The 72,089-nt window shown below is 42.2% G+C and overlaps 2 protein-coding genes across 3 annotated transcripts; both read right to left on the bottom strand.

Moving 5' to 3' along the window:
- Positions 1-15,997: 15,997 nt before the first annotated feature.
- On the bottom strand, positions 15,998-46,771 carry myo7bb (myosin VIIBb). The gene is made up of 48 exons (XM_014139404.2): positions 46,519-46,771; positions 46,023-46,059; positions 45,249-45,350; positions 44,427-44,579; positions 43,487-43,671; positions 43,145-43,266; positions 42,911-43,053; positions 42,435-42,548; positions 39,670-39,823; positions 39,332-39,408; positions 38,751-38,870; positions 38,327-38,469; positions 37,974-38,184; positions 37,749-37,884; positions 37,444-37,613; positions 37,145-37,288; positions 36,718-36,876; positions 36,466-36,558; positions 36,186-36,280; positions 35,836-35,920; positions 35,380-35,598; positions 35,061-35,270; positions 34,543-34,851; positions 34,142-34,285; positions 33,880-33,948; positions 33,649-33,773; positions 33,320-33,446; positions 32,915-33,034; positions 32,152-32,325; positions 30,932-31,159; positions 29,983-30,150; positions 29,618-29,735; positions 29,335-29,461; positions 25,954-26,126; positions 24,999-25,180; positions 24,297-24,409; positions 23,909-24,063; positions 22,320-22,473; positions 21,899-22,054; positions 21,565-21,670; positions 21,355-21,468; positions 21,117-21,228; positions 20,803-20,909; positions 20,501-20,686; positions 17,542-17,658; positions 17,035-17,118; positions 16,654-16,773; positions 15,998-16,420 (listed from the first exon to the last, which is right to left on the bottom strand). Exons 2-48 carry the CDS (start codon positions 46,038-46,040, stop codon positions 16,322-16,324), a joined length of 6,540 nt encoding a protein of 2,179 aa, XP_013994879.2. The 5' UTR covers positions 46,041-46,059; positions 46,519-46,771; the 3' UTR covers positions 15,998-16,321.
- Positions 46,772-54,387: 7,616 nt separating this feature from the next.
- On the bottom strand, positions 54,388-70,856 carry dis3l2 (DIS3 like 3'-5' exoribonuclease 2). Of its 2 annotated transcripts, none has more exons than XM_014139403.2 (21): positions 70,745-70,856; positions 68,400-69,205; positions 68,127-68,257; positions 67,859-67,912; positions 67,676-67,777; positions 66,481-66,655; positions 66,281-66,321; positions 65,804-66,033; positions 64,536-64,709; positions 64,224-64,303; positions 63,957-64,069; positions 63,703-63,810; positions 61,876-62,109; positions 61,508-61,587; positions 60,721-60,904; positions 60,375-60,461; positions 59,867-60,014; positions 59,368-59,498; positions 58,753-58,857; positions 57,900-58,004; positions 54,388-56,813 (listed from the first exon to the last, which is right to left on the bottom strand). In XM_014139403.2, the coding sequence occupies exons 2-21, from the start codon at positions 69,166-69,168 to the stop codon at positions 56,715-56,717; spliced, it is 3,150 nt and encodes a 1,049-aa protein (XP_013994878.2). In that variant the 5' UTR covers positions 69,169-69,205; positions 70,745-70,856; the 3' UTR covers positions 54,388-56,714. The 2 variants fall into 2 exon arrangements, with proteins under 2 accessions (XP_013994878.2, XP_045549810.1); XM_045693854.1 differs by having other exon boundaries at positions 70,523-70,752.
- Positions 70,857-72,089: the final 1,233 nt, after the last annotated feature.

Genomic DNA, 72,089 nt, shown 5'->3' with positions numbered 1-72,089 from the left:
CAGGGGATCAAATACTTTTTCCCCCCACTGTATAGTGTATACACTATTTATTCCACCAAGTCATTACTCACTTTATAGTTGTAAAAACAGTCCATTACTACAATGCATACTACCTCTTCTATTACTTGTTATTTTCACTTGACTGTTATTATTGTTATTGATTAATGTACTGCATTGTTGAGGGAGCTAGCGCAAAAGCATTTCACTGCACCTTTTATACCTGCCTTAAACAGTGTATGTGACCAATAACATTTTATTTTATTTGACAATGTTCTGAACCTGAGTGAAACGGGAAGGTACTACTTGAACTTGCCAATAAGAACTACGATCTTTGTTTTCCTTTGCGAAATGTTTTTCTACAGGGTTGCCCTACAGACCATGACCCAGCTTTCATAGCTCTCATCTGTACACCACAATAAGGTGTCTGAGTACAGGAGAATGACAGAGAATGTGCTGGGGTATGGTAGTACCAGAGGTTCACTCACGTGCCTCAATGTGCCCTGTGTGTGTGTGTGTGTGTGTGTGTGTGTGTGTGTGTGTGTGTGTGTGTGTGTGTGTGTGTGTGTGTGTGTGTGTGTGTGTGTGTGTGTGTGTGTGTGTGTGTGTGTGTGTGTGTGTGTGTGTGTGTGTGTGTGTGTGTGTGTGTGTGTGCGTGTGCGTGTGTGCGCGTGTGTGTGAGAGGGTGTCATTATGAGCTCCCAGATAATAATGTGGAAAACAATCCAGACCCTTCTATAGTTTTGACTAACTCTAGTGAGCAAGGATGTCAAACAGTCAGATTGTATACTAGTATCAAGACTACACCTATCAGTATGCCAGCACTGTAATGTGTGCATGACTGCTGTATTGCTTGATAGCTGTGGCCATGACTTCATGTTGACCTCTATGTATCCTGAGTTGTTCAGTCAGTTCCATCTGATCCATAACCGATCCATAGTTTCGCAACCGACCGATAGATACAGAGCTCTCGACACTAATTTCAAGTCAAGTCAGAGCCCACTGTTCAAAAACGGATTGAATTAACATTGTTTCAATGTCATTTGTCAATGTATTGTGACATGGAATCTAGGTGGAAAATACATTGGATTTGAAAAAAAACATTTGTGTTTTAGGGTGAAATTTAAACCACACGATTATGTCATCATGGTAACCAAATTTCAACAGACAAACAGACAAACCTTTTACAAAATATGTTGAATTTGTATCTTTAAACGCCCACACCAGTAAAAATACACTTTTCGAGCTGAAAGATGATGGCCAGAGCTTACCCATGATGTTGCACCAAAGCAAAAACTGTTTTTAAAAGAAATGTTAGCAAAGTTACAAAAAAACCATCACATTTACATAAGTATTCAGACACTTTACTCGGTATTTTGTTGAAGCACCTTTGGCAGTGATTACAGCCTCAAGTCTTCTTAGGTATGACTCTACAGGCTTGGCACACATGTATTTGGGGAGTATCGCCCATTCCTCTTTGCAGATCCTCTCAAGCTCTGTCAGGATGGGAAGCGTCAATGCACAGCTATTTTCATGTCTCTTCAGAGATGTTCGACCGGGCTCTGGCTGGGACACTCAAGGGCATACAGAGACTCTTTCCGAAGCCACTCCTGCGTTGTCTTGGCTGTGTGCTTAGGGTCATTGTCCTGTTGGAAGGTGAACCTTTGCCCCAATCTGAGGTCCTAAGCGCACTGGAGCAAGTTTTCAGGGATCTCTCTGTACTTTGCTCCATTCATCTTTCCCTCAATCCTGACTAGTCTCCCAGTCCCTGCCGCTGAAAAACATCCCCACAGCATGACGCTGCCACCACCATGCTTCACCGTAGGGATGGTATTGGCCAGGTGATGAGCGGTGCCTGGGTTCCTCCAGACGTGACGCTTGGCATTCAGGCCAAAGAGTTCAATCTTGAGAATTTTGTTTCTCATGGTCTGAGAGTCCTTTAGGTGCCTTTTGACAAACTCCAAGCGGGCTGTCATGTGCATTTTGCTGAGGAGTGGCTTCCGTCTGGCCACTCTACCATCAAGGCCTGATTGGTGGAGTGCTGCAGAGATGGTTGTCCTTCTGGAAGGTTCTCCCATCTCCACAGAGGAACTCTGGAGCTCTGTCAGTGACCATCGTTTTTTAGTCACCTCTCTGACCAAGGCCCTTCTCCCCCGATTACTCAGTTTGCCTGGGCGTCCAGCTCTAGGAAAAGTCTTGATGGTTGAATGATGGAAGCCACTATGTTCTTGGGGACCTTCAATGCTGCAGAGATTTTTTGGTACCCTTCCCCAGATCTGTGCCTCAACACAATCCTGTCTCGGAGCTCTACGGACAATTCCTTCAACCTCATGGCTTGGTTTTTACTCTGATATGCACTGTCAACTGTGGGACCTTAACTAGGCAGGTGTGTGCCTTTCCAGATCATGTCCAATCAATTGAATGAACCACAGGTGGACTCCAATCAAGTTGTAGAAACATCTCAAGGATGATTCATGGGAACAGGATGCAACTGAGCTCTATTTTGAGCTTCATGGCAAAGTGTCTGAATACTTATGTAAATAAGGTATTTCTGTTTTACATTTTTTATTATTTTTTGCTTTGTCATTATGCGGTATTTTGTGTAGATTGATGAGATGAAAAAATAAATGAATCCATTTTGGAACTGTAATGTAACAAAATGTGGAAAAAGTGAAGGGGTCTGAAAACTTTCCGAATGCACTGTAAGTCATCGTTTTAGTCAAAGTGTGATATATTTGGTGACAAATCCGAACTGCCTACTTCGTGCAAATCTGTATTAATGCTGTGTCTTTTCCTGTGATATGACATACAAATTATTTTATTTGAATGTTACCACCCACCAGCATGACATTGTTTATGAATCAGAAACAGCTGAAAAGCTATCTTTCAATAGTGATCCATATTACTGGAGCTTCCTTTTATTCTTTCTAACTATTTCTATGGCAGAATCACAGCGGAAATTTCTGGAGGATGCCTAAACTTGATGACAAATTCAGCTGCAGAACCAGCCATAGAGCCAGCTGGCTAATCTTTTGAATACAGTGTAGTTTAAAAAAAACAGCAACCGCAGATAACATTAGCTAGCTAGATAAGGTTAGCAAGATAGCTAGCTAGCTAGATAAGGTAGGCATGCTATCCCTATTTGTTGATGTTTATCAACTCCATGTGGAATTTCTCACACCCAATTCGTGAATATGTATAAGTAGATTTCATCATTCTTCAGAGGTGGAACCTAAACATGCATTTCCTCTCTAGGACAAATTTGGAGAAAAAAAAAGTGAAATATTGGCAGCAACTTGCTCTGGGGGGATCCTTTAAAACTTCAATGTTATATCTACTATCATAAAATAATAGTCTAGACAGCACCTCCTCCTGGAGAGTTTATCTGCTACCCTTTGGTCACTCATCCAGGGTCTTAACCAAGCCCAGCTTAACAATGATATTTGTCACTAAATATTACCAATGTGCTATCGTGAGAACAATTGTTGAGAAATCTCTACTTAAAAACTAAATAGATTCACTGTTGCTATCGAAATCATTCTAAATGGTAGGTTTAACAAGGTTTAACAGCGCAAATTAAATGTGACCATACTTTATCACTCATATATCATCAATGATGCTATTAGATTTTGCGAAGTCATCAACAGCTTCAATTGTTTCAATTCATTCCCAGATTCAACTACAAATAAATAATAGATTGGCCTAGGGTTTCGAGATCTGGTTGATTTGAAATGTAATGATATTTAGTGATATTGAATTGTGTTTGGTTGTCAACGCATCCCAGTGACTGTATATATGAATGGACAAAGCCATCAATAATGTGACACCATTCATTCCTACTATATGTCAAGACTCAGTAGCGCATTGAAGCCAAATTAAGTTGGTTAATAAGATGGCATCTCATGGAGACATAAGTTGCGCAGTTTGAGCTACTCCAGGAAGTGGCGTTGCAGGCTAGCTCAGTGCTGCCCCCTCTCATTGATTAACTCAAGGTGAAGGTTGACCAGGGTACTGCAGGCTGCCATGCGCAACTGTGATATTTTAAAATAATCGGTTCAAGGATATACTTCTGGTGTGTTAGAAGCAATTATTTACATGAAGATTGACCACGAAGATTGCCATTTTTCCATTAACTATGATGGGGATCCTGTTTTCTGCTTACAATGCCTGGCAGTACCATGGTCAGCCTTGAACTTCCGTGGCTCTCTGTAAGCGAGGGGGCAGTTGTTCTACCCTGATGCAACCATATATCAACATTTGAAGGAGATGTATCTTCTGCTTGGGAAGTTAGATCTGCGCCACTGACTTAGTCTGGCTTTAATTCCAGTGTGTCTGCAAATTAATAATTGATATGTTGGATTCACATCTCCATCTCAACCAAAAATCTAAGTCAAAGAATATGACTACATCAAATCAAAATGTATTTAAAGTTAGATTTGATTTAGTCCTATTTTACACCCCATTGAACTTTTTTTTCACATTTTGTTGCTTTACAAAGTGGCATTGAAATACATTTAATTGTATTTTTTTGTCATTGGTTTACTCAAAATATTCCATAATGTCAAAGTGAAAAGAAAATTCGAAAATATAGTTGCTGCACAATTATTCACCTCCTGTGTTTAGGCAATTGTAAATTAGTTCAGCAGTAAAATTTGGCTTTACAAATCACATAATAAGTTATATGGACTTTTGAATGACTACCTCTTCCTCAGTCAAGTATTGAATTTCAAGCACCGATTCAACTTCAAAGACCATGGACATTTTCCTCTCATAAAGAAGGGCAGTAATAGGTAGATGGGTAACAATAACAAATAGCCTAGTGGTTAGAGCGTTAGGCCAGTAACCGAAAAGATGCTAGATCGAATCGCTGAGCTAAAAGGTAAAAAATCTGTAATTCCGCCCCTGAACAAGGCAGTTAACCCACTGCTCCTAGGCCGTCATTGTAAATAAGAATTTGTTTTTAACTGACTTACCTAATTAAATAAAGGTAAAGTAAAAAAATCTTTAAGCATGGTAAAGTTAATAATTATGCTGTGGATGATGTATTAAACCACCCAGACAGATCAAAGATACAGTCATCCTGCTGAACTGAGCAGCAGGACAGGAAGAAAACTGCTTAGAGACGTCACCATGAGACCATGGGTGATTTAAAACAGCTATAAAATTCAATGGCTGTGATGGGAGAAAACTGAGGGCGGATCAACGACATTGTAGTGACTCCACACAACAATGACCTAAATAACAGAGTAAAAATAAGAATACAAATATACAGAATACAAAACATGCATATGTAATGCAACAAGCCACTAAAGTAACACTGCAAAAAAAAAAAAAAAACACTGCATAGGAATACACTTTTTGGCCTAAATGCAAAGCCTTATGTTTGGTGCAAATACAACACATCACTGAGCAACTGCCTCTTTATTTTCAATCATGGTGGTGGGTGCATCATGGTATGGGTATGCTTGACATCGACAAATACTGGGGACTTTTTCAGGATGAAAAGAAATGGGATGTAGCTAAGCACAGGCAAAATCCCAGAAGAAAACCTGCTTCAGTCTGCTTTACACCAGATGCTGAGAGAAATTCACTTTTAAGCACAACTAAAACCTAGCACATCAGGCCAAATCTACACTGGAGTTTCTAACCAAGAAGACAGTGAATGTTCCTGAGTGGCAAAGTTACAGTTTTGACTTAAATCCATGACAAGACTTGAAAATGGCTGTCTAGCCTTGATCCCCAACACCTTGACAGAGCTGGAAGAATTTTGTAAAGAATAATGGGTAAATATTGAACAATACAGGTGTGCAAAGCTCTTATGAGACTTACCCAAGACTCACAGCTGTAATCGCTGCCAAATGTGTTTCTAACATGTATTAGGCTCCTCAGAGGAGGAAGGGGAAGACCATCATCATCAGGGAATTTCATAAAAATAAACATAGTAAAACATTAAAAAAGTTATCATTTTTAGATACAACTATACTAAATATATTCACGTCAATAATAGATTAAGAAACACTGTTTTGCAATGAAGGTCTACAGTAGCCTCAACAGCACTCTGTAGGGTAGCACCATGGTGTAGCCGGAGGACAGCTAGCTTCCGTCCTCTTGGTACATTGACTTCAATACAAAACCTAGGATGCTCTTGGTTCTCACCCCCTTCCATAGACTTACACAGTAATTATGACAACTTCTGGAGGACATCCTCCAACCTATTAGAGCTCTCGCAGCATGAACTGACATTTTGTCCACCCAATCAAAGGATCAGAGAATTAATCTAATACTGAAAGCATAAGCTACAGCTAGCAAGCACTGCAGTGCATAAAATGTGATGAGTAGTTGACTCAAACAGAGAGACAGACAATAGTTGAAATTACTTTCTTCAAAAATGAAGGAGAAGCATGAGTTTTTCACTTTCGGTTTCACTTATTTAGCTAGCAAATGCAGCTAACTAGTTTAGCCTACTCAAACATCCGGCTCAAACAGAAGGATGCTATGTTCGCTGGCTGGCTATGACTATCCAACACAACATTGGAACCTTTCCAAGTTAAGGTAAGCTTGTAGTTGTATTAATTCATTGCCACCTGGGCCCGCCAGTGTAACTTCTAAACTGCTAACTGACTATACATTGTAACGTTACTGCATGATTGTAGCAGGTTTACTAACACATTAGTTCTATTAGCTATGTTAACTATGACGTTAATTTAGCTAATAGGGTGACAACGATGTAGACTGTGTGTAACGGTTATGATATGGTTTGGCTTGGAAAGATTTTATCGCCTGATCACATACAGCTAATGTGTTGTGCATTGAAGTCCACAAGCGAAGGGATTATGATTACACCCTACTGTAGGTCAGCTAGATGCAGGCAAGAGTATGCAAGGCTGGTATTGAATGTGTCACTGTCTGTCACCTCAACTTTTTCTCTCGACCTGTGTGCAGCTACATTGTAAACTTTGATTCATAGGTTAGGTTGTAGCAACCTCATAGTAGGCTAAACCTATTGATGTTACATTGAACTGGGTGAATGAAATATGAATGACAGCCATCCAATGGCGGTAATAGAAATAAGGCCATGTTCATGAAAAAAATCAATCGTCCTCCCTCATCATAAACGGCACTAACCGCCACTGGTATTGACTCAGGGGGCTGAAAAATTATTTTTTTAAATTACAATTAAATCAATTTAAATTCCGCTTGGTATCATATTCAAATGTGAAGTAATCCAGAGACTTTCTATAGGCACTGTACTTTTAATGTCACATCCTGACCAGTAAAGGGGTTATTTGTTATTGTAGTTTGGTCAGGACGTGGCAGGGGGTGTTTGTTTTATGTGTTTCGCGGTTTGGGGTTAATGTTCTATGTTAGTATATTTCTATGTTCGTTCTAGTCTTTCTATTTCTATGTGTAGTTTATTGGGTTGACCTTCAATTGGAGGCAGCTGTTCCTCGTTGCCTCTAATTGAAGGTCCTATTTAGTAGGGGTGTTTTTTCATGGGTTTTTGTGGGTAGTTGTTCCATGTGTAGCTGTATGTCTCACAGGACTGCTTTTTCGTCGTCGGTTTGATTAAGTGTTTTCTTTTCAATAAACAAGAAGATAAGCATACACATTCCCGCTGCGCCTTGGTCCCATCTTTACGACGAACGTGACATTTAATGTAATCTCGGCTGCAATCCAGGTTGGTTCCGCTATTAGATGAAGCACAGTGATAATACATTCATCTTGTATAAATAAACAAAATATCTGACATTGTATTCCCATTTCAACTTTGCTGTGCTTTTAAATGGTTGAATGCGCAGTGATAGACATTTGGGTGACAACTAAACCAAAAATCAGACATTGTTTTTCCATTGGAATTTGGTTGTGCTTTTAGATGGTTGAAAGCAGAGTAATGACACTTTGGAAATTCAACCTAACTTTTGGCTGTCTTTCTGAGTGGGTGAATATAGGTCTCAACCAAATATTGGCCAATTATATACGTTTAAATAAAGTGGTGTGCCCAGATTTTCACATACAAGCATCCAAGGCAGGCAACATTCCAACAGGCAGAGGTACTGTAGGTTGGATGATAGTTAGATAGAGGTTGGCACCTCAACAAGTATGAACTTGGCAGGGCCCTCCCTTGTATAAGCCAGGGAAATTAGATGGCAAGATATGGCTGATTTAATAGGAGCGGAAAAGCTTCTATGGGAACACAGGAACTGGAGGTATGCGCACGCCGCACAGCTATCAATCTCATTTATGAACTGAGTGTGTTTTCTTCCCCCTTTCACTGACAGTAGTTTGAGGAGCTGCCAACATTCTTTCTGATTCTCTTAAAGGCGGTTGACATGTTTCAACCAAGGTTCTCTTTCCCAGACTTTAAATGATGGATAGGAATGTTGACAGGGTAACAGGTGAAATTCCGCAGTGGGGCTAGCATGTCAGGAGAGAATACATTTTATTTTGTTGCTCAACCACTTGAAAGCTCTGCCTTGTCCTCCGTCAATTGTGATTAGAGGATCAAATCAGTTGATGTGTTACACACGGAAATGATTTATGTACACTGTTTTTGTAGCATTTGTGGCTTCTTGGGCCCTTTACGTTTTACAGCGTATGCCTAATAGTCTAGAAGAGGCGTTGTAGTATGTGAGCTTAGAACACTGATGGGAAAAAGTGATATCCGAGCAGTGGGTGTTGTGGGAGGAGCTTTGGAAGTCAAGAAAACACCCTTTTCACATTACAGCCAAACCAAGCTGAGCCAAGCCAAGCTGTGCTAGGCTGGCCTGGTTAGGCATCCACCATAGTTGCTGGAACCATGCTAGAAATGACAATGTGAAAAGAAAATCCCAGAGCCAGCACAGTATGTTTCGGGTTGGCATGATCGTGTGAATCAGGCAGTGGAGATTAGAGATCAGTCTTTATATTGAGCCTATCAACACATGGTATGGGTCGTAAGATGCACTTATGCAGAGCACTCCATTTCAGACTCACTTTGGCTTTGGCAGGAAGTGCTGTAAAAGTACAATCCTTGAAAGGGGAAAGTGATTCAAGAGAAAAACACATACTTAATTATTCATTTATTTTTATTCCAAACATTAAACATCACAAAGAAATACTCAACATTTCAGTCTACTGCCTTTGTCAAGGGATGGGCTCTCTGCTCTATGCTGGTAGGAATGCTGTGAAGCAATGTAATTTCCAGTCATCTGTGTTTGATGTTTGCGCAAACCAGTTTTGATCTTCCAAACTCGGATTGTGTCTAATTAAGTCCCCATGAAGCGCCCCACTGGGGCTGAGCTCATAGTATGTTGTTGTGACGCTTTCAGTGGTGAGATTGATTCACTTTTCCAAGGGCAGACCTTTCCACTATTGATTAATGGACACATGGAATAACGTTCAGAGCCCGGGTCTGCTCCAGTTTATTGGGATCTCTAAAACACCCAAAGGGGAAATGAATTGACTTAGCCGCACGACATTTGTTTTTCTTGTCATCAAACCAAAACATATTTTGGACCTTAGGTAATGCTTTAGATCCGCAGGGAGGTAACTGGCCCCACCCATTCGCCTACTAAAGCCAAAAGCTGTTAGTGGCACCACTAGCCCTTTTTTAATTTGCCCATTTGCTCACTCCCTCATTAGGATTGAAGCTGTTTTTTATGAGCATTTAGTTCTAATGTGATCGTACCATTTATTGACTGTGAACCAATTTAGAACTTGGGTAGACCTAATTAGGGAACTAAAAACGACACGTTAATCAATGTCTATTGATGATCACTAGGGGAAATGGCCATTTGGCATATACGGTTGATGATGAATGAACAGGAATTTTACAATTGAGCTTTCATATTTGGAATCCTTCAGCAAGGACAGGGGATGGCAAAAACATAGGCCTAAATTCCTCCAGAATGAGTTTTTCTTGACTTATTTTCCCCACTATACACCCACAATGTTAACACAAGCAAAGTGTTGTTTTACTTTGGGTCCAAATTCAGTTTTTTTTTACCGCCCGTCCTTCACACTCATCTGGGACCCACCTCTCACTGACATCATTTCCCTTCTCCACACAGTGAAACATTGTCCAAACATCCCTCAGTGAAGAGCGAGTGATGCTAAAGCTTGTGGGAAAGTATGTGTCATGTCTCTAAGCATTATCGGGTATGCGGTCCAGAATCAATGACCGCCAGTCTTTACAATGTAATGTTTTCAGGGAGCATTAAAAGGAAAAAGGGAGAAATCCACATTGTGTGACTGCTCCATTGTACACCAGTGTTTTTGCCTTTGACATGCAGTTATACTAAAACCAAATACTGCCTCCTAGTGGCTCTGACCAGCTTGGTTTATCAAATTCAATATGTCAATCAAATGTATTTTGTAAAGCTCTTTTTACATCAGCAGTTGTAGCAAAGTGCTTTACAAATACTCAGCCTAAAAACCTCAGAAGCGCATTGGTTAGGAAAAACTCCAAATGTTAGTAGTCAATAATAAACTCGTTCTTGCATTTCAATACACATGTTCTGTGCGGGTCTGGCTGTGGACCAGAATGACCACCCTAACTCTGAGGAAGATGGGCAGGGCTGCGTCTCACAAATGGCGAATAGGGTGCCATTTGAGATGCAGCCCAGGTCACGTATACTTCACACATCTGACAGTCAAGAAACAACTGGCATTTTGTCCTGGTAGAGGGTCTACCCTTTAGTCATTTGACACATTTCTCTTTTGTTGGCAATGAATACATTTTTGGCAAACAATTTCAGCATAAAAAGAGAGATCAGCTGAGTGTAAGTACATGTTTATGGAGTTGTGGTCCACCTCTCTTTCTCTCTGAGTGAGCCTCCTTCCATATTTCCTCTCTGTCATTCAAAAAGTTGCTTTGCTTTCTTTAAAGCGTTGTCCACATCCTGCCTTCTTATTCCCATCTTAGATAAAATGTACTTTTGTTCTTATCTTCTGTATTGTTTCTGTTTCTGTCCAATCCTCTTTCTTTGTGGATGTTATTAGCTGGTCGCTCTTCTGGGTCACTCTTCCACAGACATGTCATTTATCCCCTGCGTGAATCCGTATATGCCCTTTTGCGGAAAATGTTTGGTTAAGTTCTCATTGTCCTTGAAACTTTTTCCATAGTCACCACAGCTAAAGGGATTTCTCCCCTGTGTGAGTCGGTATATGAGCGGTTATGTACTTACAGTTGAAGTTGGAAGTTTACATACACCTTAGCCAAATACATTTAAACTCAGTTTTTCACAATTCCTAACATTTAATCAGGTCAGTTAGGATCGCCATTTTATTTTAAGAATGTGAAGTCAGAATTATAGTAGAGAGAATTATTTATTTCAGCTTTTATTTCTTTCATCACATTCCCAATGGGTCAGAAGTTTACATACACTCAATTAGTATTTTGTGGCATTGCCTTTAAATTGTTTAACTTAGGTCAAACGTTTCAGGTAGCCGTCCACAAGCTTCCCACAATAAGTTGGGTGAATTTTGGCCCATTCCTCCTGACAGAACTGGTGTAACTGAGTCAGGTTTGTAGGCCTCCTTGCTCGCACACACTTTTTCAGTTCTGCCCACAAATCTTCTATAGGATGTCAGGGCTTTGTGATGGCCACTCCAATACCTTGACTTTGTTGTCCTTAAGCCATTTTGCCACAACTTTGAAAGTATGTTTGGGGTCATTGTCCATTTGGAATACCCATTTGTGACCAAGCTTTAACTTCCTGACTGATGTCTTGAGATGTTGCTTCAATATATCCACATAATTTTCCTGCCTCATGATGCCATCTATTTTGTGAAGTGCACCAGTACCTCCTGCAGCGAAGCACCCCCACAACATGATGCTGCCACCCCCGTGCTTCACGGTTGGGATGGTGTTCTTCCGCTTGCAAGCCTCCCCCTTTTTCCTCCAAACATAATGATGGTTATTACGGCCATACAGTTCTATTTTGTTTCATCAGACTAGAGGACATTTTTCCAAAAAGTACGATCTTTGTCTCCATGTGCAGTTGCAAACCGTAGTTTGGCTTTTTTATGGCAGTTTTGGAGCAGTGGCTTCTTCCTTGCTAAGTGGCCTTTCAGGTTATGTCGATATAGGACTCTTTTTACTGTGGATATAGATACTTTTGTACCTGTTTCCTCCAGCATCTTTCTTTAGATTTTCCCATGATTTCAAGCAAAGAGGCACTGAGTTTGAAGGTAGGCCTTGAAATACATCCACAGGTACACCTCCAACTGATTCAAATGATGTCAATTAGCCTATCAGAAGCTTCTAAAGCCATGACATCATTTTCTGGAATTTTCCAAGCTGTTTAAAGGCACAGTCAACTTAGTGTATGAAAACGTCTGACCCACTGTAATTGTGATTCAGTGAATTATAAGTGAAATAATCTGTTTGTAAACAATTGTTGGAAAAATTACTTGTGTCATGCACAAAGTAGATGTCCTAACCGACTTGCCAAAACTATAGTTTATTAGCAAGACGTTTGTGGAGTGGTTGTAAAACTAGTTTTAATGACTCCAACCTAAGTGTATGTAAACTTCCGACTTCAACTGTATATGTGTTTTCAGGTTTTCCTTCTGATTGAAGCTTTTTCCACAGTAACCACAGCTTTCTTACATTTACATTTACATTTACGTCATTTAGCAGACGCTCTTATCCAGAGCGACTTACAAATTGGTGCATTCACCTTATGATATCCAGTGGAACAACTGGGGGGGGGGGGGTTAGAAGGATTACTTTATCCTATCCCAGGTATTCCTGATGAACGCAGCAGTGCCCTTGTTTGGGTGTAGGGCCTGATCAGAGCCTGAAGGTACGGAGGTGCCGTTCCCCTCACAGCTCCGTAGGCAAGCACCATGGTCTTGTAGCAGATGCGAGCTTCAACTGGAAGCCAGTGGAGTGTGCGGAGGAGCGGGGTGACGTGAGAGAACTTGGGAAGGTTGAACACCAGACGGGCTGCGGCGTTCTGGATGAGTTGTAGGGGTTTAATGGCACAGGCAGGGAGCCCCGCCACCTGTTTAGATCACTGCCCCTAATATTGAGTTGCACCCCCTTTTGCTCTCAGAACAGCCTCAATTCGTTGGAGCTTGGACTCTACAAGGTGTCGAAAGCGTTCCACAGGGATGCTGGCCCATGTTGACTCCAATGCTTCCCACAGTTGTTTCCAGTTGGCTGAATGTCCTTTGGGTGGTGGAACATTCTTGATACACATGGGAAACTGTTGAATGTGAAAAATCCAGCAGCACTGCAGTTCTTGACACAGTCAAACTGGTGCGCCTGGTACCTACTACCATAACCCGTTCGAAGGCACGTAAATATTTTAAATCTTGCCCATTCACCCGCTGAATGGCACACATACACAGTCCATGTCTCAATTGAATCAAGGCTTAAAAATCCTTCTTTACATTTAACTAGGCAAGCCAGCTAAGAACAAATTCTTATTTACAATGACTGCCTACACCAGCCAAACCCAGACTACGCTGGACCAATTGTGCACCGCCCTATGAGACTCCAAATCACAGCCGGTTGTGATACAGCCTTGATTCGAACCAGGATGTCTGTAGTGACGCCTCTAGCACTGAGATGCAGTGCCTTAGACCGCTGCGCCACTCTGCAACCTGTCTCCTCCCCCTTCATCGACACTGATTGAAATGGATTTAACAGGTGACATCAATAATAAGGTATCATAGCTTTCACCTGGATTCACCTGGTCAGACGATGTCATGGAAAAAGCAGGTTTTCCTAATGTTTCGTGCACTTAGTGTACGTGCGTTCAGGTTTTCCTTGCGATTGAAGCTTTTTCCACAGTCACCACAGCTAAATAGGTTGTCCCTTTTCGGGTTTGAAGGTCTTGCCACAAATGGGGCAGGGGTACGATTTCCCGCTGTGACAGAGTCAGACGTGGGTCTTTGGTTTACAGGTGGGTTTACTGGGTCACTGCTTATGACTAAGCTGTGGCTGCGAGCGTTGTTTTGGTTATCTGGAGGGTCACAGGGAAGGTCGAGACTATAGATGGATATCAAAAGGTTTGAGATCAACTGGTTTTAGAGTCACTCTCTTGGTTTTCCTCAGGCTGGGTGAATGAATAACTGAATAACTCAGCCTCCAGCCCTTGCTGCTCTTCCTCCTGACTGGTCCTGAGGTCCTACTGTTCCCCTGTAATCTGTGTGGGCTCTAGGTCCTCCTGCCCCACACTGCGGCTCCAATGCTGCTCACAGTGCTGCTGTCCAGGGGAAACCTCCTCTACAGAGACGGGAAGAGAGAGCTGCAGGGTGTCTGGAAGGAAGTAGAGAGGAACAGAGGCCTATCGAGTATGTTACAGCTTCAGACATTCCCTGGCCTAGTGCCTAGTGCTATGACATGCCATTTCAAAACGCTGTTCGTGATGCAGACAATTATCGCAGATAAAAATAATATTTCCTAAACACTTTGAGTAGAAATGTAGCTAGCTGCATTAGTAGATGACATAGGTAGCTGATCATTTTCCTCCTGGTACTCCTCTACTGCTTTCTCTAGTGCCCCAAAAATCTCAATGGCAGCTGCTGATAAATGCTAATTGACAAACACACGCAACGACTGTAATTTACAGATAGTGGACTGAGAGAGGTATTCAGTTGATATTTAATCTGGGTACCAGTCTGTTTAGCTATGACTCCATTCCTTGCCACTCCTTGTCATGTTTAGCAATGACATGGAGCACAAGGAGTGTAAATGTTAGCAAATCAGCTTCTATATTTCAGGCTAGCGTAGTCCACATGGGCCTTTTCTCAATTAGATTTGATCAACTTGCATCCTCTCTCCTCCGTCCTCTGGCCTCCTTTTGAAAAAGAAAATGTGCTTCCAATCGCACATCATCAGGCAAATTACATTTGCAAATAAATGTATAAAGTGATCAAAACAAATGTAGCTATTATTATAGATAAAAGGATAAGTAGCATATTGTTTGAAAATGTTTGCACGCTTTTCTCCTTCAAGATACAATAGCTGATTCAAAGGGTGTGTGGCAGATTTCAGATCTCTGTGAGGGACTCGGATAGGATACACTTGTGCTTCCTTGCCAAAAGGAGGCTATCGAGGAGGGGAGGACCGTGGTCCGTTTGCCTACTAACGAATTAACACACTCCTTGACCACTTATCGGTTTCCAGGTCACGGAGGAGAAAGGACTGAGGTCGGACTTTGCCCAAACAAAAAAATCCCAAGGAATGTTAAAAGTCCTAACAAACTCGCCTCCAATCTACTTCTGTGTTCTTCTTCTTCTGTGGATTTTATTGGCAGTTGGCAATTTCAATGGTGAATTATCTACCGCCCACTACTGGACTGGAGTGTGGACCAGTGGCAGGGAAGAAACCTTGCCAATATGGTGTTAGAACTCTGCCCCCACCAACTCCCTAAGAAAACCACATTTAAATATAGAAATCACATATCCGGTGGTTTACTAAGCATCTCTTTCATATCTGCCTCCTGAATGCTGTTAAACTCACCAGGAAACTCTCCCTTTCCCTCCCAAATTGCTGACATGTTCCATTGTCTCCACCTCCTGGCCATAATCTCACCTCCTAATTGGGTGCTGCCTATGCTATTCAATGTAGTATGCTTTCAACCAAATATGACCCAGTCTTGGCCTAGAAATGATGGTCTCCCTTCTGTCTACTCTGTGTTGTTGTATGTGTCGAACTGCTCTGCTTTATCTTGGCCAGGTCGCAATTGTAAATGAGAACTTGTTCTCAACTTGCCTACCTGGTTAAATAAAGGAGAAATAAAAAATAAAAAATGTCTGAGTACTATCTATCCTAAATGTAATGTCTATATATAAAAAACGATATATCTTTGTTATGTAACTACTGTGTATGAAAGTACCATGTATGTAAAATGTGTGTATGTAACACAAAAGCTGTAAAAACAAAAACATAACACAAGGTAACTTTTGTCCTCTGAAGAGTTGGTGGATGGGCCAATAAAAAAAGTACAACATTTGAATTAAAAAAACGTCCAATTGATGCACATACACAACGTGAGCTGCCATCTCATAATTCAAAAATGCTTTATTAATTTTGTTCTGTGAGGCAAGTCTTGTTTGTATATACACACGATTTGTCATTTTTTTCTAGTTCCACACTGTGGATACCGGTATTCAAAATTGTTATGAGAACCCTTTTACACACAACACAATACAAGGCACAGTGCCAATTCAATATGGCAACCATTACAAAGCTATGCAAAGGGGCTTAGACCAAATGAAAAGTAATCCCTCCATCAAATCACAAGTTGTATCCATTGGGTTTCCCTTCATGCTTGGTTTACTGTTTTATAAATTAATCTGCCTTGTCCTCCCTATTTCCCAGCAGGCATTAGGTAGGGAACATGGAGTTATTTCTGGGGCGCACAGCCTGCCTCTGCATCTCGTACATGTTCACATAAGATGATAGGAGGTCATCCATTTTGTAACCCTGAAGAGGAGACAAACACAGTTGTTGGGGTATGCACATTGAGGCAAAGTTAAGTCACATTCCCCAGTGAATAAGTCACTACAATACAAGTGTTTGTGAAGATAACTTAGTACGCCCTCAACAAACACTATCAGCACTTTGGATTCACACAAAATGTACACGTACTGGTTTATAGGAGGTAACATCTCTCATTTTGCCTCTCGTTTGAGAGCGAAGACGTAATGGCCACTTACCAATGAGGTCTCACAAAGGAAAGTGCTCCCTTTGACCAGGTTGCCAATGGTCATGTGGAAGTAGGTGCTCCCGCTGGACCAATTGGTGATGCGGTTGAAAGGGTGCATGACCAGCAACTCCTGAGGTTTAGGGTAAAATCAAAAGGTCATGTTTGGTTAAACAGGGAAGGCCAATACTTTATAGTGCTGAAGGTGGCAGAAGTGGGATCCTAGCTTGGTGTTGTGGTGCAGCGTAAGCCTTTCAGATTTGTGGTTTTAAGGCAAGGTCAGCATAGTTACTGCGCATGATCATCTGGCAGTAAATGCCCTCTAGATGTAAGTCAAATGATCTGATAATGGTGATAAAATAGAAATAATCAAATAAAACTATTGTGCTTTTACCTTTGTTTTGGGGTCGATAAAGCTGACTCCTTGCTTGCTGATTGCAATCCAGACAATACTCGGGTAACTTGGTTCAGAGGTTTGCTGTGAAGCAAGAGCATACAGAAAATCAACACTGGCATGCAAAGTTTGGTGTGTCAACATGCATCATTTTCATATTTATATCAGACACTCTTATCCAGAGCCTCGTTATTCTTATTGTGTTACTTTTAATTATTACTTTTTATTTTTGTCTACTTGGTAACTATTTTCTTCTTCTTGAACTGCACTGTTGGTTAAGGGCTTGTAAGTAAGCATTTCACGGTAAAAGTCTACACTTGTTGTATTTGGCGCATGTGACAAATAAAGATTGATTTGATTTGACTTTTTTGATTTGACAAGGGTTAAGTGGCTTGCTGAAGTGCACATTGACAGATCTTTCACCTAGTCAGCTCAGGGACTTGAACCAGCAACGCCCAACAATCTTAACCACTAGGCTACCTTGACTTGAGCTGTCTCCTAACGTACCTTTACTTCAAAGAAAGCACAGCCGAACGTTGGCCAGTGGCAGATGCCTTTTAGAAAGGCCACTTTAGCCTCGTCCAAGGTGATCCCGGCCTGCTTGTTGTAGGAGGAGATGATGTGCTTTAAGGGAAGAAGAAAACAACAGAAAGATTCAGAAATACGAGTTTCAGTATTTCTTTACTACTATATGCTTTCAATCATTACCATATGTATGATATAAATCTGGGCAAAATGTGTCATAGGGATGAGCCATATGCTTAGTAATGGCAGTGGTGTAAAGTACTTTAATAAAAATACTTCAAAGAACTACTTAAGTCGTTTTTTGGGGTATCTGTACTTTACTGTTTATTTTTTGTGACAACTTTTACTTTCTACATTCCTACAGAAAATAATGTACTTTTTACTCCAAACATTTTCCCTGACACCCAAAAGTTCTCGTTACATTTTGAATGCTTAGCTGGACAGGAAAAGGGTCCAATTCAAGCACTTATCAAGAGAACATCCGTAATCGTCCCTACTGCCTCTGATCTGGCGGACTCACTAAACACACATGCATAATATGTAAACGATGTTTGAGTGTTGGCTATCTGTTAATGTTTAAAAAAAGAAAATGGTGGTGTCTGCTTTGCTTACTATAAGGAATTTGAAATATTTTATAATTTTACTTTTATTTTATTTAAGCAATTACATTTACTTTTGATACTTAAGTATATTTAGAACCAAATACTTTTAGACTTTTACTAAAGTAATATTTTACTGGGTGACTTTCACTTTTACTTTGAGTAACTTTTCATAAATGTAGCTATACTTTTACTCAAGTATCACAATTTGATACTTTTTCCACCACTTAGTAATGGAGAGAGTAAGAGAGGCATTCCAAATCTCATATAAAGCGAGATAACATGAGAAGGACTGACAGTGTAGCAGTGTACAATAGATAGAAATACAGTTGAAGTCGGAAGTTTACATACACCTTAGCCAAATACATTTAAACTTAGTTTTTCACAATTTCTGACATTTAATCCTAGTAAAAATTCCCTGTCTTAGGTCAGTTAGGATCACCACTTTATTTTAAGATTGTGAAATGTCAGAATAATAGTAGAGAGAATTATTTATTTCAGCTTTTATTTCTTTCATCACATTCCCAGTGGGTCAGAAGTTTACATACACTCAATTAGTATTTGGTAGCATTGCCTTTAAATTGTTTAACTTGGGTCAAACGTTTCTGGTAGCCTTCAACAAGCTTCCCACAATAAGTTGGGTGAATTTTGGCCCATTCCTCCTGACAGAGCTGGTGTAACTGTCAGGTTTGTAGGTCTCCTTGCTCACACACACTTTTTCAGTTCTGCCCACAAAGCTTCTATAGGATTAAGGCCAGGGCTTTGTGATGACCACTCCAATACCTTGACTTTGTTGTCCTTAAGCCATTTTGCCACAACTTTGGAAGTATGCTTGGGGTCATTGCCCATTTGGAAGACCCATTTGCGACCAAGCTGTAACTTCCTGACTGATGTCTTGAGATGTTGCTTCAATATATCCACATAATTTTCCTCCCTCATGACGCCATCTATTTTGTGAAGTGCACCAGTCCCTCCTGCAGCAAAGCACCCCCACAACATGATGAAACCACCACCGTGCTTCACGGCTTGCAAGCCTCCCCCTTTTTCCTCCAAACATAACAATGGTCATTATGGCCAAACAGTTCTATTTTAGTTTCATCAGACCAGAGGACACTTCTCCAAAATTCTTTATCCCCATGTGCAGTTGCAAATCGTAGTCTGGCTTTTTTATTGCGGTTTTGGAGCAGCAGCTTCTTCCTTGCTGAGCGGCCTTTCAGGTTATGTTGATATAGGACTCGTTTTACTGTGGATATAGATACTTTTGTACCTGTTTCCTCCAGCATTTTCACAAGGTTCTATGCTGTTGTTCTGGGATTGATTTAAACATCAGCTATCTGAGCAGCTAACCGATCGCTGCAGCTGTACATAACCCATCTGTAAATAGCCCACCCAATCTACCTACCTTATCCCCATATTGTTTTTATTTACTTTTCTGCTCTTTTGCACACCAGCATTTCTACTTGCACATCACCATCCGCTCATCTATCACCCCAGTGTTAATTTGCTAAATTGTAATTACTTCGCTACTATGGCCTTTTTATTGCCTTACCTCCTCATGCTATTTGCACACACTGTACATAGACTTTCTTTTTTTTCTATTGTGTTATTGACTGTACGCTTGTTTATTCCATGTGTAACTCTGTGTTGTTGTTTGTGTCGCACTGCTTTGCTTTATCTTGGCCAAGTCGCAGTTGTAAATGAGAACTTGTTCTCAACTAGCTTACCTGGTTAAATAAAGGTGAAATATATATATTTTTTTAATTACACTTTTCGCACCAAAGAAAGTTCATCTCTAGGAGACAGAATGCATCTCCTTCCTGAGCGGTATGACAGCTGCGTGGTCCCATGGTGTTTATACTTGCGTACTATTGTTTGTACAGATGAACGTGGTACCTTCAGGCGTTTGGAAATTGTTCCCAAGGATGAACCAGACTTGTGGAGGTCCACAAATATTTTTCTGAGGTCTTGGCTGATTTCTTTTGATTTTCCCATGATGTTAAGCAAAGAGGCAATGAGTTTGAAGGTAGGCCTTGAAATACATTAACAGGTACACCTCCAATTGACTCAAATGATGTCAATTAGCCTATCAGAAGCTGGAATTGTGATACAGTGAATTATAAGTGAAATAATCTGTCTGTAAGCAATTGTTGGACAAATTACTTGTATCATGCACAAAGTAGATGTCCTAACCGACTTGCCAAAACTATAGTTTGTTAACAAGAAATTTGTGGAGTGGTTGAAAAATGAGTTTTAATGACTCCAACCTAAATGTATGTAAACTTCTGACTTCAACTGTAAAAGTCAAATTTGTGGCATCTTCCTCCTCTTCTCTCTCCTCCTACCTTCTTCCAGTCCTCTGGGGACATGGTTTTCATCTCATTAGCCGGCACCAGCTCCTTCAGCATCCTTGGAATCATGACAAACTGGGATCTGTCCGTGTCCACTTTGACCCTGAACAACAGGCCAGCCAGGCTGATCATCTCCTCCTTGGTACACTTGTGGTAGCCACGCAGGTACTTTGGCAACTCCTGAGGGGGAGAGGTTTGTGTATGAGTGGTGGTGAAGAACTGGGTGGATCGATGGGTGTGTGCGTGCGTGCGTGCGTGTGTGTGCACGTATGTGTATGTGTGTTTTTCTGCTCGACCTGTGGGAAGTGGAAAGTAAGGTCAGAGGTCAGGTCTCTTCCTGGGGTCACATTGAACCACAGCTTCCTCATGAATATGACCAGGTAGGGCATGGTGGCTGGAGCTCCTGAAAAACAGTGACCCTCAGACCTTCTAGCAAAGCATAGCATAGCAGTTTCAATCCACTGACAACTTGGTGGGTGTAAGGGTTTACTTTGATCTTTTGCACACATTAAATTATGCTTTTGCCTGTTTGTTTTTTTTTGCGCTACCATCTTAAAGTACTGATGGCTACATGTTCATCGTATCTGTTCAATTCAATACTGTGCCTTACCCTCCGTTTTACCACCTTTTCTTGCCTCTCTAACTTTCTTTGTTTTCTTAGGTTGGTCTGTGGTCTGCCTCAAACTGTCAAAGAAGTAGTTTTGATCCTCCAAGCTCATCACCTGAAAGCAACAAAGCAAGAAAATCTTTACGTACACTCATTCGCACTACCAACACAAACTTAAGCAGTGGCTTGAAAATGTTAGTTTTTTTTCTCCAAAAAGTTGTGATAAGAACTTGAAATCAACCTTGTTTGGCGTTTTCATGGAGAGACCGTAACCGTCAGCTGAGGCCAGAATGAGCTTGTAGGCAATATTACGAACAAGGTCACGAATCCTAGTTGTTGAAGTCACCTCGAAGAGCTAAATGAAAGAGTAACACACGAGACAAGATACATTATATAGTGATAGACATAAGATAACTGTACTAAACAAGTACAATGGAAGCATGTGGCTCACCTCAGTTGACTCATTGGGGAAGTGGATTTTATGGAAGATCTGGTTGCTGTTCTGTTGAATGGCGTCCACCTCCACCTGATGAGGAGGCAGCTTCCTGGGCTCCATACTACAACCAGAGAATGGTAGCGTTCATTTCCCCCCCCACTCATTTTAGTACGTAATACCTCAATACCAGATATTGTAGCATCGTTAGCACAACACCAGAACCCTTGTCCAAGTGATTCAGATTGAGACCTCTTGGTAACTTGGCTTAGGTGTTGTATTCGCAGGGGCATTGGTTCGAGTCCCAGTCGCCCCCCCTCCAAATTCACTACAGTGTGTTTTGGAGCCGTACCTGAGCAGCATTTGGAGCCGTTGGAGGCAGTCTGCAGCCAGGGGCTCTCTGGGCCGTGACTCTAGGAAACGCTGGGTGTACCTCAGCAGGGACTGGCTTGGGGGGAAAAGGCCGGTGCACAGCCACATGAGCTGCCAACCATAGTCTACACTCATCCTGAGAGAGAGAGAGAGAGAGAGAGAGAGAGAGAGAGAGAGAGAGAGAGAGAGAGAGAGAGGAGAGATGGAGATAATGGAGGGGGGGTGAGAGAGAGAGGGAAGAGAGTAGAGAGAGAAGGGAAAGACAGCAATAGAGAGATAGAGAACATTTTTATCATAGAATAACAAATCGAGCACCATACATACATATATATGATTATTTCCTAGTAATACATGTGCAATAGCTGACATGACAGTTTATTGTTTCTCATTACCACACATACCTGCTGCTGTTACTGGTCATCTGCCTCATGATCTGGCAGTAGACCTCGTCCTGTAAAGGTACATGCTGAGTGGCCGGACCAAAAATCTGGTCAGTCAGCTCTATGGGCTGGCGCATCTGTTTGATAGGGTAATCTCCCATGTACTTTAGGATAGGTGAGGGAAAGGTTAAGGACAACAGGAAAACTCCACTTGGAGAGACATTTTTGTAGGGTAATTCGGTAAATGCTACTCCATTGAATTATTTTTATTTTTATTCACTTTTAGAGGTCTTCAGTTCTAATAAACACAGGTATAATCAGTCCCTAGTGTCTTCTTCAGCAACTAAAATATCTCCAGTGTTAGCCTCAATATCAACATGAACATCAACAAATGGCTCTAAATTAAAGGGGAAGTTCAGGATTTTACAACTTGAGATTAGATGGTTTTTCACCCTGAAAGTAATCTATGGGCCAGGAAAAACTGTAATCCGTGGTTCGGTATTCTCTAAACAGCCACTACAAATTTCAGATGAGTTTAGCCACAGCTAGCTAAAAAATATATGGTAGAGATAGGGGAATGTGTGCAATTAGGCAACATTTCATGGCCAAATCAACTCCATATTTTGTTTGATGTTACTCAAAAGGTGGAATCCACAGAAGGGGGAAACAGCGCCATTGTCAGCCCCACGGCCATTGTTATTTTTTTTGGTTTTGTTGATGAAGCAGAGCTGGGGAGAATCGTGCATCAAGGTAAAAAAAAAAAAAGGGCAGTACATAGAACAGCCGCATATCGCATGTGCAATGATTTCCGAGTGGGAAACAGTGTTTGTGGTTTGCAGTAACTTCTTTGTTGTTGTAATATCGCAAAGGGACATGGTAGTTTTACCATTAAGGATTCCAGATTTAAAGGTCCAATGCAGACGCTTTTTTCCCAATATCAAATCATTTCTGGGTAACAATTAAGTACCTAACTGTGATTGTTTTCAATTAAAATGGGCAAAAAGAAACAAAAATTGTTTTTTGCAAAAAGCCATTTCTCAAGCAAGAATTTTGCTAGGGTTGTCTGGGAGTGGTTTGAGTGAGGGGTCTAAATGGACGAGCCTAATAGGAAGGATATGAAACCTGAAAACTAGCTGTTATTGGCAGAGAGGTTTGAAACTCTCTTTGTTATTGGTCTGTTAATTTATACCGCCTGGTGATGTCACCATGCAGCACAAAACTCCATCCCACCAAAACAGGATGACATTTCAGGTGGTCCTTTTAAACAGCTCTTGCATAATTTTCACAATTTCACAGTATTATTCCAACCTCATATGTGGAAATATATATAAAATACAGGATAACCACATTTTTGACTGCACTGGGCCTTTAGAGGTGATTTGGCCATTTAAAAAATTACATGAACACAAAAACCTATCATTTCAATTGATTGGTAGCTAGTGGTGGCTAAAGTTAGCTTAAGTTTGTAGTGGCTGTTTAAAGAAAAACTGTAATCCATGGTTCAGTTATCATGGCCTATAGACTACTTTCAGGGTGAGGAACCATCTAACATCATGTTGCAAAATCCTGACCTTCCCCTTTAACAAATAAAGTATTTCAGTAAAGGATATCAGTGAAGGAGATGCAGGCCAGATGGCTAAGGTCGGTGTTGCCCACCAGACTCTTCAGTAGGGGTTGTTTGATGGGTTCTTTGGAGGCAGCCCACAGTTTCTCCCTGCCTGCCCCTCTGGCCTGCGCCCCACGGCCGCCCTCTTTACCAGGCTGCCTGGAGAAACAAAAAAAAACAAAGTTAAGTTGCTGCCTTGAGAATAAAGTGCAACTGTAAAATAGACTGTAAACCATGCAAAATGTAGTAGTGAGACAATTGGTCAGGTAACTGCAACATTGGAATCATAAAAAAAACATCATGGTAATTATTACATTTGAAATGGTTAGTCAGTGGTTGCATCTGTAATTGAAATTAAAGTGAGAGTGGATTTATTGAAGGGTTTTCTCTACCTAAAGTACTCAAGGGCAAACTCTTTCAGTGAGACGGGGGAGATGGCTTCTTCCCTTTCGTGGGCGTTCTGAGCCACTGTCTTCTTCTGGTCTGGGCTCAGATTCAGCAGACTCTGATGGTTCAACCAAACAAAAACACAACTTTAGTACGACCACAAGAGGGTAGTCTTCCCCTGCCACAATCCTCCTAAGAATGGCGACTGGACATGATGTGGACTTGCCCCACCGTAAGCGTAACAATGCTCACAAGTTCGCCCATCCCTATGGGCAGCATTCCAACTAGGTATAGGTGTGCCCCACCAAGATTCCATTATATTGTTTTCCCTATCTCATCTCTACAGGGGAATGACAGACAGCAGTTCAAAGGACAACTATCTGGAATGAAATTCAGCCATGTGCCATTATTATCTTACATATGACAATCTTATCATTCACCCTTGCACATCCACATTGGCACTATGTTCGTATGTCAATATAGTCCCATCCCTATTTTTTATCACCCTCTTCTGTGTTTGTACAATGTGAGCACTGTTTATTTTAGCCTGGTCCCAGATCTGTTTGTGTTGTCTTGACAACTTCTATGGTGTTGTAAAGACAGCACAAATAGATCTGACACCAGTTTACTGTTCCACGACCTATTCTTCTAACCATACGAATAAGTGTTTGAACTAAGTCTTCTGTTTGAGTCAAGAACCTTCTTACCAGTGTGGTATCGCTGGGCTTTTCAAGGGTTGGCAGAACCAGGACAGTGTCCATGGAGATGGCGCCGGTGTTCCCAGTCCGCTCGTTAGTGCCTTTGATCCATCCCCGGTCGGGGGAGTACTCTCCGTCCTTCACGATGACCAGCACGTCCCCTCTCTTGTAGCTCAGCAACGTGGGGTCGTCTGGTGTGTGTGTGAGTGAGTGAGTGAGTGAGAGAGTGAGTGAGTGAGAGAGAGAGAGAGAGAGAGAGAGAGAGAGAGAGAGAGAGAGAGAGAGAGAGAGAGAGAGAGAGAGAGAGAGAGAGAGAGAGAGAGAGAGAGAGAGAGAGAGAGAGAGAGAGAGAGAGAGAGAGAGAGAGAGAGAGAGAGAGAGAGAGAGAGAGAGAACCATTCAAGATATGAGAGAGAGAGAACCATTCAAGATATGAGAGAGAGAGAACCATTCAAGATATGAGAGAGAGAGAGAGAGAGAGAGAGAGAGAGAGAGAGAGAGAGAGAGAGAGATAAGTAACTCACCCACGTACATAAGACGAACCATGCTGGTCATGCATGATCCCCAGCCAAAACACCTACTGTATATGAATGGTCCTTTTTGGATATACTTGTTTTATTAAACACTGACTACCTACTAACTGTGTTGTCTGAAAGGGACAAACAAATTGTTTTACAGTACAATTTACAGCATTAGGATTCTATGGAATACATCCAGATACACAACCGTCTTAAGCAGTGTTATACAGCATGGCCTTTGCCTATCTCATCCAAATAGATGAACCACGAGTTGTCATACTCATACACTGTCTGTTGATATACTATGATTCTGCCAAATGCATCAATCTAGCTAACCCTTTTGTAGCTCACAGATACACAGCTTAACCCAAGCCAAGCCTATCCAAAAATCAGTCAAGTCTAAGCTGTGAGGTGAGTGATCAAGTGATTCATTGTCATACTCCTACCCTGTTTGTTGACGTCCTGCAGGGCCACTGCGTAGACGGAGCGCTCCCTCAGGCCCTCCAGGTACCACTGGATCAGGTCAGCCATCTCCCCTGCCTCCACAGACTGCAGTAGGAACTGCCCTCTCAGTGTGGCCAGGCTCACAGACTGACCGCTGTCGATCCTGCCGTCATCACTGAGGAGCATATGAAACATTTACATTTACATTACATTTACATTTAAGTCATTTAGCAGACGCTCTTATCCAGAGCGACTTACAATACAAAGATATGACATGCTATTCTATAAAATCCTTTCTCTGTAATTAATATTACCTGATTAAGCTAATCATGTAAATGTAATTAACTACAAAGTCGGGACACCACGGAAGAGTGTATATAGAGCCGTTATCTTCCGAATAAACTCTTAACCTGTTATGGCTAGGGGGCAGTATTTTCACAGCCGGATAAAAAACGTACCCGATTTAATCTGATTATTACTCCTCCCAGAAACTAGAATATGCATATAATTATTAGCTTTGGATAGAAAACACTCCAAAGTTTCTAAAACTGTTTGAATGGTGTCTGTGAGTATAACAGAACTCATTTGGCAGGCCAAAACCTGAGAAGATTCCATGCAGGAAGTGCCCTGTCTGACAATTTCTTGCCCTTCTTGATTATCTCTATCCATTACAGAGGATCTCTGCTGTTACGTGACACTTCCTACGGCTCCCATGGGCTCTCAGAAGGCGGCAAAAAGCTGAATCGTGGCTTTGCATGCTCTGGCTGAAAAAAAGTAGCGTGTTTGGGTAGTGGCTGGTTACAGTACTGTGAGACTCAGGCTCGTGCCCGCGTCGACCCCATGCTTTGTTTTCTTTCGTCTGTTTACCTAAACGCAGATTCCCGGTCGGAATATTATCGCTTTTTTACGAGTAAAATGGCATAAAAATTGATTTTAAACAGCGGTTGACATGCTTCGAAGTACGGTAATGGAATATTTAGAAATCTTTTGTCACGAAATGCGCCATGCTCGTGACCCTTATTTACACTTCGGATAGTGTCTTGAACGCACAAACAAAACGCCGCTGTTTGGATATAACTATGGATTATTTTGAACCAAACCAACATTTGTTATTGAATTAGAAGTCCTGGGAGTGCATTCTGACGAAGAACACCAAAGGTAATCAAACTTTTCTAATAGTAAATCTGACTTTGGTCAGGGCTAAACTTGGTCGGTGTCTAAATGGCTAGCCGTGATGGCTGGGCTATCTACTGAGAATATTGCAAAATGTGCTTTCACCGAAAAGCTATTTTAAAATCGGACATATCGAGTGCATAGAGGAGTTCTGTATGTATAATTCTTAAAATAATTGTTATGTTTTTTGTGAACGTTTATCGTGAGTAATTTAGTAAATTCACCGGATGTTTGCGGGGGGTATGCTAGTTCTGAACGTCACATGCTAATGTAAAAAAGCTGGTTTTTGATATAAATATGAACTTGATTGAACAAAACATGCATGCATTTTATAACATAATGTCCTAGGGTTGTCATCTGATGAAGATCATCAAAGGTTAGTGCTGCATTTAGCTGTGGTTTTGTTTTTTGTGACATTATATGCTAGCTTGAAAAATGGGTGTCTGATTATTTCTGGCTGGGTACTCTGCTGACATAATCTAATGTTTTGCTTTCGCTCTAAAACTTTTTTGAAATCGGACAGTGTGGTTAGATTAACGAGAGTCTTGTCTTTAAAATGCTGTAAAATAGTCATATGTTTGAAAAATGGAAGTTTTCGGATTTTAGAGGAGTTTGTATTTCGCGCCACGCCCATAATTGGATATTGGAGCAGGTGTTCCGCTAGCGGAACGTCTAGATGTAAGAGGTTAAAACCTGTTGGGGATAGGGGGCATTATTTGCACGACCGGATAAAAAACGTACCCGTTAGTCAACGTTACATAGCATCTCAACGTATTCCAAATAGCTTTATCCTTATTAATACATTTTTTTGATGCAACGTTACGCGCCGATGTAAAATGCTGTTTTTATATATAAGTATGAACTTTATCGAACAAAAGAATGCATGTATTGTGTAACATGATGTCCTAGGTGTGTCATCTGATGAAGATTGTTAAAGGTTAGTGCTGCATTTAGCTGTTTTTTGGTTATTTGTGATGCATGTGGTTGGTCGGAAAATGGCTATGTGGCTACTTTTACGATATACTCCTCTAACATAATCTAATGTTTTGCTTTTGCTGTAAAGCCTTTTTGAAATCGGACAATGTGGTTCGATTCAGGAGAGGTGTATCTATAAAACGATATAACATAGTCCTATATTTGAAAAAAACAATTTTTTAATTTTGTTATGCTAATGGCGATAGGATTTTTCGCTGGATGTCTGTCCCGCATACGGGACGGAGCCCGACCAGGGGTTAAAATAGAAAAGTCATTATGTAAAATACAGGCGAGGTATGGCCTCCATTTTGACATTTGAAGTGTGTGGTGGATGTACAAAATGGGCCAGGTCCAACTCACAGGTCCAACAAACGTATGTGAAGTGTATGTGAAACATCTGAAGTGTATGTGAAACGTGTGAAATGTATGTGAAACGTGTGAAGTGTATGCGAAACATATGTGAAATATATGTGATAACTTCATGGTGGATCGGGTGTCGGTATGAGGGAGTATGTAAACGGTGACGACCACCACTACTTGACAACTGAATAATAAACTGCCACTGTAGAAAACTAGGTTGGATTGTGTATTCTGGGCCCTGTTTGAAAACTTAACAAATGCATCCTTTCTTGTTTCCTTGAGGTAAGTACAGATCTATAAGTGATTGTATAGGTGAAAGTACGTTTATCCCTCTATTGCTTCCACAAATCCAACCAACTCAGATCAGTGATCACTTGAAGGAAGGAAGTGTTGGGTTCTGAGAATATGAAATGCACTTATTCATGTCTAACGTTTACATTATGTCAGGATATGTTATTGTTAGGGATCCTATGGGAGGGATCCTCTGGGAGGAGAAGAGACACTGTCTGGTACTAGTCACCATGACAGCCGTGAGCTGGGGAGGAGTGAGCACTTTGGGGCAGAGGTCAGGTCAGATGAAGTGCGGAAGAACAGATATCACTAAGGTTCTGTCTAGCAACAGAGATGCATTGGCTGTTCAGATGTGTAGGAGGAGACTCGGCATAGTTAAATATCTGCGCTGTGTGAAAATGTGTTTGTCTAATGCAGCTGTATTGATCCTCTGGGAAGAATAAACTTGGTTAAGCTTTCATAATGTCTGTTGAGTTTTTTACACTGAGAATTAGAACCTAACAGAAGGACAGAAGGAAAGAAGGAAGGAAGGAAAAGAAACAAGGACGCATTTCTGATATATTTGAACAGGGCCTTGTCCATACCTGGACTTGTTCACCCCAGTCACCTCTGGGTAGGACAGCTCAAGGAGCTTCTTCTCTTTCTCATCCTGGAAGGAGATCCCATTCCAGTTGATGGCCGCAATAAAATTGCTTTTGGGTAGAGGAGGCCCTGTGGATATGTAAATACCTTAGTAATAAAATCATCTTTAACAAAGAACATTTCTATTTTGCCTGATGTAAACCAGCTACTGTAAAAGGTTCATCATGTGAAATGAAACCAACCTCACCTGGTACATTATCGCAGACATATTCCTGTTAGACTTACCGGACATTTGCGTAACCTCGTAGAACTTTGAGAAGTAAATGGGCCATTTCTGACGAGCATAGTCAACCACGTCCCCCTTCACGCTGTCTGTGCTCCTTCTGCTGTTTATGTAAGGACCCTGTAAGAATGATTAGGATGATTATTTGTTGATACATTTTGTCTGGCATCAACTTTATTCTACTCTACATAACTTAACAGTAACTTAACTTAACCTAACTTTTTACTTTACTTTGCTTTACATTACTTAACTTCACCATACTTGATTGGGATAACATACACTAATTCAAATTTAATTGCAGGATTTTAAAAATATATAATACAAATTGTCTGGCCATTACTTATTGCACCAGTGAGTAGCAGTTTACCTGTGTATGTGCTGCGTTGACTAGCTGAATCAATTTTCCTTGTGACTTGGTCTCAATAAGTTCAGTAGTGATGCATTCCTCCACCACCTTCTTGGCATTCTCTCCACTGATGGCAGACCCAAACGTCACATAGTAGTACATTGCTGCGAGCTGCACAAAGTCATCCTCCTGGATGACAAAAAATAAAACAAAACATCTGTTTAGGTCCAATAATAAAGAAAGACAGTCTTGTTTAGTTAATAGATTTTCCACTTCAGGCCTCCCGAGTGGCGCAGCGGTCTAAGGCACTGCATCGCAGTGCTTGAGGCGTCACTACAGCCCCGGGTTCAATCCCAGGCTGTGTCACAGCCGGCCGTGACCGGGAGACCCATGAGGCGGTGCACAATTGGCCCAGCGTCGTCTGGATTAGGGGATGGTTTGGCCGGCCAGGGATTTCTTTGACCCATTGCGCTCTAGCGACTCCTTGTGGCGGGCCGGGTGCCTGCAAGCTGACTACGGTCACCAGCTTGACGGTGTTTCCTCCGACACATTGCTGCGGCTGGCTTCCCGGGTTAAGCGAGCAGCGTGTCAAGAAGCTTGGCAGGGTAGTGTTTCGAGGACGCATGGCTTTTGACCTTCACCTCTCCCGAGTAGCAGCGATGGGACAAGACCCGAACTACCAATTGGATATCATGAAAAGGGGGTAAAACATTTTTATAATCCACTTCAAACAGTCTTTATATCTTTACGTTTTTCAACAATAGTGGTAATTGTTTTTCTTTCATGACTTTTCACATAGAGTTCAGTGAGACAATGTGACTCCTAAGATCCACGCTTGGTTCATAGTCAATCTACCTCGAGAGAGACATGGAGGTCACATTCACAATTACACCATTGCTGTATCAGTGATATAATATCCACATCGTCTGGGTGGGCTCTTAGGCGTGTGCACTGTCAAAAAACGGCTCACCTTCTCAGAATGGTACTCCCCAGACTTGAGGCCTCTGATGACCTGTCTGTAGATGAGATCCGTGCTGACTGCATCTATCGAGGAATCATGCCAGGGTGTGAACAGCTCCTTGCGGAAGTAGAGTCTCCAGGGGGCGTGCTGCTCCTCCTCGCCCTTCCGTCTCACTTCCTGCTCGCACTGCGAGATGGCGTCCATCACATGCCTCCCGCCACTGCCCAGGGACCACACCTGGAAAACGCACAGTGACAAAACATGTCACAGGGATAGTCAAAACATGTTACGGGGCTAGTCAATGCAAGTTCTGAAAGCTAGCGAATATGCTAATAAATGGTAGTCATCTGATGTCAAGATTAATTTCAAAATCCTTTTTAAATGTTCCTTCTTAATATTCAACTGACACAATAAAATGTCTCAATCCAGAAGGCACAATGCCCAGAACCAGGATACCACAGTAATGTATCCCCTAGCCATGCGACTAAGAAGAGAACCTATTGATACCGCTGTATTCATTATGTCTCTTCTTTGTTAATGTGTACTTCTTTTAGTTGCATGGCTAGGTGTGCCCAAAACCCTTGGGGGTTTCCTCGCCTACATCTTTTTAATAATCTTTGCATAGTCACTTTAACTCTACCTACATGTACATATTACCTTGGCTAACCGGTGCCCCCGCACATTGACTGTACCGGTACCCCCTCTATATAGCCTCAACATTGACTCTGTACCGGTACCCCCTGTATATAGCCTCCACATTGACTCTGTACCGGTACCCCCTGTATATAGCCTCAACATTGACTCTGTACCGGTACCCCCTGTATATAGCCTCCACATTGACTCTGTACCGGTACCCCCTGTATATAGCCTCAACATTGACTCTGTACCGGTACCCCCTGTATATAGCCTCCATATTGACTCTGTACCGGTACCCCCTGTATATAGCCTCCACATTGACTCTGTACCGGTACCCCCTGTATATAGCCTCCACATTGACTCTGTACCGGTACCCCCTGTATATAGCCTCCACATTGACTCTGTACCGGTACCCCCTGTATATAGCGTCGCTATTGTTATTTTACTGCTGCTGTTTAATTATTATCATTTATTTCTTAACTTCTTAAAGCATCGTTGGTTAAGGGCTTGTAAGTAAGCATTTCACTGTAAGGTCTACACCCGTTGTATTCGGCGCAAGGGACAAACACAATTTGATTTGATTTGATTTGCACCTTCTCATAGAAGCCGATGTAGAGAGAGAATCCGTAGATGTCCTTGATGTTGACTTTCTTGGCCAGAGCCTGGCACACCTCGGCGGAGGTACAGGCTGAGTCTACAGGTAGGCTGACGCTAAGGCCGTCCATCAAGGCCACAGACACTTGCGTGGTCTTCTTGGTCTTGACGGCCTACACATGAGAAGATGGAGGCGTTGTAAGAAGTAGTCCTTGTAGCATGATGTACTACTACAGTACCCATGATGCTCTGTATATATACTGTATATGTCTCCTTACCAATAAGGTCACTGTCATAAGATTAAGACTAAGATCGCTTTACTTGCCAATTGCACACAAGACTGAACCCGCCGCCATAAAGGTATGTCGGCAGAGCAAAAACAGAGAACGGATCCGTTTTACAGGTCAGACGTTAACAATGTTTAATATAGCTGTAGTTCAGCAACTTTCACCCAGATAACTCTGATGCAACCTCTCATGGTCTAGTGTGGGTGCCGGTATGTTTCTGTTTCTTTGTCGTCTTACCAAACCCGAGTCAAGAATACTGACCTGTAATGCTGACGCAGCAGCAGTAGTCCACACCTAGCAACATTGTCAAGAGATGTAAGCTTCTTTGGCTACGGTGTTGGACTGACAGTCGAAAGGACCCGGGATTTGAGTCCTGACAGGATTACCCCCCCCTCCCCGCCAATTCTGTTGCATTGTGTCAGAAGGGAGATGGCACGCAGATGAGTACCTCTATGTCTTGGATGTTGTGTCTTACCTGGAGCTCTATCCAACAGGGTGGTTCACCTCGCTCCCCATTGGCCACGATGCGACGCAGACGCTCAGCACAGTATGGACCATAGCTACTTGGTCCTCTGCCCAGGAATCTCTCCAGGTACTGTGGAATAGAATCAAACAGAATAGAATCGAACAGAATAGAATCATACAGAATAGTATCAAACAGAATAGAATTGAACAGAATAGAATCAAACAGAATAGAATTGAACACAATATAATTACAATGTATGTAATTGATTGATTATGCATAAACTGATGATTATGGATGATTATGCATAAAATGATTATGATTATGCATAAAATGATTATGATTATGCATAAAAACACAGCGCCTTAAGACATACAGAATAGCCATAAGTAAAAAAAATGACAACTTTAGACTGACCCGCATAAGGAGTTCTGTTGGGGGGAAGATACCCAAACAGATAGAGAGGAGGACCCAGCCTCTGAGAGAACTCTTCTGGCTCTTATTGTTCACCAGCTGTTTAATGATCTGACAATAGATCTCATCCCTACACGGACAAACAAGGGCAGACAGGGCTCAAGTAGATATCTATCAGTTTAGATGGATCCAATTCATTTGCATTGCAACTGTAATCTACTATCAGTTCTGAATTGAACAGTCTTGGTATTAAAGCAAATCACCTTTCTAGACATTGATAACTGGGACATTTCTGGGTAACATTGTTAAGATGTTGTAATTCGGTTTGGTACCTTATATCTCGTCTGGATAGGGCGTATCCAACAATAATATGCAGTTTTTCAAGGTCGGATATTGGCCGATCCAAGGTGCGCCCCTCCCCAATCAGAATGTCTTTCTCCTCCATCATAGTCTCTGACTGGAGTAGGTGAGAAGCACAAAGAGACAATTATCCTGTGTTGTTGCATCATGGATATTCCGCTTAATTTGAGTTCTTAGGACAAAATAATATGTATGTAACATACCTCCTCTATAATGGTCGAACCTTTTCTATTCCCCGTTCCTTGTTTCTTTCTATTTTTCCTTAGTATTTTCTGATAGATAAATGGATACGACATCTATTACATTTAGACATCTGACAAACTGTTATAGTGTGTCAATTCAGTCAGCAAAAACTCAGTAACAACAGTAACCTATTGGAAGCATGTAAAATGACAATCAGGGACGAATAAAGTCATATTGAACGAAATTGAATTGAATTTGAGGCTTAGTCCTAATGTACAGTACCTGATCCAGGCCCACCAGGTTGCTGAGCCTCCTGTCCTGCCTTTGGCCCAGGTTATTCTGGATGGAGGGCTCCTGGTTGATCAGTTTTGGCTCAGCTATGTCCCCCATGAACCTCAGTATGATCCACCACACTGTCAGACAGGCCTGGAGAGGAGAGGAGCAGAGGAGAACGTGGGGAATGGAAGAAAAAAGAAAGGGAGGGAAAAAAGGGTGAGGAACAAAAATAAAATAAAAAATAGGAAGGAAAGCAGAGGAAAGGGAATAAGGAGAGGAGAAAGTAGGGTACACAAAGAGAAAAGATAAGAGGAGAATATGGAATATGTTATTGAGGAAGAAAAATGTCATACTTGCTTTGGATTCTTCTGAGATTACCACACTGAAGCCTGATATTGAGTACTCACCAGTGCGTCTCCCTCATCCTCGTGGTAGAGCAAGGGCTGCCGCAGCCTCTGGGTGATGTGACTGTGGGTAGCAGAGCCCTGGAAGTGCAGAGCACTGAACTTGGTGAAGGAGAGCTCCTCATTCTCATCATCGTAGTCCACCACTGGTAGCTCCTCTGGTACTGCGATTGGTACTGGTTCTGGAGCTGGTACAGTCCGAGCTAGTGGTGGTACTGGTACTTGTATAACTACCGGAGCTGGGCTTTCTACTGGACTCTCCTCTCGACTCTCCTCAATCACCTCTAGGACGGTCAGCCTTCTCTCCAAGTCCTGAGGATGGGTAGGGAGAGTGCAGTTGGATACTCAGTTCATTTTTTTATTTTTATTTTAAGTGGTAGAGAATAGTAAAATAGTATAATGCTTCTTCAATGAGAAGAAACGATTCGGTGAATTTGGTCATTCTATTAGCATTGTTAATCATTGAGCAAGAAGCCTATGTTGATATACTGTGGAGATCCACCATTGGTTGTGAGCCTAACCTCAAAGCCCTCGGGAGCTAGTCCCTCCCGTCCTCCTACTGCCACTTTGTTGGGCAGGAAGCCAAACATGGTTTCCACCATTTCCTGCTCACTGACTGGCTCCGGCTTGGCAGCAGCCTCTTGTGATTGGCTGAGAACGTCCTCTAGCCTCTGCTGGAGCTCCGCGGCCTCCTGCTCCCTCGCCTCCCGCTCCTGGGCAGATAGGAAGACCTAACACACACACACACACACAAACACACAAACACACACATATATATTGAACTCACACAGTTGCACACACAGGTGCACAAACACATTTTTCTCAAATGTCAGAACTCACATCTGTCTTCATCTTGTTGGTGGTCTTCCTAGCCAGCATGCCTCTGGTGTGGGCCTGGAGGACTGTCACAGCTTCTCTCTTGCTCTTATAACTCTTCCTGGCTAGGTACCCGCGCACCTGGGACTGCATTGTGACGGCCGCCGCCAGCTCCTTCAGGTAATGCCCTCGGGCCAGACGGGCACGGATCTTAGACTGCAGACGCTCAAAGCCAAGCTGGAGCTGATTGAATGAGACAGAGAGGAGTAGAAATGATTCCAGAAGCAGCAGGTAAATGTGATCTAGTCTATAAAAAAGTAAACATGAGCAAATCTCCATCAGCTCAATACTGTGCACTCCTAGAGCTACGGCAATGAATCAATATCATCTCAGTTTGTCTTCAGAAGTGTATCTGAAGTTGACTCCTTACCGTGCTCATGTTGACATGATATTAGTAGACCTTGACTGCCAGTGACTTACTTTTCTGTATTCTTTTTTCTCTCTATAACCTCTCCATCGCTTCTGTATAACCACGGCAGCTCTCCTTTTCTTCACAAAGCTCTTCCTACAAGAGGAATACATTTAAACAAAACTGGAATATCACTGACTGTTAGCAACTACTGTATTACAATAGGAACAACTGAAGTAACTGGGGTAAAACTTTAGATTGGGGTGTTAGAGAATAACAGATAACACCATGTCAGTGAACACTGCCAGTGTGCTATGTCAGGTCCCACAACATCCCAAACCTGTGTCAGGTATGACACGTCGCCCGTCATTCTCTATCCTGTGTTCTGCCCAAATTGTGTGTCTCAGTGTTCATCCCTCACCTGTCTCTTTGGCCAAGCAAGACCCTCTGGATGATGAGGGCTTTCCTGTTGAGCTCTCGCTCTCTCTCCCGCTCTAGTAGGGAGTCATGGGCATCCTGAGTGGGAAGAAAGCGAAAACCGGTTACAGAGGGTGAATATGGACCTTTTTTGGGGGGGAGGGTTACCGACATCCTTCCAGCATCTTTGAATTGCTACTTGTGACAGCCATTGGGGATTCCATCACTACTGTTACAACATGCCAATGTTTGTGGTTGTCTAGTCCACACAGATATAACTGTACCTTCAGAAAAATCTTAGTCTTGCCGATCTTCCAGCCATCCTGTCCTGTGATCACGGCCTTGCAGATGGCATTGCAGCAGGCTGCTGCTGACTCCTGAGTTAGGACAAGGAGGAGGATATTGGGAACCATAACCACCCCACGAAAAGCAATTGTAACCGTGGAGCTTTTTTGTGCTAACAAATATCATCATCATTGTTGTCATCTTCATCATCATCATCATCATATTCAAAACAATGAAGGTATATGTCTCACAGTTTTGGGGTCACAGACGGTTGTATTCAGAAGCACTCTGTACCGCTGCAGAAACTGCTTGAACGTGTGGCGGATCGGAAATCCCAGTTTCCGGATTTTGATGGTATCAATCATTCCAGAATACCGCAGCTGACGTATGCACAGGTTTCTGTCAAAAACCTGAAGACAGAGACATTCCTAAGCTTGACTAGTAGAGTGGAGTGCACTATAGTATGGACAAATTGGACTTTCGTGGAATTATCCCATTTTCATTCTGTATAACGGCCTATATTGTTTCTGTTTTGTGTGAGTTTGACCTCTACCGATTGTGACATTGCACCGTAAAAACAACGAATCATGTCTTCCTGTATCTGGCCAAGTGCTACAAAACAATGAATCATGTCTTCCTGTATCTGGCCCAGTGCTACAAAATGGCTGCCTTATTCACCATGGACTTCTTATCGTCGTTGGGTTTGAAGCAGCGGATGAAATGGGGCTGGCATTTGGACAGGGCATTCATGAGGGAGTCCAGGGACTGACGGAACTGACCGCTCAGCGTGGACACCTGCCTCCTGCCATCCGTCTGGGCCACCTGCAGGGAGAAAAATCACAATGTCAACTGCGTGGATTTTTGGACCGTTGTCAGTGACTATCTCTGCAGGAAAGCTATGTGAAGAAACTGGTGGATATAGCTAATGGGAGTTGGCGTGAGAGTCAGAATCTTTAATAGTAACAACAGCCACAAACCCGTAGAGAGCTCTTGGGTGTCAAAACAATCCTGTTGTTGCTTGCAAGGTTCTTCACCACATTGGCAGAGAGCTCCTTCTCAAAGAGCTGTGGCAGCAGCTTGTTGGTGGATGCGCCAATCAACTTGAGGATGTCTGAGTTAAGAGCATCTCTGTTCTTCTCCAGGAATCCTGAAGGAAAAACATACAGGATCAAATGGTGCCCCCCCTCCCAAAAAAAACGTGACAATATCCAATTGATCATACTCCTATGTTTGAGCGAATCGACTACTGTTGTATAGGTGTGATCCCTTTTTTTCTGTTTACCTTTTGAGTCGTAGTGAACAACCCCAGCAAAATGGCAAATCCCAAACTCCATGTCGTGGGTGTTCTTGGATGGAATGTACTTGTTGCACTTCGCATGAGCCTGGTTCATCTTGTTCAGCATGGTGACATCTGTGCCCTGGAAGAAACATTCAAGGTTGTCACAAACCTCACCAATTCAGACTGCCACCACAACATGGTTGACTAGTGGAATTTGAGATTGTTTACCTTGGGAAAGTGGCTCTCCTCGTCGATCAGGGCCAACACGTTGAGGGGCTTCACAGCGAGGAGATCAAGGGTGTCCGTGTTGTCGCTAAAGGTGATGTTCTTCCAAACAATGTCCTCCTTGGTGTACTCCTCCTGCTCCAGCTTGAACACATGACGCACAAAAAACTGCTGCAGCTGCTCATTGGCAAAGTTGATGCATAGCTGTTCAAAGCTGCGAAAAAGCATGGGGAAAAGGTTTGTGTTATTGACTGGTTGGTTATATACCATCAGGGAGAGAGGATGAAGGACATACAAGGAGTATATTGCACACACAAACGACAAGGGAAATTAGTATTTGACATTGACTGGCATACCTGTTTGAGTCGAAGTTCTCAAAACCAAAGATGTCCAGCAATCCGATGGAGTTACGGACGTATTTGGGACCGTTGGTGGGAGTCTTATGGATGGCACTGTTGATTCTCCCAACGATCCAGATGAAGAGTTTGCCATATATTGCCTGAAGAAATCATGAGACAAACAACACACATTCTGTACACTTGAGTAGAATATGGACCAAACCCTAACTTGAAATGTGCATGTTTAACTCAACAATCAAATAAATCATGTATTGATGTCAATGGAAGACTTGAGTTAAGTCCATTCGCCCACGGATCTCAAGTTAGGATTCGGGCCTATGTGCCTTTGTGAATATTTATGTTTATGCCTCATCTCTTGTTACAGGCGAAAGCCTATTGTCTATCTTGCCTTGGTACCTTCAAACAGGAGCGGCCTCATTACCTTGACGAAGGCGTCCCTGGAGTCGGCTGCCTGTTCAGAGTTGAGGGGTTTGGACACTCGCTCTCTGTTGGTCATGAAGGAGCGGTAGGTCAGGCTCGCAGCCAGAGCCGCAGGCTGCACCTGTAGGAAACAGACAAAGACTATGTATATAGTAGGCCTTCATTGTAAATAAGAATTTGTTCTTAACTGACTTGCCTAGTTAAATAAAGCTTAATTTAAAAAATGTCAAATATAAACTACTGTATATTCAAGCAATAAGGCACGAGGGGGTATGGTATACGGCCAATATACCACGGCTAAGGGCTGTTCTTATGCATGACGCAACGTGGAGTGTTAGGACACAGCCCTTAGCCGTGGTATATTGGCCATATGTCACAAACCCTCGAGGTGCCTTATTGCTATTATAAACTGGCTACCAACGTAATTAGAGCAGTAAAAATACATGTTTTGTCATACCCATGGTATATGGTCTGATATGCCACGGCTTTCAGCCAATCAGCATTCAGGGCTCGAACCTCCCAGTTTATAAGTTATTACGGAACATACCAGCAAAGAATGAAAACGCCAATAAACATACATACCTCCAGCAATTTGGCAGCAAGGGTGAAGTAATCAGACAAACTGACATCAGAGCTCTCCATGTTATTCAAGATGGCGGCTGCAAGGCAAATAACAAAAGAAAACTTGGTCAATCACAGCTTTCACATAGAAAAAACAACAACATAAACATTTCAGTTGTACAACTGACTAGGTATCCATCCCCCTTTCCTTTCAACATTCAAGTATTTCAGGGTCTCAATACATTTGGCCATCGGGGTTGGGGGGGGATGACAAGGCGCAGGTCATATTCCCTAAGAACTCCGGTCATAGATCATACACTCAGACATTAACTGAGTCATACACCCAGAGAGGACCCCACCTTCGAAGCTGACATTGCCCAGGTGGAGGAGTGCAGCAAGCAGCTTGAGGATCTCCCAGCATTGGGTCTCAGTGAAAGTGAGGATCTTCAGGGCCGTGCGGATACGGGTATAGTCCTTAGCATCGTCACGTCCATCGCAGACAATACAGTCACCCTATAGAACACAGGGTCAGAGGTTATACTGTCGGTTGTAGCTATTACCCCATCTCTCTACTTAATTACAGCTACTATCGACAAGGGCTGTGGCGGTCACGACAGCCGGTGATTGTCAAGCAAATAATTATCGGTCTCACGGTAATTACCGTTAATTAACATAAACACATTTAGCATCTCCTGGCTTCCACACAAGCCACTGATGCGGACCTTTGGAACGTCTACATTTTAAAAAGTCTAATAAATCCATAGCCTACACCTTCACAATAAATCCATAATTTATTTTAGACAGGTCTAAAGAATTTCAGAAGAACAGAATAGCATACTCTGAGTTGTCCTTATGTTAGGCCTTGATCTGGCTATGCCATATGGCTGTGGGCTACACTAGTTCATTAAGCAGACATAATTTGCTTAGAATTCCGTGGCATTATTTTATATAATTTTATAGTATGAAGAATAAAATTGAACAAAGCTGAATAAAATATAAATATTTTCTCCAAACGATTTGAGGGAGTGCGCACATGCGTCTATTCTGTGTTGATCGGTTAACAAAGAAACAGGTATTCCTATTTGCTTCATTTAGAGTTATTAATGTAACTTTAGTTGTTCTACAAACTTAGGGCTATATGTTTTGATTTTTAATACATTATAAGGCTGCATGATGCGACTCTAATGATGATTAGAAAAAAGTCGCTTGAAAGACATGAGCTCTGCTTTGTTTTTTTGCGCAGGCTGTCCACACTTTGTCAGTCTCTCATTCAAAATTTGAGAAGCACTTGATAATGCCGTGAATTGTCTGGTAGCATCCCCTTTGTGTGGCCATAATGCACCCGAAAAAAAATCCAGGCTTGGCTCTCCATCAAGTGACTGGGTCTTTCTCACAGGCTACAAGTGAAGACAGACACATTGGGGACGCAACTGCGCGCGTCCTTATCCAGTTCCAAGGTGCATATTGAAGATATTGGAAGAACTGTCCACATTTACTTTTCATCAGCCAACAAGATGAGTAGGCCTAACGAACAGCAAAAGTACAAGCCTATGTCAATCTACTATCCCTCATAGTACAACGTTGACTTATTCTATTCTGTGCGAGAAATAAATATTCCAAACATAGTCTGGGACAGTTGTGGGATGCGATAAATCCCAAATGAATACAACCACTAGCATCAAAAAACCTTTTTTATGCAATGAGACAGACGCAAGAGATCAGAACGTTTATAGCTTAAAATGTTGATAAACTATTAGGCTATTTCTTCAAATAATAAGTGCAGCAATGTGCACATGGCAGTAGGTTATAAGTGTGAATGTTCCATTAGCTGGAAAACACCATTATCAAAAGTGACCACAAATGCAATTATGCATGTAATGCTTATATTATAAAGTTGCATTTTTATGGTGAAAATGATCTTCCTCAAACTTGAAACTCACGCGCTGCTTATGTATGACAGTTAGGCTCTACACCCCTTGTAAAAGCGGATTAATGTGCTTAATTTTAATAAGTTATTTGACCACTTTAGCTGTGATACAAACCTTATCAAAACATGTAGGTCTATGGGCTAGGCTACATGATTCGAAAAAGTTTTTTTTTAAAGTTGTATTGTTTTTTGCCTTAAGCTGGTCGACATTCACAAGTGATAATATATCATTCACAAGTGATAGGCTAATATTGTCACCCATCAGACTATTCTTGATTTAATCTTGTCTTTACATGTACTAAATAATATATGTGTGAAATTTATTTTGATTTAGAATGGACCATTATCATGCACCTGTCTCGAAACAGGGGCAGGGGGAAAAATACATGTCATCTATGCACTTAAATAGCGAATGAAGGACGCTTTTCATGTGGTTCATTTTAATTTTCACGGTAGGCTATACTCCTGTTGTAAAGAGAAGCAATGTGCTTAATATTAGGAAAGTTGAGAAATAAATATAGTAGGCCTAGCCTATAGAGAACTGATGGGATCCTCCTCTTTTTAATAGAGGCCATCACTCTGTTTTCTCACGCAATTGCATAGCCTATATAAAATGTTGTGCAACATTAGCGCATGGGCTCTCATGAAGTGTTTGATTAGATTTTCGATTACATTTGAATTGATGCCAGAGTGATTAGAGGGACAATAGAGTGCTGAGTACGAGGCAGTTGGCAAGGTTTGTAGGCTACTAATGACCATCAGCAGCATCAGAGCTTGGAGAAGCCTAATTACTGTGACTAAATGGTCATGTGGAATTTGACTGCCTTCATGACTGTGACTGCAGGTGTGGCGGTAATACGGTCACCACAACAGCCCTACTATCGACCCATCTCTTTTTTCCATGGTGATCCTAAAGCAAATCATATTTGTTAGGGGCTACAGCGTTCTACAAAATTACAGCTACTATTACCCAATCTATCTTCAAATGGTGATACTAAAGCAAATCATAAATCATACATGAGTTTGTTTTTCCAGCTCTGGGGCAGTTTCCTAGAAGCATTGTAAAGAGGGCGTCAGTAAAGAGGACGTCAGTAAAACTTAGTTGTACTCAGTAAAAATGTCCTTAATGAGGAAGATGTATGACTGTAAGTGGTAAAACCTGTAAGTGAGGATGTTTTAGTAGTGCGTTGCTATTACCCTCTTGAGGTAGCTGAATTCAGCGGCATTTCCCAAACACAGTGTTTTCTTCTGTTCTGCCGTCATCCCCGCTAACATGCAGTAGAATATGTGGTAGTTCCGCTCCTCCATGGCCTACGGTTAATTAGTCAAAAGGAACAGTAGTGTTACAACTAACTGTAAGTCGCTCTGGATAAGAGTGTCTGCTAAATGACTAAAATGTAAATGAGTATGAGAGACAACATCTCTAGACATTACACCATTTTGCCTGGTTACTGGACAATCCAACAATGGATTTGGTCCTCTTCCAAGTACGAACAAAGCATGTCAATGAGACTTAAATTAGATAAAACTGTTGTTTATGAGAGATAGTTTTGAAAGCAATTCACTTTGAGGCAATTAGCTATGAGATTTCTACATTTCATTCAAATATAAGGACAACAGCAAAACATCCTGGTTCACCAATTGTTTTGATTTTACAGCTTATGCTTCCACACCTGATGGCAGACACGAGACTTCTCCAGTAAGTACTCTTCCATGCGAGCGCCTTCGATGGCGCCATCTTTGTTGAAGAAGATTTCCACGTATTTCCCAAAGCGGCTGGAGTTATTGTTGCGAATTGTTTTGGCATTCCCAAATGCTGGGGGAACACAGAAATGGGAAGTGTGTCATGGGTAGCAACAGTTGTGATAATGCGGGAGAGAGAGATTTTAATAGTAAAGAGATCCTACCTTCCAGTATAGGGTTAGCCTCCAGTATCTGCTGCTCTATCCAGGAGTGCTGTCCACTTACTGCAGCAAGGAACTGAAGGACCAGCTTGGTGCTCTCTGTCTTCCCTGCACCTGACTCTCCACTAACAGGAAGAAAGAGATAGTGGGTCATATTCTTGGATTTCAGTTTAATTCCAGTGTAAATCTCAATATAAAAAGTATAACTGAACCACTTAAAAGAGCATCTTCCAAAACATTTGAATATGTGACTGTTCTGCCTTGGTTTCCTTTTGTCCAACCGAATGACTTGGGTGTCAAAAGCAGAACATTGCCCATCTGGGATAGATGTACTTTTGGCCTCACCTAATGATGCAGCACTGGTCTCGGTTTTGGCGGCGCATGTTGAAGTAGCAGGTATCTGCGATGGCAAAGACGTGCGGGGGCAGCTCACCCAGCCTACGCCCGCGGTACAGCCTCACTTGGTCGGCTGTATAGAGAGGAAGCTCTTGGTAGGGGTTGACTGCCACCAGCACAGAGCCTGTGTAGGTCTGGACACAGCACAGTAACAGCGATTTAGGCTTGTGCCGCCAAATTTTTTTTTGGAGCACCCTGTAACAGCGACTAATGTTATAACACTAGTTAATGTAATAACCTTTGTATTTGTAATACATTTTCTATTTTTTAAGTAGTAAAACCAGTTAATCTAATAACTTGCTGGGTAACGTAATAAAATGTTGATTGGTTAATGTAATAACTTTACCAGCTAAATGTAATGTTATTACATTAACCGGTGGTTATTACATTAACTGGTGAGTAACAACTTTTTTGATGAATAGTGTAATAACTTCAACCAGTCAGGTAATAGTTTTTATGTAGTGCACATACCACCACCTACTGCCAATTACAACACAAACAAACTCATGCACATCATACATGAATGCTCATACATAGAGACACTCACAAGCACACATTGAAATGTACACCCTTACATAAAAACCACATGATTTCACACAAAATTTCACGTGAAACCATGTGAAAAATCGTGTTTTTGGAACACTTCACATGTGATCATGTTTTCACAGTATGCTACAATCCGCAAAAACACTACATTAATTACTATAGTATATACTACAGTTTTCTTTTACTACAGTATTATACTATAGGTAACTGTTAATACTACAGTATACTACAATATTCAACATAGTGTTTTTGCTGTCAGTGAATACAATAATATTCATACCATAGTGCACTATAGTATTTTGTCATGTGGGTGTAGTACATCATTATCCATTAGGGGACTCACATAGATGATGCCCTGCCTGTGTCGGACCAGCAGGTTCCTGAGGAGCCCGGCCTCGTTGAGGTCCCCCAGGCGGATCATGTCGTCCACCCCCTCCACTGAGGTGGGGTGCATCACCCTGATGGAGCCCTCCTCCTTCTGGGAGAGCTTGTGTTCCTGGAATGACATAGGACAATTCAGGAAGTTATATGGCTGTGCGATGTGAACTTTCGCGCAAATCTTCCATTGACATCAATGTAGGATTTGTTAGAAATCTTTGGTTACATATAACGTAACTTTGTTGAGGCCTGAAGGTCTGAAAACTTAGGATTTGGTTTAATACCATCCATTTAAGTTTGTGGGTTTGGCATTATATTGTTGTATGACTGACCAAAGCAGAATGCAAGATCATTGTCTATGGAAGTACAGTAGAAAGACATGATGTCAACATTCTAGAGTGCCCAACCTCTATAGTAAATGAGATATAGTAGTTTAATAGATTATTCCCTACAGATAATGACTTAAATCTTGAGCTCATTTGGAGCTCCCTAGTGGCGAAGCGGTCTAAGTCACTGCATCTTAGTGCAAGAGGCGTCACTACAGTCCCTGGTTCGATCCAGGCTGTATCACATTCGGCCTTGATTGGGAGTCCCATAGGGCAATTGGCCCAGCGTCGTCCAGGTTTGACTGGGGTAGGACGTCATTGTAAATAAGAATTTGTTCTTCACTGACTTGCCATAGTTAAATAAAGGTTACACGCATTTACATTTGAGACCAACAGTACATTCAAACACAGTAGACACACAATTCAACACAATACATGTAATAAAGAAATGCCATGGTCACCTTTCCTTCATCATCCACCAGTAGCTGGTGTCCAGTATCGGTCAATTTGACCCGGGCCCCGATGGGCACCCCGATACCAGGGTCCACCCACACCCACTCACCCTGAAAGCAAGGAGCACAGTGGGTCATGGTCAGAGTCATACATTGAAAGAATGCAGCTTTTACCCTTAATTTAATTCAATTGAAGAAAGTAGTGTGCCTGCAATAAAGATAAATAAAAGAGCCTTTCGTGAACTAACACGAGCACTTGACTTCTTTCCCTCTTACTAGCTCTGACTGCTGATAGCTACTTTATTGAGGAGAAATGTACTTACTATGACTGAGATAGGTGGTTGTCCCATCTAGCCACTGTATCTTACGATGAATGAACTAACTGTAAGTCACTCTGGGTAAGAGTGTCTGCTAAATGACTCAAATGTAAACGAATATGAGAGCCACTAAATCATTTGTGGAGCATCAAGATTGCAAGTGTGCTAAAGATCATTGTTTGTGCTGTCCTATTGGCCATAGGAGTTGGTTATATGTACGGCGCAAACAGATATGGGAAAAGACTAAGGATTTCCCATTTCAAGCCATTTCCTGAAATGAATGGCAATGGCATTGACTCCAAACCCTAGACGATCACATCCAGACACAATTGGCAGAGATTCTCCATAGAATGACTAGGCAATGGAAGTGTTGATTACATTACATTTCAAAAACCGTTATAATCAAAGCATGGCATTCAGGTTACATTGATCAAATAGTCAACAAAGATTATGTTGAGGATCTTACCTTTCTCAACATCACCATAATATAACCCTCCTTTTCCCTAAATTCAAGAAACAAGAAAGACAAAAGTCATGCATTTTCAAAACATTATCTGTGGACTACATAAGTCTGGACATAGTGTGATCTCAGTGTGTGTCTTCTCAATGTTGTATGAAAGACTTCGCTGTCATTCCATTTTTAAGATCCAATGGTGATTATATGGTGACAATGGTGCGCAATAACTACAATCATCCATACAAACAACATACATGGCAAACAATACAGAACTTAATTTAATAATTCTGCTACCTTTCTCTATAAGCATGACTGAAATGACTACACATCGTTACCCTACACCATTCAGCCTAACGACTCTATAAGGGTGACTGAAATGACTGCACATCGTTACTCTACACCATTCAGCCTAACAATTCTATAAGGGTGACTGAAATGACTGCACATCGTTACTCTACACCAAAACAACCACACAAAAAAAAAACATATCAGCCATCTTACTTACAGCAACTCAAGTGATGGTCCTCATTGAAATCCCAGTCCTTTAGTAAGTCCTGTGCAGTTGTTGTGGAGCTCAAATGTTTGTTAGCTGACGTTCACTCCAACCCACCTGGATACCACAAGGAACAAGGAAATGGGTGGCACCCTTGACACATCTCCTTTATGGCACTTTGACTTTGATCTGTCATGCTGCAGACTCACAGCTCAAGAAGACAGGAGCAAAGTCAACTCCTACCCACTCACTCTCCTAATGTGTTTGGCTCAATTTGCCCTTCAATTCTGGGCCTTCTTCTAACCATAAATAGTGGAAAGACCATAATAATATATTTAAAAATCTACAACTTCAACTACAGTACGTGTTAAGATAGAGTTTGTGAGTTAGGACCACTTATGGGAGTGCCCTTTGGACCTATGGGTTGAAGTCAGATGTCACTGGTCTAAGTATTACAACATGAATGAGGTAGTAAATCACTGAGATAGTTAGCCATCTAATACAGTACTAGGAGGGAGACCGGTCCCCATACCTGCCTGTGTCACTCTGATAACAATTAGTTGAGGAATTCCCTCCAGATAATAAGACTTGTGCGTCACCACACACACACTGACAGTCATTGGCTGTACAATAATAAGACATTTATTTCCTACAGTAAGCACTGTGTCCCGTTCAAAGAGCACATCTCACCGAGCAACAGCAAACTACTCCAGACTGACATCTAAACTCTGTGGTGCCCTCAATCTGTGGTGCCCATTGTCCATGATTGTAAAATAGTAATTGTTTCTTCACTGAACACAAATGATATGAAACGAATGGGGTCCAGATTGAGGGCAGATTTCCTTGTGGAATTAGAAAACAAAACAGGTGATATACACTTGATGAGGCGCCACACGAGTCATATTACATACAAATGAGGGAAGTTGATGTAACCCGTTCTGATAAGGATATCATAAAGGTATGTCAATATCCTGGATTGCTTATTGGAAGGAAATTAAAGTAGGAAATGAAACGAACAACTCCCTGTGACTCTAGTCACAGCCTTGACCTTATTAGCTTCGTAAGAGGTCAAGAACAGATTTTTTTTACATGGGTTGAAGAAGGGTCAGGGTAAGCTAATGTGTTTACTGTAAGTAAGCTATGATATCAGCTGTTTTTCTTTTTACCGCTGAAATCCTGATACACAAAATGATGCAGTGTTTTCAACTATGTAAGTACACAGTTGCGGTCTAATATGGCACAATCACACATTTCTTAAATAATTCCCAATTCTTTGGTCAAATAAGTTGAAATTGAAGAAATTTGTCAGCGATGAGTCCAGATTTGAATCCCATCAAAAACCTAAGGAGAGGTCTTAAAAGGCAGTTTGCCACTAAAGAGTGGGCCAAATTGCCGGTAGAAAGGTGGAGCAAGCTCTAGGATGGCTACAAGAAATGTTTGTAGGCAGTTATCTTTGCCAAAGGCTGTGCCAAGCACTAGCTCCTAGGTGCCAATCATTTTGTCAATGCCATTTGTTTTCACTTTCTAAATTAAAAAAGCTGAGGGTTGTGGCTGGTGAAATGTAACCACTCTCAAATTCATAAACAGAGTTATGTATGCAAGAACTGATAATCAATGATATCAAAATTATAGTTTTAACCATGTTTGGAGATACAGTGTACGATGGTTGAACTGAGCATTTGTAAGTTATATTCTTCAAAAATCAATGGTTACGTATTATTCATGTATCAGTCCAAAAATGGATGACTGCTGATTTCCCCTTTAAGTCACCCCCCAACGACAAAAAATATGCTCTGCAATGTTCCAAATCCAACAACAAGGTGTGAAGACCCCCCCCCAAAAAAAAAAATTGTGAAGACTGCAAGACGCCAATATAGCCGCAACGTTAAGATCGAGTCCACTTTAATTTTGCCTATGGGTTCATCCAGTGCACTGTTGCCATTGACCTCACCTTGATATACAGTCAGTGGCTACAATCCAAAGAATCTTATCAGGCTCATATTGCACTTATCTCCAGTTTATATAGTCATCTTTGCATGGAGTTTCTAGGAGCGGTACACAGTGGATATGGTCAGTAAATGAGTGCGGTGAGCAATGGGGCAGAGTAAAGATACAGATAGGCCTGGGCGTATACATGGGAGTTGCTACATACAATCTTTCATTTATTAACGTACAATTGATAGTCTCCTCCTCCATGATGTCATGGAACCCTGTTGGCTCATGATTCATGAGGGTGAAACCTTGACAATGTTCCATATATATATATATATATATATATATGACAGGTTGTTTTGTCAGGGGTTTCGTAGACAACGGGTCTTTTTAGGAGATAGAATTGTGTTGTACAGAACTTCCATGACTCTGAGATCTTTATATTTGACTCTGACATGATTGTGTCAGGTGACAAAACAAATTTGGCAATCTGCCATCTTAATAAATTGTTTATACAATTCAGTATCGTTTTACTGAGCTGTGTATCCATAGGGTAATAAATCCTTTCTAGAGATTGCTACGGTTGTCATATTAACCCTTGTGTAATCTTAACATTATGTATACTCCCCTTTGTCATAAGGGTCAAAAATGACCCGCCTTCACTAAACTAAGCTTAATTGAATTTTAAACCCCAAATCTATTTTGCATGAAGAAACAACCTGTCATTCATCACAAACTTTGTGAATATCAGGGTTTTCCCTCTTCACAATTCAGAAAGAATGCATTTAATCAGTGGACACCACATGTTTTTATTACAACACACCTGTCATAATTGTTTTCTTTACTAAAGTAGAGATTAATTATCATTATTATTATTGCTAAAGGTACTGTAGAGGTGTAAACATACAAGTGCTATCTCTTGCTAAAAAGTGTATAGCCTAAGCAAGTAGCAGAAATGTGCAGAAAATTGTTTTGAATGCATTTTATTGAAGGGAAACAATAATAGTTTGAACTTTTTTGGCAACATAGTGATATATTCTTATATACTGTACAATGAGGAATTCAACTACAAAATACTAGTCTTCTCCCATTTTTTTAACCATTGCCCCACCCACAAGGTGTATAAACAACACCAATAAATAAGAATAAAATAAGATAATAGATACAAAACAAAAATGTGAAAAACATAAATCAATCAACTCTAATTACCACATGTAGGACAGTATGCATGTGTGTGTGCATGGACTTTGCAGATGTATTTCTCACATGTGCAGCACATAGTATTTGTTTTACAGTCCTTCTTTGGGGAGCAGAATTGGCATCTCCACCTCTTGCCTGCCCCAGCTGCAGCCTCAGGTGGATCAGGACAAGATTCAGCCCCCTGAACAGCTTTCACAAGCGCTGCAGAGGCTGCTGTGCGGGGAGGCGCTCCCTTCTTTGAATGTGTGGGGTTACAAGTGCCTTTCCCAGCTCCTCCAGGAACACCCTCCTCTTGTTCCGCTTACCAGGCATCCAGGTAGGGTTGATCTTGTTTCATATCACAAAGGTATTGTATGAGGACACATAAATTATGTTATGGAAGATGACCAGGGGCCAGCGGGCAGTCATCCTCCTGCAGCTGTAAGTTCCAATCACCTTGTCCAGGTTGGCCACACCTTTGTTGTGGTTGTAGTCCAGGATTATGGCTGGCTTCCTGTCCTCACAATCACTGATCTCAGCCGTTTTGTGCAATGTGCTCAGGAGGACCACATTCTTGTTCATCTTTGGAGGTAAGAAGCTAGAGTGGTGGTGGGGTGAAGGCAAACTTTGATGAGAAGGCCCCTCTCCCCCTTGTTGCGAGGAGTGCAGAGGGGAGCTCAGGCGTGTCCTTTCTAACTCTGCCAACCATGGTGATCTTCCTCTTCAGGAGCTGCTGGCTGAGTTCATAAGAGGTGAAGAAATTGGCACACGTGACATTGTGCCCCCTCAGTCCATCTGTCACATCAAGCACAACCCGCATGCCCTGGTTCTTCTCCGGGCCTCCACTGGTCGGCTTCCCTGTGTAGACTTGTATCTTCCAAGCGTAGCTGGATTGTGCGTTACAGGCCAACCATATCTTGATACCATACTTTGCTGGCTTGCTGGGCATATACTGCCGGAAAGGACAGCGACCTTTTGACAGAGGAGATCACTATCAGTAATTAGTATCAGTGTCACAGAAAACAATCACATAAATCAATGATATGACAGCAATACATAATAAAATTAACAGTGAAAATCACTTACATTACAGATATGAAAATTAAAATGTACCTCTGAATGGAACCAGTTTCTCATCCACTGTTACTTCAGGCCCAGGGTTGTAGAGGTATGGCAGACGCTCCACCCACTTCTCCTAGACCTCTCTTATGGCCGCCAGTTTGTCTCTCACACGTCTTGCAGGTCTTGACTCACGGTAATCAAATCGTAGCATTCTTGCGAAAGTGTGAAAGACTTTCAGTGGCATCGTGGTACGGAAAATCACCCTTCCACTCTCTGCATCCCAGAGACTACATGTAGCCTCCCAGAGACTACATGTAGCCTCGCCTCGGGACCTATACACACCCGCTAAGATTAGCAGCCCTATGTAGGCATGCAGGTCAATCTCATCCATCCTTTTCCATTTGTCTCCATATTTACGGAAACCCTCCTAATGTGTCATCTCCAGGATGATTTCTTCGATGGCTGGTGTGATGAACATGTAGAATGTTGAGGCGATGTCCTGGGCATGGGCAACTGCATGTCTTGTGGGCCCTGGAGTCATCCTTATGAAAGTTTGTGCTGCCATCCTGCCCTGGTTGCCATATGGTGACAAGGACCATGCTATTTTGCTGTTCTTTGACAAAAATGTCTCTCTTTCAGCTTGGGGGATTTCTTCTTCATCTGAAGATGATGTATTGTGCTCTGGGTTGTATTATTCCCCATCTTCTTCAGATACCTCCTCCTCTTCTAAATAATTGTTCTCTTGTTTCTCCTGGACATCTGAAAAGAAATCAGATCTATGACCTGTTGGGCCCTGAAACGTGCACTCATGGCTTCAGCAAAGAGAGAACTGGGGGGACTGTCATCTGCAGCACCTTTATAGACTCAGACTGCATTCCCCATTAGTAAACAATGCTTTCAAGAAATGTTTATTTTCTCTGAAATTGTTTTTATTTTGTCTGTGAACTTGAGTCATGTGTGGGGTCGTGGAGGTGTAACAGTGTAGGTTCCGTCCCTCTCTTCGCCCCAACCTGGGCACGAACCAGGGACCCTTGCACACATCAACAACTGACACCCCACGAAGCATCGTTACCCATCACGCCACAAAAGCCACGGCCCTTGCAACGCAAGGGGAAACCCTACTTCAAGTCTCAGAGCGAGTGACGTCACTGATTGAAATGCTATTAGCGTGCACCACCGCTAACTAACTAGCCATTTCACATCGGTTACAGAGGGGAGATGCTGCACGTGCACAAGGAAGTTTTAGTTTTGTCTGAGTTCAATCAGCAGCACACAATCTCAATTTCTCATTGTGTGTGTGTGTGTGTGTGTGTGTGTGTGTCTCTTTGTGGTTTTTGTGGTGTGTAAATTATTTTATAACTGCCAGGTCAAAAATGGCCCTAAGATAATCTTTGTACCCTGGTGGTGTACAACTTTCATGGAAATATGAACAAAGGCGATGTTTCACCTTTTCTAATGTTGGGGTCACTCTAGGAAAAGTCAATTTTCAAGGTGAAAAAATATCATTTAGGGGGTTTTCTCTGCTGTTAAACATAGTGGCGGGTCATTTTTGACCCTTATTAAGACACACAAGGGTTAATACTTAGTGAAAGTCTACAGACCCCTTGCAGTCTTCACATTTTGCTGCCTAAATATTACATCTAAAAAGGGATTCAATTGTATTTTTTTCCTACGGATCTACACAACCTATTCCACATTTTCAAAGTTAATTAAATATATCAAACATTTTCCAAATGAATAATGGTCTTGATTGTGTACATCTTCACAACCCAAAGTTAATACTTGGTGGAAGCACCTTTGGCAGTCATCACAGCTGGGAATCATTGAGTAATATTCTACCAATGTTGTGCAAACATACTGTAACCATTGTTTTTGACAAATTTGCTCAAGCTCAATAAATTTGGTTGGGCATCACTGATGGACAGCAATATTCAAACCATGTCTCTGATTTTCAAGCAAATTTAAGTCAGGACTCAGGACTAAGACTAGACCACAACACCTCTTGGAAAGTCATTCTGGTGTGTCTGACAAACATTTGTGTAATCATATAATGCTGTGTTCTGCATCATCTGATGCAAAATGTATCATACAGGGATGATTTCAGTATTTTGAAAGTTACATATTTTGAAAACTTGAGTACTGACAAGCAAAACATTTTTGGGAATATGTCAACAATGGACTAATGAAACAAATACCAAAATATAGGTTTTTGAGTGGAATGTTCTATAAATTTGCGACAAGGTTTGAATATTGCTGTCCATCAATGATCCCCAACCAAATTGACTGAGGTTGTGCAATTTTGACAAAGAACAATTTATATAGGTTGCCCTAAGCGTTGTGTAAGGTTGGTACAATGTTATTCAAATGCTTCCCACAGTTGTGTCAAATTGGCTGGATGTCCTTTAGGTGATAGACCATTCTTGATACACACAGGAAACTATTGAGAGTGAAAAACCCAGCAGCGTTGCAGTTCTTGACACAAACCAGTGCGCCTGGCTCCTACTACCATACCCAGTTCAAAGGCACTTCCATTTGTCGTCTTGCCCATTCACCCTCTGAATGAAACACATACACAACACGTCTCAAGGCTTAAAAAAAATATATATATTCTCCTCTTCATCTACTCCGATTGAAGTAGATTTAACAAGTGACATCAATAAGGGATCATAGCTTTCACCTGGATTCACCTGGATAGTCATGGAGAGCAGGTGTTCTTAATGTTTTGTATACATTTCCACACTAGGAGGTTGGAATAATACTGTGAAATTGCATAAATTATGATAATGCCATTATAGTGTAAGAGGTGTTTGGTGGGATGGAGTTTTGGACTGCCTGGTGACCAGGCGGTAAATTAGTTTAAAGCCCAATAAGGGAGTTCCAAACCTTTCTGCCAATAAAAGCTAGTTTTCAGTTTTCCCCTCCCCACTCAGACCACTCCCAGACAGTCCTAGCTAAAGTATTGGTGCAGAAATTGCTCTTTGCTGAGAAGCCGTTTTTCTTTTTGACCATTTTAATTGAAAACAATCACATTAAGGTACTTAATTGTAACCCAGACATTATTTGATATTGAGATAAAAATGGCTGCACTGGACCTACGCAATAAACATTCTCATTTTGTATTTCTTAGTAATTTGGACAATATGAAAAAATGTATCACTTTGAAACCGTGGAGTAGGTTGTGTAGATCAATAAGAAAACATTTAGAATTTTAAGGCAGCAAAATGTGAGGACTGTGGAAAGGGTTTGTAGACTCCCACTAGCAACGATAGCATGCCAGCATACCGCTAATCTCAAAACACACATTTTTGTGTCAGTTTTCTATAATGACATTGTCATTTAGCAGATATTCTTATCCCAAGCAATTTAGTGCATTCAACTAAGGTAGCCTAGGTAAGAGAACCATAATGGGTCATTGTCTCTATTAACCTCAATAGTCACTACCCTTTGAGCACAGTCAGTCCTTCGCAGTAATTAAAAACGTTCCTTCCTTGTCATGATGATTAGGAGGGTGTGGGGATTGCTGTGAAGTCGAATGACAAATACCAATGCTTTACCATTTCAACTTTGACACACTCATTTCTCCATCTTTATTGCACAAGAGCTCTCTAATAACTGATTTGGTAAGAATTCACATAGGTACGCCCTTTATTAAATGTTTTTTTTTATTTTTTTATTCAGTACGGTACAAAACGGACAGTACTACAATAATTTAGTGAAGCCGATGTTTATTTGGTTCACAGGGGCCAGCCACATCAAGTACACTTTTACACTAATTCCTATGTGATCACTGCTAATACATTAATATTGTGTGTCCAGTTGGATAGTATAACATGTTAACACAGCACAGTCCTCCCACTCCCCAAGCCACAGGACAACACCTGGGTCATGTTCAGTAGAGCACAACTACGCAAAATGTTTTGCAAAGGTAAACAAAAATGTTCTTATTGGACAAGTTCTTGTGGTATATATATATATGTTTCACTGTTTTATTACATTTTCTTCCTATTGAACATAACCCTGTTATCGTGGACTCTTAATACAGGTTTGAGACATTGACAACCACTGCAGTTTATACATTGGCATCTCCATGAGCAGGCAATGCAAATACACCTACATTACTAACGTCACACAAATGGAACGGGGAGCACAGTAAAAAAAAAATATATATATTAAAAGATGCTTGAATCCTAAATCTTACATCTGAAACAGAAAAGGCATTACCCTTTTAAAGCCTGACTTATTTTCATGTAAGGCATAGATTACGTGGGCAAAATGAATGGAATATATTACGTAAAACAAGCGCAAAGGAAAGAAGGTATTGTGTGGACTGACCACCAAGCTCTCCCTTTCCTGTTAAAGGCCCACTACTCAATTCCTCTCGGTGACCCGATTATGAAAGACAATCACAAGCTTTTAAAATCGCACCAACAAAAACAGACCCCTCTAAATAGAAAGCTCTGGAAATGGGTTGTTTTTGCTAATATTTAATTGACTCAAATTGTAATTACTTAGTAAAAAGGCAAAAAGGTTTAATAGTTATTGAAGAAAAAAAACGTTTTTTTTTTTTTTTTTAAACCCAGATTGTAATTCCTATCTTGTCACAAAGACAAAACAGAAATTGAGGAGTGAGTTACAGCTTACTAGTTAGACATATACTTCTTTATCAACATCTGATTTGTTAGTTTGAACATGGTATCGAGAGTTTAAAGGAGTTCCTTGCTACTGGCACCTTACAATTTGCAGAACATTTATGGGTCTTAATACATATTTGCTTAACTGCATTTACAATGTAAACCAAAGCAGATTGTTTTACTCTCGAAATAAAAGCAATGTTACGGAAAAAGGCACACCTGCTTATGGAGCAAGACCACTAAGATGGCTGCCCTCCAAAACAATACAGGATTTATAAATCATTACTGTCATGTACAATACTGAGATCTTGAGATGAAAGACAGAAAAAAAAAAAAAAGTGTCAGTATTGTTTTGGACATGCATGCCATTAGAAGGATTTTTATGGTAGACAAAATGGTCAAGGCCTCACATTCACAAGGTAGTTCACAGCAGCATTGTACGCCATTATTTTTGAGTCACTGCCAAAACTGTCACGATACAAGTCAAGTCACACGCTTGACAACTTTGAGACACAATGGATTAGCATGCTTAAAATCTGCGCTGTAAATACCAGCATGCACTGCCATAAAAATATAAACAGCAGTATTAGTGGATAGGGTAGGTTCATCTTTTTACTAAGGAACAGTTCTGTCAACAAGGATTTCAGGTCTCACTTTAAAACAACTACACAAGACATTCTAGATGCTTCAGAAACAATTTATAAGCAAACATCTTGCTATATAAACGGGTGGCAAAGCATTTGGCAAAAAGTCAGACGTTATTCATTGTGTGAATTCACTTTTAAAATAACTGAAGCCTCTACAAAGTTCTTATGAAAGGTTTATGAACGCTTTGTCGAGCCTTTAAAGTAGATACATGTGGGGACGAGTGTCATACTATGAAATGAAGTGGAAAAGCATACAAGCTCTTGCTAGGTTACAACTACAAATAAACAACGACAATTGCATTGCGACTGAAATGACCAGTTACAGTACACTTGCCATTAATAGAACAGCTTCAATAAAACTTTTAAACCCAAAAATAGTTTAAGCCATCTTCACACATTGACTGTGTATATAATTATAATATCTAAAAATGACCTCATAAAAGGTAAAAACTGCAAAATAAAAAGTTCATTGCACAGTCTTGGAGCTTTCACAGTTAAGCAGCCAGGCCCTACAACAATACCACTGCTTCAGTGGTATGGTCCAGCCTCGGCTCCTCAATGGTAATTGAACTGTAAAGTTAAAACTACAAAAAAAGTTGCTTTTCTAATACATATAAAAACAACAAAAAAAACGTGCTTGTTTGTGTAGTCAACGTCAAAATACTGCCAAAGCTTCTTCGGCAGTGCTGTGTGTGTTTGTCAGAGAATGTGTGATATGGTGTGTGTGTGTGTTATTCGGGGCACATGAGAGTATTCATTACGCCGTCTCATTAGGCCTCTTGATGACAGCGCTGTATTTCATAGGCGCTCCGTCTGCCCTGAGCTGCACATCCACCAGACTAAAGATGGAGATCTCCTAGAAGGAGAGACCGGAACAGGACAACCCTCTGTTAGTGACAGAGGACACTCAAAATAATAACATTCTGTTGGCATTCAGCGTCTGGTTTAATATGTGGTTGGGCTTCAATGCTCTACTGTTTAAGAGAACCTGTTTAAAAAAATGCGGTCTAGCGCCTTCAAAACAATCCAACCAAAACACTGTTCAGCTGAGCTCTTGGATTTGTATAGAGAGAACTGTTATTGTAGCAAATATGCTTAATCATTCAATGTATCATGGTTGGGGCCTCTGGGAACAGTAGTTGGAATGTAGCTCATCTAGAGTTTTGCTTGTGAATCCCTTTTTTTATATCCCCCCCCCTTTTTTCAATTTTGTCTCATCGCTGTAACTCCCCAACGGGCTCGGGAGAGGCGAAGTCACGCGTCCCACGAAACATGACCCCGCCTAATCGCGCTCAACACCTGCCAGCTTAACACGGCGCGCCACAAGTAGCCAAGTAAGGTGCCCTCCGGACAAACCCTCCCCTAATTCGGGCGACACGGGCCAAATTGTGCACCGCCCTATGGGACTCCTGACCACGGCCGGTTGTGGCACAGCCCGGGAAATAACCCAGGTCTGTAGTAACGCCTCTAGCAGTGCGATGCAGTCCCTTAAACCGCTGCGCCACTCGGGAGGCTAGATCCCTTTCTAGAAGCAGTAATTTCCGTAAGCCTAATGGGAGCTTGGGTGAGGCGATCTTGCGTTGAGGGAGCAGTCGGATAGAAATTTAGTGAGACGTACCAGAGGGAAAAGAGAATGGAGGGAGAAGACCTGGGATCACTTGGCTAGGTTTCTTTTTTGCAATGAGTCACTAATGCAAGGTACACTTAACGGTTGTCTTCGGGACAAAATTTCACCTGCCCGGTCGGGCGGCTACAAAGCAGATTGAAGATGCCTAAGCCTACTGTACGACTGAGGTAGAACTTCATTGCCCCTTAGCAGACATACCACACAATAGGATTTCACTTGGACTTTTATGAAATGTTCTAATCATTTTATAGGAAAACTATTAGATGCCGGTTAAAAAAAATAGAAAAGTCATTTGGCACGATCCCTAGGTCTTACCTGCCGTACGCTAGGCTTCCCGGGTTCCTCTGCGGCCCACACCAGAGTCAACTCCCCCCTTTTCCCCACTTTGTGGAAGTGGAACGTCTCCAGGCCATGTAGACCCTGAAGAACATGACAACACAACTTAACACATCTCCAACTACACACCTCCGCATTCATTCTGTTCATCCAAAACAGGAGAATAATTTACTCCATCATAGCTCAGGGTTGTGTTCATCAGGGCACGTAACATAAAAATAAATGTTTTGCAACAGAAAACAAATTAGTCCAGGTAGTCCCTCCCCGTTTCAGTCCATTTTCTACCGTTTGATGTCTATTGAATATGAACCTGATTTCATTCAACTTAGTATCCGTAAATGTCATTCAAATTTGACTAAAGCTTATTTTTTGTAGTTGTGTAGTGCAATAGTTGACAAATGGATGCGATCATGCAGTGTCAGCCAAGGTCTTGGGGTGTAAAGTTATGAAATGACGACAAAATGTTTACGTAACAATTCTTCTCTCTCTAGACCATTGTCGGACCTTATCATGTATATCATAGTACACGATAAAGACTATAGTTTGGACCATAAAGCTTGATGTGGTATCTGAATGGTAACCTGGGTCGTGTTCACACGGCACAAAATTGAAGACAACTGTCAGAAATGGCCCGAAATAGAGAGGTTCTTTCTGAACTTTTCCAATAAAAAAAAAGAAACATTTGAAAAGTTGATACGGTGTGCCCCAAATCAGCAGCCGTCGTGTTTGGCACTACACGGACCCAAGCAGTAAATAAGACAACAAATCTCAAATCAGATAATCTGGTACCGTCACACAAAACTAATACTGCAGTGGTTTGAGTGGCACTCACTTTGCAGTAGATGCGTTTCTGCACCCCGTAGCGCAGCACGAGGACGTCGAAGGCCTGGTCCAGAATTCCCATCACCATGGCCTCAGAGTCCAGAGGACCACTCTCCTGCAAGGGGGGGGGGGGGGGGACACGACAAATAACATTCTGCACATTGCCACGCTTGGGTTGCCCTGAATGCAACACCAGGGTCCGAATCCTAACTGGAGATGTGAGTAACGGCCCTGGGTTCAAATAGTATTTGTTCTCTTTCAAATAGTTCAGATGCACTCGATTAAGGTTGCCTGGTACAATGGAACCAATAGACCAGTCCCAAAAGTACACCACCCATCTAAGACTAAGCAGGCTCAATTAAATGCTCATAGTATTTGAAATAAAACAAATAGTATTTCAAACCATATCTGGTATAGGGCCCTCAAATGTAACTCCGGACGTCAACGCCGGTTGCACTGGATTTTCATTGTTCCTCTCTAATCAGGGACCGATTTAAACCTGGGACACCAGGTGGGTGCAATTAATGATCAGGTAGAAGAGAAAACAAACAGGCTCCGGGCCTGATAAGGTAGGAGTTCAACACCCCTGCTCTAGTGGGAACATTATGCAGTGTCTTGGGTGTACCTTGACGAACACACTGAAGAACAGCTCTGAGCTGAGCTCCTGGACTCTCTTAGAGGCCGTCTTCTTGTCGTTGCAGTGGGACGCCTGCTTCTGCACCTCCTCCCCTTTCAACTCCAGGTGAGGACCACAGCCTACACAAACCAGAAATAGGCAAAGAATGTATTTTAAAGACAAGACAGGCAAAACGACACACACTGGAGTCAACTTCAACTACTTCTCTCTTATAGAGATGGCAGCACAACACCGTCAATAAGTAGTGAATCTCAGACAGACACCGGGACAAAAATAAATACATCTGCTCAGATTCAGGGTGTTTTGGAATCTAAGGGACGCGTTTGTCTTTTACCACATTGCTATTCCACCACCAGAGCCACATTTTCTCTGGGTGCTACCCCACAGCTGAGACACCCCCTGCCCTCGGTCCACCCCTCTTAACACAACGAAGCCATTGTCCTCTAAGGGGTAAAACGCACACACAGCACAGTGTCTCGCCACCCACCCAGAGAGGCGGCCAGCAGCCTGTGGACGATGACGTCAGCGTAGCGCCGTATGGGCGAGGTGAAGTGGGTGTAGAAGGGTACGTTGAGGGCGTAGTGACGGAACAGGAGTTCCTCCTTCAACACCCCCGTACAGAAGTACATAGCCATCTGGGGAGAGAAGCATTCACATATCATTGGTCACAGTGACATTTCTAAAGTTGGCTCAAAAGCAAAATAGGTTAGAGAGAGTAGAAGGTAGCCTACAACAAGACCCCATTGACATTAACCAGTATAATACAAATACATTTGCTAAATGTTTTGGACATGTTGTTTGGCTAGCTGGGGGCAGCCCAAGAGGAAAACACATGGGGACAATCCAGATATACATAGAGCTAGGGCCCCAGTAGACTAGCGGTGGACTGATACAACCGATACAGGAAGCCAATGGAGGGACACAAGAAAGAGATACCAGCGATAGGACTGCTAAGGAAGCAGTATAGAGAGACGACGGTAGTGGCACACACTAACCTGCATTGGTCTGGAGCACATGTGGGTCAGGACCTCTTTCCTGGCGCTGGTGTACTCGTCATCACCAAGAGTCTCATTCAAACTTTTCTATTGGGGGGGGAGAATGCATTCCGGCTGAATTTATGTGCTTCAGAGAATGAGTGTGTACATTGTATATTAATATATGAGCAGCGATGTGGGGGAGATGGTAAGGACAAGGGACAAGTTAAAAAAAGAAACAAACCCACTTAAAACATACGTGAACATTTGTTTTAAAGTTGTATTCTGCATTTCTGTTATTTTTGAGTAGGCCTCCCATTGACAGACTTGTGTTTTAGAGTGCATGCTGGGAGTTGGAGATACCCACATGGAGCGTCCCGGCCGTGGAGAAGTCGATGTTGAGGCCCATCTGGTCGCAGAACTCCTGCAGGTCGTCCACCATCTTGGTCTGGGGCGGGGGGTGGCGTCGCAGCAGGGCCTTGTTGGGGAAGGAGCGGTAGATCTGGTGGGCCGTGGCCATGTTGGCCAGCAACATGAACTCCTCTACCAACCTGGGGAGAGAAGACAGAGAAAAAAAGCATTAAAAGAAAACTTGACAGGCAAGACATTCTATAGAATCGGATAGTATCTCCATCTGAGAGCACCGTCACCGTTAAGCTCACTTTAATTCCGTTAGCTTGCTTAGGGAGCTGACTCTTTGGGTATGTATGCACGTACACCTAGTGTATAAAACATTAGGAACACCTTCCTAATATTGAGTTGCACACCCTTTTGGCCTCAGAACAGCCTCAATTCGTCAGGTCATGAACTCTCCAAGGTGTTGAAAGCTTTCCACAGGGATGCTGGCCAATGTTGACTCCAATGCTTCCCACAGTTGTGTCAAGTTGGCTGGATGTCCTTTGCGTGGGGGACCATTCTTGATACACATTGGAAACTATTAAGAGTTAAATACCCAGTAGCGCTGCAGTTCTTGATTCAAACCGGTGCGCCGTCTCCTCCCCTTCATCTACACTGATTGACGTGGATTTAACAAGTGACATCAATAAGGGATCACGGCTTTTACATGGATTCGCCTGGTCAGTCTGTCATGGAAGGAGCAGGTGTTCCTAATGTTTCGTACACTCGGTGTATGTGTATTGGTGGGGTTGACTTACTTGTTGCTGTCCCTGTACTGGTAGACATAGCATCCTTGGGGCATACTGGTCTCTCTGTCTAGAGTGAAAGACAGCTTCAACTGCAAAAACAAAGGAGATTATAGTCATCATTCTGAGATTTCTCTCAGCCCTTTCACTACAATCCTCCCTACTCATTCCACATAGTAAAAATAGACAAATGTTTTGTAAATCTTTAAATTCAAAAAGTGTCTCAGGGTCGCAGTGCAGATCTAGGATCAGGTCCCCTGTTCATTCATTGTGATCTACAAGGCTAAACTGATCCAATATCAGCACTCCTATTCTGAGACCTGACTACAGCACAAAAATGGCATGACACAGCTGTCCTATACTATGCAGTGCCCTCTGACCTGGTCAAGGCGGAGGGCGCCGCCCTGGAAGCGCTGGGCACGGAGCCTCTTGGCGATGGAGTGCAGGTTGAGCACGGCCTGGTGGATCTCGTCCACGGGGTGCTCGGCGGCACAGGGGGGCAGCTCATCTGCCTGGAACAGCTTGTCGGGGGCCTCGATCATGCTCTGGGCGTGGTCGTAGCTCAGCTTAATGCACGAGCGGATCACCGAGCGACCGAACCACTCACTCAGGATCTAGAGGGGTAGAAATGGAGTGTGGTGAACGTGGCACACACCTGCATACAGTGCATTTGGAAAGTATTCAGACCCCTCGACTTTTTCCACATTTTATTACAGCCTTATTCTAAAAATGTATTAAATAGTTGTTTTTAAATCAATCTACACACAATACCCCATTACGACAAAGCAAATTCAGGTTTCTAGATTTTTTTTAAAATATGTAAATGTGATATTTCAGTTTATACAAGTATTCAGACCCTTTACTCAGTACTTTGTTGAAGCACCTTTTGGCAGTGATTACAGCTTAGAGTCTTTTTGGGTATGAAGCTACAAGTTTGGCACACCTGTATTTGGGAGTTTCTCCCATTCTTCTCAAGCTCTGTGAGGTTGGACGGGGAGTGTTACTGCACAGCTATTTTCAGGTCTCTCCAGAGATGTTCGATCGGGTTCAAGTCCGGGCCACTCAAGGACATTCAGAGACTTGTCCCGAAGCCACTCCTGCGTTGTCTTGGCTGTGTGCTTAGGGTCGTTGTCCTGTTGGCAGGTAACTTTCTCCCCAGCCAGAAGTCCTGAGTGCTCTGGAGCAGGTTTTCATCAAGGATCTCTGTACTTTTCTCTGTTCATCTTTCCCTCGATCCTGACTAGTCTCCCAATCCCTGCAGCTAAAAAACCTCCCCACAGCATGCTGCTGCCACCATCATCATCATCATGCTTCACCGTAGGGATGGTGCCAGGTTTCCTCCAGAATGTTCTCCCATCTCCACAGCAGAACCATAGGGTTCTTGGTCACCTCCCTGACCAAGGCCCTTCTCCCCCGATTTCTCAGTTGGGCCGGGCAGCCAGCTCTAGGAAGAATCTTGGTAGTTCCAAACTTTCTCCATTTAAGAATGGAGGCCACTGTGTTCTTGGGGACCTTCAATGCTGCAGACATTTTTTGGTACCCTTCCCCAGATCTGTGCATCGACAGAATCCTGTCTCGCAGCTCTATGGACAATTCCTTCAACATCATGGCTTGGTTTTTGCTCTGACGTGCACTGTCAACTGTGGGAACTTATTTATAAATACACACGTCTTTCCAAATCACGTTCAATCAATTGAATTTACCACAGGTGGACTCCAATCAACTTGTAGAAACAGTTCAAGGATGATCAATGGAAACAGGATGCACCTGAGCTCAATTTAGTCTCATAGCAAAGGGTCTGAATACTTAAGTAAATGCGGTGTTTTTTTATTTTGTATAAATTAGCAAACATTTCTAAAAATCTGTTTTCGCTTTGTCATTATGGGGTATTTTGTGTAGATTGAGGATTTTATTTATTTTTTAATCCATTTTAGAATAAGACTAACGTAACGAAATGTGGAAGACGGGAAAGGGTCTGAATACACACACACATATACATATATATACATATATATATACACACATATACATACATATATATACATATACATACATACATACATACATACATACATACATACATACATACATACATACATATAAATTCCATGCAATACAATTACACAATGCAGCCATCTGATAGAAACAGTGCCACACCTTCCTGTTTCTATGGCCACACTAGCATACTTAGTATGAAGGTGTTGTACCTTGCCCTCAGGGGTGATCTTCCAGATGACTGAGAAGGTGAGTCTGTCAGTCAGGGGGTTTAGACTGCACAGCTCCTCACACAGCAGACGAGGCAACATGGGGATCACCTGGGAGTGCCACAGGCCAACGTCAACAGTTAACTTAATTACCAGCTGGGCATACAGTATCTAATAGTCAGAATTTACCTGCTCCAATTATACATTCATTATCAATTGACTAATACATGAATAATTTAGTAATAACAAACGAAGACCTTTTGAACCATGTAGACACTGGTGGCTCGCCGACTGGCGATGAAGTCCAGCGCATTGCCTTCTTCCACGAAATAACTCACGTCAGCAATGTGGACACCCAGCTCAAAGTTGCCTAACAAAGAGAGAACATTACAGGAGAACTTTGTCATTGATGATTTCCACAAGTAAATAGAAACATGAGTAAATTCAAAACACGTCTGCATTAATAAACCATCAAAATTGCATTCCCTATGCTTTATTTCCAAAAGGAACACAAAATGGCTTACCGTCGGGCAGTGGTTTGCAAGACAACGCATCGTCCAGGTCTCTGGCGGTAGCTGGGTCAATTGTGAATATGCATTCTTTCCTGAATAGAAAACAATAACTCAGTGTATGAGTGTTGTCTTCACTTGTTCAGTTGTGTCAAATTAGTACTTACAAAAAGGCAAAGACAACAGCGCAATACATATGTACATTGAGTGGCTCCATCGGAATTGGGCATGCGAGAGCCTTTGTGTACGGCGTCAATGACAACTGACGGCGTTGTGTCTGAGAACTTTCTGATATGGATGCGGTATTTGTGAGCGTCCTCTACTCACCTCAGGTCTCTCCTGTTGCCGAACTCCTCAGGGGGGATGGTCCAGGGCAGCTTCTGGGGCAGGCAGCCCAGCACCTCGACAGAGAACTCAGAGAAGTCCACGTCGTACTCTATCAAGATGCCCTCGGTCTCCGGCTCAATCTCCCCGGCCTGGCCCAGAGTCTTAGCAAGTCGACTTGGGGGGGGGGGAAAGAGATAAGGAGGACTGTCGGCATCCGATAGATATGTGCAAGATGTGTGCTTCGATGTAACTTTATATAAGTGTATTATATAGCTAATGAGTGTTGTAGAGCTGATCCTCTAGAAGCACAAGTGCATCATCCCCTACTAGAATTCACAGACAAGCACTAACACTCAGTGGGCAGGTACACCACACTGTTCACCAAAAAGGTTAGCTCCCACAGACAGTGAGTAGTGTGGCCGTGGTTTGCAATATAAAGCTGACAGAGGCATTCAGTTACATTTCCATTGAAAGTTAGAATGGGCGAAACGAGTGACCTAAGAGACGGAGCGTGGTAGGATCGTCTGTGCCAGGCGCGCCGGTTCCGGTACCTCAAAAACGTCCGGCCTCATGGGACTTTCACTAGGGCTGTCCATGCCAAAATTAAAACCTTGGGGTCGACAGCTCGTCATCTGCTCTTTTCACCAATCGATTGTATTTTTTCAGCTTGTCGGATGCTTTAAGCGCACTGTTTGATGAAATAATTAGGACAGACAAATTACTTTAGAGGGAGTCCAACCACAATTGACTTCATTGTGCCGGGCTCAGACTTGCTGCAATGTTAAAAAAAACGATCAACTAAAAACAAGAAGCGGCTCCAGGGGGCACGCGATCACCAACACTTTACAAGTGAGGAGTGGAAAAACATTACTTGGTCCAATGAATCTCCGTTCATGTTGCGTCATGCTGATGGCAGAACCAGGATTTGGCCTAAGCAGCATGAGTCCATGGCTCCATCCCGCCTGGTGTCAACAGTACAGGCTGGTGGCGGTGGTGTTATGGCGTGGGGAATGTTTTCCATGGTACTTGTTTGGTCCCTTGATACCAACATTTCCATGCCCTGAAGAATTCAGGTTGGTTTAGAGGCAAGCGGGGGGGGGGGGTCCGACCCTGTACCAGATGGGTGTACCTAATAAACTCTAGAATTATTTTACGAGCCATGAAGTCAAACACTTACGAGTGAGGGGAAGTATAAACGAACGAGACACAATGCTACGGGGTAGGGATACAGACAATTCCCTAGAGTGAGGCAGTGACTCGTTACATACCCCTCGGCAAAGTTACTGTCGTCTGGCCAGCTGGTGATGCGGACGATGAACAGGATGTTGGCGTAGTCTCCCGGGCGGGAGCAAAAGTCGTGGGGGCAATCTGGCAGGGGAACATTTACCCGTGGCACGCGGTGGTCGACAGGAGAGAACATGGCAAAGGGCTTGTCCGGGAGGAACTTGAGGAAGCCTGTGGCGGCCCGCGAGTGCTTCTGCTCCACTATGTACACCACCTAGGAGAGAGAAGGCGCAGATGAAGAGGACACAAGGACATCGATTTTGACTAATGGAAAAAAACTAAAAAACAAAGAGAAGTGAACCCTTTGACAGAAGGATAGGTCTTAATGCAATTGTTTCTATAGCGCGAGATGTTTGTTGGAAATCAATACGTTTTCTTTTAAAATGTTTGACTAGAAGTAGGTCTTTTCATGCAATAGCACAGCAGCCATAAGGATTCATTTTCAAAATAAAAATGCTTACCTTAGCAGTCCTTTGGAGTATCTCTTTTTTAGTTCCATCTTCTGCAGAGGCAGAACAGCAAAATTAATTGGGGAAAGTGCTGGAAGATATCAGTGTCCACTTCCTATTTCTGTCAAATGGATTTGCTCTACACAGTTTAGAGAACTTTTGCCATAAAGGTGTGTGGTTTCATTAAACCTGCTGAGGGGAAATCCCTGTACCTGTGGCGTTGAGGCTGATGTTCTCCACCCTCTTTGCCAGTTGTTCCTCAGCTTCAGTCTCGGCTTCCACAATGACATCAGGACTGGGGGGGCGTTTGGTCTTCTTTCCTGGTGTCTGGCTCCTCCCAGACTGGGTCTCTGGTTCGCTCACGCCTTCGCTGTCTGACTTCACAACCTGTACACGCACAACCACTTAGTTCTGTTTTTAGGATAGCCACTGTGCATCAGCAGTGTTGGAGACGATCTGACTTGAGCCAGTTTCGGTCTGTTTGTAACAGTATAATTAACCTGGCAGTAGTGATCGTCGGGTTAGATGGAATGGTCTATGTGCATTGTATTTGAGCAGAAGGAGTACAAAGGGGGCCTCAGTCAGAAAATATATGTGCTTGTGTGACGTGTAGGGGGTCTTTTGCCGGTGCAACATCCAGTGAGGTGAATAAATCTAGCTTGAACCTAACAGCGGGTAAATGGTGTATATTATGAAGAGCATGACAAGTTATTGCTTCAGTGGATATAAACGAGTGGTTCACAAACTTAAGTGCCATAAGCAGAAGTCGTTGGTCATAACCATTGACAGTTGGTCGTAACCCACCTAAATCCACTTGAATGTAGGGTAAACACTGATACTCCTATTACATAGCAGTGTATATGATATAGCTGCTCTACAACGAGTGTACAAAACACCTGCCCTTTCCATGACAGACGGACAAGGTGAAAGCTATGATCCCTGATTGATGGGACTTGCTAAATCCGCTTCAACCGACGTAGATGAAGGAGAGGAGACACACTAAAGGACTTAAGCTTTGAGACATGGATTGTGTGTGTGCCATTCCTAGGGTGAACGGGCAAGACAAAATATTTAAGTGCCGTTGAACGGGGTATGGTAATAGGTGCACCGCTGTGTGTCAAGAACTGCAACGCTGCTGGGGATTTCATGCTCAACAGTTTTCCGTATGTATCAAGAATGGTCCACCACCCAAAGGACATCCAGCCAAATGTACAAAACTGTGGGAATTACTGGAGTCGACACGGGCCAGCATCCCTGTGGAACGCTTTAGACACCTTGTAGAGTCCATGCCCGAACGAAATGAGGCTGTTCTGAGGGCAAGAGGGGGGATGCGACTCAGTACTAGGAAGGTGTTCTTAACATTGTTCTTAACATTGCTGAGGTGGAATCTTCCTCCATGGAGCTCACCTTCCACTGCTCCTGAGGGAGAACTTGCACCACTACTACATCCCCGTTCAGGGCCCTGTTGCGGGCTGCGGTTCCATCCAGGAAGATATCCCGCTTGCCATCCTGCAGAGATGCACAGTCCCATTAGACAAATATTACTGCCAACACCTATAAACTACTGTATATTTCTATTGAAACACTCACCGGTGCTGCAATGAAAGCCTCGTGGTACTTTTTGGGGTTGATTCTTATGGATCCCTGAAAAAAAAATGGAAATGTTTCTATTAGTAGGCTTAACTTGTCACGCCATCGTGTTGGATAATCTTTGACCGATAAAGCCTTAGGTAAGAATTTTCTGATCTTTGGTAAACAAGTAACCATTTAATTAGTGTGGTTATTTGGTTTGATACAATAATTCACACCAATCTTTTTTTTTTATATGAAGGTCTAGTCTTAGAATGTCTAGTTTCACCTGAATGAGCTCTCCTCTCTTTAGGCCGTGGGAAACGTCCTCTGTGGTCATGTACGCTTCAAACACTTGCTTCTTTGATCCTCCCTGGCTTCCTCTAGTCTTCTTACCCTTGTCAGAAGGCGTAGTAACACCTGAAGATGAAAATAGAAGTCGGATTACAATCCAACACCTACATCTTCAACTGCAAATGCTCGCAAAAGCTTGATCACATATGACAACTTTGAGATCAAGGTAATTCAAAAAGTATATTCACTTAATCAAGACCATTTTTACCTTGTGGTTGCATGTTTTTGGATTTGTTAAGGGGGGATGTTGACATGTCTGCATCGAAGTCAGGATACATGGGCCCACCTCTCTTGTTATCTGCGTTGGTCTTTGGCACATTCTTCTTCTTGGACTTCTTCTTCTCTTGCGCCTGAGCTGGGAAAGATGAGAAGGCGTTCGGCGGGGATGCCCCATAACTCATGTCCTTGTTCCCTTGGTTACTTGTGGGCACTTTGTAAGCATGGTCTTTGTAGTCTTTATTTCTTATCTGTTGTTGCTGCTGGGAGTCCCTCTGTTTGAGGGAGGCAAACTCCTCACCGGACTCCACATCTCCATCCTGACTGGTGTTGGTGTCCCTCCTCTCCCCGCGTCGCTGCTTGTCGGAAACCCCCTGCCTCCTCTCCGGCTCCTGCAGGGCTCCCCGACTATTCAGCTTGTCCATGTACAAGGACAGAGAGCTCTCTTCACCTCCCTTACCTTTCATAGGCGAAGGCGAGAAGTCACTCGAGTCAGAGCACTCGATAAACGCCTGGTCCCTTTTTCTCTGCGGTATGTCTTGTTTTTCGCTGTATGCTAAACCCTGCCTCTGTTCGCTCGGCCCCCTCTCTTCCCCCTGTTGTTGGACATACTGGTCCAGGTAGGATCTGAACTTGCTGCTATGATGCTGGCTGAGGAGTCTGGCATAGGCATCTTTCTGATGAGGGACAGTGGACTGGCTTGGTCCACGTTTGCCATCACGAGGCCTGTTGCCTCCCTTGGATTGATGAGGAGGATCCATTTGCCTAAGATACGTCCTTGTTCTGTGAGAGTACTGCCTAGAAGTAAAAACAGACAACTTTACCGGTGTAACGAGTTTGCTAACGCATTCATTCTATCAATGTAATACATTATTCTGGTGAGCACTGCTTTATTAGTCTTCCAGGGCAACAAGTTAGGACAGGCCTAGATGCAGCTTCCCTTCTAACTATAGTTAAACAAATGGCCTACCGAATGTAAGAAATAAGCAAAAACAAATTACATTTGGGGTGAAAGTAGCCTAAGCCAGTAGACTACATGGTCCAGTACGGAGTATCAGCTAAATAAATATTTAGGTGGATCGAACTGAGCAGGTAGCCTACTTTTTGTAGTACATCACATGATAGGTGAAACAGCCTGTGCAGACCACGAAAAACAAGACGTTTACATGCCATAGTATACCATCTAAGAACAACATATCCCAGGCATCTTATCTGAGTTTCTCATAACCTTTTTCGGGATATTGTAAACAGTATATGATGTTTATTAAATGTGTCAACTCAAACACAGAATACTTGAGTATCCTGAATAAAAACAGGATATTTGTATGTAAACGTGGTCATTTAGTAGATGATCTTATCCAAAGCCACTTTGATCTTAAGATAGTTAGCTGAGACAACCACATATTGTCAAATACAGTATACGAACATTCCATCCCACCTAAACAATTGATAGCATTTTGCAACACCCCCCCCCCATTTTAATACACAGCTAAAACCTATTAATTAAAAATGTGAAAACAATATTTTAGACATGAAGGTACCCATAAGCAAACATTTCAGTGGAAAAAACAATGTGAAAATTCGTGGATATAACAGCGTTCCCAGAAATAAACTCATGTATACAATTATACAGATACGTAGACTAGTTAGTTGCCACTTAGACCAATCTGTTAAACTGAAAGGCTGCTTTGTCTAGCTAGTTTACGTTACCTCCAAGGTTATTTGGCTCCATCCCTCTATCCACACTGATGCAAGGCTCTCCAACCCTGTTCCTGGAGAACTACCGAATCCTAATCTAGCGCACCTGATTCTAATAACTAGCTGGTTGATAAACTGAATCAGGTTAGTTAAAACGACGGTTGGATTGAAAATCTACAGGTTAATGTTAGCTCTCCGGGAACATGGTTGAGAGTCCTGCACTGACGTGTGGTCAGAGATTGTGGCCAAGTTGACACAGCTGTAAACACTAATTTGATTTAGCCATGCATGACATTAAGTTATTTGCTAACTAAGATCATGTAACTTAGCTAGTTAACTAACTAGACTCACTACCTAACGTAAGTCATACTAGAAACACAAGCAACCTCATACACCTCCGTTTTTATTTTCACTCACCAATTATAGGTGTCGATTATCAATTTTCCTGAGTCATGTCATGAGGCTGAACTAAATATCCAGTTAGCAATAGTAGCTATTATAACTCGCCAATATTGCTTCTGTTCAGCGCTAGCTATTAAGTTAGTCGATATAACCAAACTTGAACTTTGTATAACAAGTCAGCTGTAAATGATAGTTGGTCATACGAAAAGTAGATAGCTATAAACAAGACGACATTACCTGAATGCTGTCCTGCTGTTGTTCGCTTCGTGAAATCAATTAGGTAGCTTTTGCTAGCTAGTTAAATTACTAGCAAACATCAAACTATTTCCGGGGGTTGGGTCAAAGTGCATGCTGGGAAAGAAAGTTTACAACGCCGTTCGCGAAATGGTCCATGCTATTCGGGATCCTTGGGACGACCCTACTGCATTGAAGTTGACATGTACAATTTAAGGTGGTTGAGTATTGTGATCTATTGGATGACTTCCATGTTATCTTATTTTTGGATATTCAGAAAGCATTTGATACCGTAAGTCACAGTTTTATCTTTGATTGTCTTAAGCATTGGAAGTTTGGTAATTGTTGTTGTTGATGCTATTAGAACGCTGCATAATGGTGCCAATAGGTGTATCAAACTCTGTCATGGAACATCCTCAATGTTTAACATTTACAAAGGAATACAACAAAATTGTCCAATCTCACCTTTTTTATTTTTGTTAGTATCTCAAACCTTATGCTCATTAGTTTATCAAAGTCAATCTGAAGGCATTACATTCCAGGCCAGAGCACTCAAGATATTCTAACTGACAGATGACACATGACTTTTTTGAAAAATGTGTCACAGACTAGATTGGCATTGGATATTGTTAAGCAGTTCTCCAAAATCTCAGGTTTGGTATTAAATCTTTCCAAATGTGAGATGTTGGTTCTTAAAGGAGCTGTCAATCCAGCAGGTTGTAACATCTCTGAAAATCATTTTTTAAATGTAACCTTTACTTAACTAGGCAAGTCAGTTAAGAACAAATTCTTATTTACAATGACAGCCTACACCAGCCAAACCTGGATGATGCTGGGCGCCGCCCTATGGGACTCCCAATCACGGCCGGTTGTGATACAGCCTGGATTCGAACCAGGCTGGATTCGAACCATCTGTCTGTAGTGACACCTCAAGCACTGAGATGCAGTGCCAAAGACCGCTGTGCCACTCGGGAGCTCGATACTGTAACCTACAGTGCCTTCGGAAAGTATTCAGACCCCTTGACTTTTTCCACATTTTGTTAGGTTACAGTCTGTGAGAGAATAATCACTATTTACCTGATTTGTTTCATATTCATACTTAACAATTCAATATGCTTAACAAATAGTAAAGACATTTCTTCAGTGTCAGTGCTGTGCTTCTGAGAAAGGATGGTTCTTCTCTTCCACGTTCACTCCCCGCAGCTGGTCTGGGCGTGTAGTCAAGGACATGAGATAGAGATAAGCTCGAGGAACAGGTAGACCTGTATTGTTTCAATGTCTCTTTGCTTCTGAGTAACCTGGTCAGAAGAGACAACAGTTCTTTAGCCCATCCTGTTCTTTAACTATC

The sequence above is a fragment of the Salmo salar genome, chromosome ssa14 (genome assembly GCF_905237065.1).
Source record: "Salmo salar chromosome ssa14, Ssal_v3.1, whole genome shotgun sequence".
Taxonomy (NCBI): Eukaryota; Metazoa; Chordata; class Actinopteri; order Salmoniformes; family Salmonidae; genus Salmo; species Salmo salar.
The sequence above is the reverse complement of the archived record's forward strand: the minus strand, read 5'-3'. Positions and strand labels throughout refer to the sequence as shown.

Bases quoted from the DNA above. Each gene is read 5' to 3' on its own strand.
- myo7bb (XM_014139404.2), bottom strand. The intron at 44,580-45,248 runs GTGACCATGGCA...ATGTCATTCCAG, and splicing joins TGGTGGATGATGAAGGAAAG to GAACACAAGCTCTCCCAGAA. The intron at 22,474-23,908 runs ATATCCTTTACT...CCTTTCCCTCAC, and splicing joins GGCCTGCATCTCCTTCACTG to CTATCCTAAAGTACATGGGA.
- dis3l2 (XM_014139403.2), bottom strand. From the start codon at position 69,168: ATGGATCCTCCTCATCAATCCAAGGGAGGCAACAGGCCTCGTGATGGC. The intron at 64,070-64,223 runs GTAAGCCATTTT...TCTCTTTGTTAG, and splicing joins TTGCAAACCACTGCCCGACG to GCAACTTTGAGCTGGGTGTC. The intron at 56,814-57,899 runs GTAAGACCTAGG...CTCTCCTTCTAG, and splicing joins GGAAGCCTAGCGTACGGCAG to GAGATCTCCATCTTTAGTCT.